This window comes from Aphelocoma coerulescens, chromosome 10 (genome assembly GCF_041296385.1).
Source record: "Aphelocoma coerulescens isolate FSJ_1873_10779 chromosome 10, UR_Acoe_1.0, whole genome shotgun sequence".
Lineage (NCBI taxonomy): Eukaryota > Metazoa > Chordata > Aves > Passeriformes > Corvidae > Aphelocoma > Aphelocoma coerulescens.
The window spans coordinates 9,088,076-9,160,164 of NC_091024.1; the positions used below are offsets into that span (position 1 = coordinate 9,088,076).

General features: G+C 44.6%; 1 protein-coding gene and 1 long non-coding RNA gene across 3 annotated transcripts; one reads left to right on the forward strand and one right to left on the reverse strand.

The window, feature by feature from the left end:
• Positions 1-6,011: 6,011 nt before the first annotated feature.
• LOC138116605 (uncharacterized) lies at positions 6,012-48,634 on the reverse strand. 2 transcript variants are annotated; one of them, XR_011154235.1, is made up of 4 exons: positions 47,490-48,634; positions 8,573-8,686; positions 7,938-8,002; positions 6,012-7,382 (listed from the first exon to the last, which is right to left on the reverse strand). It is a non-coding gene; the product is annotated as an uncharacterized lncRNA (long non-coding RNA). The 2 variants fall into 2 exon arrangements; XR_011154236.1 differs by lacking the exon at positions 7,938-8,002 and having other exon boundaries at positions 47,490-48,611.
• Positions 48,635-49,061: 427 nt separating this feature from the next.
• Positions 49,062-58,099, forward strand: ARRDC4 (arrestin domain containing 4). The gene is made up of 8 exons (XM_069025675.1): positions 49,062-49,451; positions 50,527-50,593; positions 50,867-51,014; positions 52,788-52,890; positions 53,580-53,836; positions 54,503-54,665; positions 55,141-55,295; positions 55,408-58,099. The coding sequence occupies exons 1-8, from the start codon at positions 49,112-49,114 to the stop codon at positions 55,462-55,464; spliced, it is 1,290 nt and encodes a 429-aa protein (XP_068881776.1). The 5' UTR covers positions 49,062-49,111; the 3' UTR covers positions 55,465-58,099.
• The last annotated feature ends 13,990 nt before the right edge of the window (positions 58,100-72,089 follow it).

Here is a 72,089-nt window from a genome sequence, read left to right on the forward strand (position 1 = left end):
AGAACCAACGGCTGACACAGGAGTGGAGGGAGAGGCTGAAACCTGATCTGCTTAGGGGTCTCTTAAAGATGATGGAAGACTAATAAAATCCAGTCTGCTTCCTACCTCCATTACAACTCCTACTCCCAGCCTGTCCTCACAAGCTCAAATGGAATAATGGCTCCTTCTAGAGCCAAGCCATCCATCCCCCAGTACAGCTGAATGGCCTCTAATGGTATTTGGCACCAGGGCCTGTTTTGGTACATTCCCTGATCTATGAAATTCTTTACTTTGATTCCATTGGGTGCTAGATGAAGCCTCTAAAATGTTTCTTATTTCTTCAGGAGTAGACTTCTTTGGTCATGTGTTTTGGGGTTTTTTTATAATTATTTTTCAGGTTAAAAAATGTTTCCACAGTACTTCACGAAAGCTCAGTGTTTGGTACATCTTCATCATGGGGATAACCAGAAGAACAGAAAACCATCAATTTTTTCATTGGCAGTGGATTAGAGAAACAGTCATAACTCTGCATTTAATAGGATTGCTCAACACCAGGAGGGTGACCATGAGATGCTGAGTGAAAAAAAAATATTATAATGATTAAGAAAAAAAATATAAAAACCACCAAACCTGAGGTCTTCAGGTTTTTCAAGAAGTAGGTAGGAAAGCAGCTAAACAAAACTGTAAGGGTAAGCAGGGCAAAATGTCAGAGTTGATTTAACTCATTACATGTAAGTGGAAAATAAGGGATGAAAGTTTAGTTTAAGAAAAATTAAGGAAATACCCAAGAATGAGTTTGCAAAGTGCAATATTTTCTCTCAGAGCCATAGGGTTAGCAGGTTGGTATCCAGCATCTGTGACTGATTAGGGGCATTTGAGATGGCAGGTGGCTTTTGGAAATGGAAACCTTACAGGGCTTTGCAAATACTTTCTGTAGTTAGGCAAAGTTATTTGATTTATTCTTGCTGGATCTCATTGAATAGCCTGGTTTAAAATCTATCAGCTTGTCTTAATCCATGTTAATATTTTCTTATAGACACAGTGTTGTGAAAATTCTCCAATCAGATTCTGTAGAGTTGCCCTGGAGAATAATAGAGTTACTCAGTTTACACCACCGAGGGCTGTGTTAAGGTGAAGAACATAAATCATGGCATTTAAAAATGCCAGCCAAATCTTTTAGACAGTAATGAGATCAAGAACCAGATCTGATCATATTTGCTCCTGACAATTTTAAAGAGGCCTATAATTCCACGTGCTTCCCTCTGTGTGGTCATGTTGAAATTGCCTGTCTATATCAAGAAGCCAAAGCCCCAAAAAACTCCTCAGCAGGGTGAAGGGTGGAGTGGGGTTGATCTGCTCATCAGTTCACACTGTTGGAAAAGGAGCAGGAAAAGGCAACCCTGCATCTCTTCTTTGCTCCAGTCCACAGGTCACGAGCTCCAGTGAGGCCATGCAAGAGGCAGAGCCACAGGAGAGCCTATGATTCTCCTCTTTGGGCTTGGATGGGAACCAAAACTCATCTCTGGGAAGAAATATTCGTAAGAGACACTGAGGACAAGAAAGTAAACCCCATGGCTGGAGCTACTCCAAAAGTCAAGCCAACATACAACAACTGGCTCCTTAAAAAAGGGTAACAATAGGTAAAACAGAATTTACAGCTGCAGGAAGTGCAGTCATAACGTGATTCAGGGCAAGTGGAGTTAAAACTCTCAATTAGCTTTCCCAAAGAGCATTCTTGAGGAATAACTCAAGGAGCAAATACTGCAGAAGCCCCAGAACAGGTTTGTTATTACTAGAGAAGAAAAATCCACATTTGGCCAAATCCTTCCATTATCTGATATTGGTAAACCAGTCCTGCACTGCTGTCTGGGATGTTCTAACCTCGGCACTGGTCCAGATCCATTTCCAGCTATGGATTGTGTGTCTGTCTCTGTTTGTGTGTTCTTCTGCAGATTTGTTTTAAACCACCCTTCTTGAAGCTTTCCAGCATCCTGATTTATAAGATTTTACTAAGCTTCACATAGCCTTTTCTTTTCTTTACTAAGTATGTTTTACTACTTTGTATTTTTTTCCCAAAAAAATGGATTTTATTGGACAAGGGTTCAAACGTAGCTGCATAATGTTTGTTTTACGGATTTTGTATTAAACCACTTTAACACATTTGTAGACCTGAGGAACTCGGCAAATACTGTGAAGGAAATGCCCTGAGCTTCATCTTGCTGCTTTGAACTGAGCACAGTGAACTTTGCCTGGTTACTGAGCTGACACGTGAACAACCCATTTGCAATTCAGAGAGAGAGAGCAAGAGAGAGAGCGAGAGAGCAGGGGGGTCTGATCCTGCTTTTACCAAAGCCAAAGGAAATCCTACTGCTGACTGCAGCAAAATCAGAAGCAAAATCATAATGACTATTTAAGATGATATTTCACAAGTACAGTAATGTGACAATCATGATAAAGTCGTGGTTTTTCCAGAGGCACCATATGAATTAACAGGGTCTTTCCAACTAGCTCTCCTTGAAATGGGTTGCAAGAGGTAAAATAAATTTTTAAAAAGTCTCTAGGATACTTTCCCGTTGTCAGGATTTTTATTCATTTAATAAATAGCTGCTCTATTTTGAAGGCCTTTTTTATTTTTTTTCATCATTGTCATCTTCTCTTTCTTTATTGTAGCATGAGTAATCTAATTTTTCTGCATAGCATGTTGCAGTTTGATAGACAGGTCTCTGAGGGAAGCCTTATGTGTCAGCATCAGTGAAAATGACTTCTGAGGTTGGCTCACACCCCCACGCAAGCGTGGAATCCAAATCACCCCAGAGTTACGCATCCGCCTGCCCCACGCCTCGCTGCTGGATAATGTATTCATTTGCCTCTGGCGAAAAAAAAGTGAGATCGTCCATTGCATACTGATGTCATGTGGAAGGAGCCATAATTGGGACTGGTCACATGTCGAAGGCACTGCGAGCTGCTGCTTTTTGCCGTCTGTGTCGCTAAAGTTCAGGTCTCTGGATCTGTACCTATAGACATCGTGTGCTCCGAGGACACGCAGGGCTTGGAGACCCAGCAATTCAGGCACGTCTTTCACCAAAAAAAAGCAAATGCAAATAGGCTGCAGGCACCCAGATCTGTCTTTTTTTCCAGAATCCCATCGTAGTGGCAGGAGATTTTTATTTGGCTCCATCACTACTTAGGTTTATCAGTAATAATTAATGACTTGTGCAATTGCATTTCCCACTTTAATCAAGGAGAGGTATTTCCAATTCAGAGTTGCAGCAAGAAAACACCCACAAATGGGCTGCCCTTTCTTCTTCCTTTTCACAGGCAAATGCAGACAGGGAGAAAAAAGACTTTTTGCTTAAGGTGTATATAAAGCTTTTACAGCTTCACTTCCAAAAGGACTCTCTTTAGGACTGAGCTTCCCAAGTTACCTGCCTGATTTCCTCCTCCCAGTAATGCAGCCTAAATAATTTGGGTCCCAACTATTAGAAATCATCATGTGAAGCCCACTGAATGGACAGGAAGATTTCCAGTGATTCATCTGTTTTCAATTATGCCTGTAAGAGCACTCCTGCCCTTACTTCCTGCTTGTAATAGCCTGAGAAGTTATTAGACGTGCTGGGGCTCTGGATGGTCTGCCACTGATTTCTGGGGACTTGGATCAATGCTCTTTGACTCAGTTTCCCTGTCTGTAAACAAGACCTTTAGTAAGGGCAAGGAGTCTCCAGGATATGGAAGAGAAGCTGAGCACCTGAGCTGAAAGCTGCTGCTACCTGGTAATCCCATAACTGCTGGCAGCGTCGGTAGAGGTGAACCTGCAGATATGAAATACAGCTGTCATTTCTGATTTCAGTGTCATCCCACCTCCAGGTAAGGAAATAGAGCTCGCTTTGGGACAAACCCACCAAATTCAGTCTTCTTAACCTTCAGTCTGGATAGCTGCAAAGATGAACAGAAGAATTTTATGCATAACATTTTAACTTGGCTTGATGTGCTTCCCAATAGCATGTAAATAAACTGCCTCATTCAGAGCACTCTGTTCCTGACATATAACCCATTGCTCATTTAGCAGATTTAATTTTGCAGGCTTTGTGCATTTTTTATGTGACAATGATGATGTGAGGAGGCATGTCATTATCACAGAAAGCCAACAGCACAGACTCTTTTTTACAGAAGTCCCTTCTTGCTGCTCCTTCAGAGCAGGAGCCCAAGATAATTCTAGCATGGGGTGAGCCATCTGTGACATGGGGCAGTTTTACTTGCAAACTTTATAACTCTTAATCGCTGCTGTATTTCCTGGCACTGTCAAGTAATAATGTCAGTGGATATCAAATTTTAAGTACATAGGACTCAATTATGATCTTGCAGAACACAGAGGCTGCTCAAATCCAGTCCAGACTGTGAACTCACAATCTGCTGTTTACTTAAAGTATATAGAAAGCACTTGACCTCTTCTCAGTGGCATCCATGTGGAAACACTCGACAATAGAGGCCTTCCTTGGTTTTCTTAGGAATCATGTTTCAACAGTTTTATCTTCTCTAATTAAGGTCAATGGTCATACACTCCCACTTCTCTCCTCACCCCACTCTTCCAAAATTGCAGGCACTTACCCAGATCCAGTTACCCTGGATGAAACAAACTGGGCCCAATTTGTGCATACACAATTCCGGGGGGAATGAAGAGAGTCACGGAGATTTGAGGCTTTGCTGAACCAAGTGCTGTGTCTGAGCTCTTGTGTTCACATGCTTGTTCACCACGATGAGAAGCAGAGTCTGATAGTCAGAAGCAAACAGTAGGCGGGGGGTAGGATTGCTGCAAATGTAATTTCACTACGAGAATATTTCCTAACCCACAGCACATGTTCCCACCCAGTGGGGAAGGTGTGAGCGAGTTCTGAAGGAGGACAGCGAGAGCGAATCTCATCTCCCTTTGCAACACTGTAAGTGCTAATTGCAGGCGGGGAGGAAGGGTGTAGCTGGTAGACGTCTCGGAGAAAGCCTGGGGAACACAGCACAAGGACTCGTGTTGTCGTTGTCAAAGAAACCCAGGAGTGCTTCACATCCCAGCATCCCTGGGAAGATTCACTTCGACACTGCTGTGCTTTGTCTCCAGCCCTGGCTGCCTCTTCTTGAAAACCCTCATCGTACTCAGCAGGGCACTTCCCAGGAATGCTAATGCTCCAGCCAAGGCCATTGTGTCAGGATGCAAAGGATACCTCCTAGCCCACTGTCAAGGCTGAAAGAGCACATCCCACTGAATCAGGGGCATGTGGGGACTGGATTTATCATTAGAAAACCCCAGTAGTTTTTCGGAGCAGTATACATTCTGCTTAGTAATTACCTTTTCTCTACTAAAAGGATTATTTCTTTTCATTATTATTGTTGAGTAGGTGGCAGCTATGAATGGTTAACAGTGCAAAGCAGAAGTTGGTGAAATAAAACTCTGTGCTTTTAGAAGTCATTTTACATATGTAAAAACAAAATTGGGCCAGGCAGCTGCAGACCTTGCTATTATTTAGGCTTGTGCTTGATGCATTGCATCCTTTAAAGGGAAGGATGCAATGCATCTTTTCCCTCATTTCTCACACAGAGCAGAATATCACTTCCAGAAAAGAGCTAATGCTGTCCTTTTCCTTTATATATATCTATAAAGAAAACCAGAACAAAACTAACAGAGTTGTGCCCTAAGTGAGATTGTCTTGACCCTTTGCAGAGGCAGGTCTGCAAGCCAGATCCTCAGAGCCTCTGTCAGCACACACTTCCAGCACAACTCCTTTGCTCATGCTGAGCTCAGCCATGGGTGCAGGATCAGGGCACCTGTTCCCTGTAGAGAATAACCACCAAAAAACATGACTTTTGTTTTAAGTAGCTGAAAAATGTGTTTGGTTCCAAGGGCAGAGCAGGGCAGGCTGTGGTGTTGAGCAGCACCATGGGTTCCTCACCCCAGTGGTGTGGGGATTACATCCATAATTTCCATGCACCAGGGAGGCATGTCAGAGCAATCTGACATCCCAGAGAGATGGATTTTTCATGTAAAAGTAGAAAGTTATTAGCTCCCAAAATGTTCTCTTGGCAGCAGCTGGATAGCAAGTACTGCCCTGGGGAAGGCAGGTGCTGGGCCAGCACGGCCCTGCAAAAGGTTTTGTGTCGTCACATATTGGAGAATAGTGTAATAAAAACCAAGGATTTTTATTCCTGAAAGAGCTCAGTCACTCATGCCACAAGGAAGATTATGTTTAATTAAATATTGAACCCCTTTATATATCTGTACTAGGCTCTGAATCACGCTCCCTTTCCTTACATCCAGAGGACATTCCCACATCTTCAAAGATTTTACAAATGAGGCTGGTTGAGAGTTTTGTTTCCCCTGGAACTGAAGGTGAGCTACTTTGGAGATGGAAACCAGCAACTCTTGAAAATCCCTCTTTCAGCAGAACAGGCCAGGAAAAGAAAAAAATATACAATATCCCAGAAGTGAGGATGACATTTTAATAGCAGAAACACTACATTATTATTTAGTACCTGTGCTTTGTTGCTATGCTGGAGGGCAGGTTACACCTCTTCCACTGAGTTCTGTAATGGGCCCTTGCACTTCAGTTACTCCTTGTTTGATTCCTGCGATATTTTCCTGACTCCTTTTTGGGGAAACTTTCATATTCCTGCTAAAATTTAGTCACTGGGGACTGCTTAGACATCCTCAGGCCCCCCCTTGGATTTAAACTCCATCTTTTTTGTGAGTGTGCTGTGAGTTTTCTTCATTGCTGGGATATGTGTTATCTCGCTCAACTGCATTTAATTTGGTCTCAATTTGCATACTCTCGTCCTGGGCTGAATCTGTCAAGATTTTCCCATGACACATTTTGCCTCTGCTGTTCCCATGACACATGTTCCTTCTGCTGCAGCAAGATCTACTCTGTGGATTCATCTTTTCTTTGGAGAAAAGTGAGGCTGTTTTTCCGAAGTTCAGGTTCTCGCCGATAGGATTTTCCATGCCTTCCCAGATCTGCAGTGATGTCAGTTCACACACAATCTTTCTCAGTTCAGCAGGGATGAAACTCAAAATCCTTTCTCACTTCAGTCTCTCACAGCTGGCTTGAGCAAAAGGTTGTGGTTTGTGCCGTGTCATCTGGTTTGCTGTTGGGTGTTCAGGGCTTGCTTGAAGCCATTTCTACAATAAAAAGACTAAATTCTAAATACCATCCAAAGACTGGGCACGTGTGTACAGAATTAGGACCCCTTTTCAAAGACCACCTTGGGGTGAGTCACTTGACCTGGCTGTACCTCAGTTCTCCATTTATAACAGAGGAAAATAATATTAATGCAAGTCTAACTTTCTTCAGATACTGTGAGGCTCAGTGCACAACCAGAGGTGATGTTCTCGGGTATTGCAGTAATAGGGGTCACAGGAGCTAGATGGAAAAGTAAAGCAGAAGCTAGTTAAGACTTTCTCAGCTGCAAAGGATTAGTGTTCATTTTAAAATCTCTGGCTCTTGGCAAATTGGGAGAGTTACTAACCTGTAGCTTAAAAAAAAAAAACCAAAGCAGCTGAAACAAGGGTGTTAGCAAGTCTGGCAGCACAGCAGCACGGTGCACCTTATCTCTATCCTGGTGGAAAATCAAAGGCACATTTCCAGCTGTGCCCGTGAGCACTGTTTGGTCACTGAACAAAGCAACTGGCACCTCGTATCCAACCTACAGAATGATCACAGCCTGCTTCAGGTGCACAAACAAGTGCAGAAATGAGCTCCATGCACAGAACTCATTGTTATTCAATCAAGCCTTTAATTGTAAATGTTTTAAGCAAGGAATTCTCTGTTTTATGAAAGTGTGCTCAGCATTACTCCACCACAGACATCTGTCATTCAGCAGGCACCACCCAATAAAAGTGCTTAAAATGTTCTGTTCCTCAATTAAAATATAAACCAGAGCTGTTTAAGGGCTTTTACGAGGTGATTTCTATTTACCTGACAGATTTCCACACTGGATAAGCACAAAGCAGGATTTCAGTTTCTGATCAGAAGTGATGGCTCTGCAAAATAGCAAAGCTTCAATTGTTTTAATTTATTTCTTTTTGGTTTGGTTTTTTATTTAATTCCAGGAATAGTAAAAATCCATGAAGAAGAAAGGAATTCCTATGCCAGATAAAACCTAGGAAGAACAAGGAAGAACATCACACATGCTGTGCTCCCCAAAAGGAGCCAGAGAGCTTTGGCCCTGGGCTTGTATACTGGAGGAACTGGGATCCAGGATGAACTCCTGGAGCCTGTGCCAGCACCTGCTAACCTTTTTTTCCAAATTTCATCTGATAAAAGCCAGGGAAAGTGCTCTGCTCTGGTCTGAAACAGGCTCTTATTAAGAGAAACAAGACTATGGCTAGACAAAATCTCTCATTCTCCCCAAAGAAACACTGCATGAACGCTCTCATGGTTGTTCCACTGCAGATGGATATTTCATCTCTCATCTGCTTTACTATGGCTCTCAACAAAGATCTTTCTTTTTATCCTCCCTTCTACTCAAGCAGGAGTGGACGTTACATGGAAAACAAGCATTTTCACAAGAAAACCCCTCTACTTCTTGTTCCAGATCCTCAGAAACTCACCTTCAGTGGCACGAGAGATGCAGGAAAGGCTTTGCTGTGTGTTATGCTTTGTACAATGTGCTGATGCGTGGTCTCCTGTGCTCCATCCTCTGGCAGGGAATCACTTCAGTGCACCTGGTCAGCATCAGGATAGAAGAGGATGGCAGTGTCAGGAGGAGAAGATTTAACTATTGCAAGACAAAGCTTTCAGCATCAAACCTTAAACTTCCTGGTTTTGCCAGATAACAATATTTTTTGGACCAGTTTGCCCTGTCCTGCATGGCCATTAAGCCATTGTGACACTTCATCACACCAGTCACAGCTGATTTCTGACAGCGTGAGCAAGCCAAGGATGGAGCCTGTGGCGAGGGAAGGTGGGTGGGTTTGCCCCATCTCCTCCATAGCTGGGTGCCACCCTGCTCCTCCCTGCAGCTGCTTTTTGGTGCCTGCAGCTCCACAGAGCCTCACAACAAGACGAACTGACATTCCACATCACAGCAGCCTAGCCCAGGAAACACAGGCTTCTCCCAGGAGTTTCAGGTATCCGGTGTTCATCCTGCCACACCGCACTGAAGGGACAAAGCTGCCTGTGCCAGAGGTAACAATAATTGCTGATGCTAAACCTCGAGTTGGTAAGTCTCTGCTGAGCTGCCTCATTAGATTCTTCTAGGGGAGATGTTAATTCCCTTTTAAAATTAAGGAGAGGCAAAGCAAACAGCAGCTAAACCCAACAACAGGTACACAAGAAGCTCCCGGATTTTGCACTGCAGGTATTCTTAGGAGGCTTTCTGCCTTGAACCACACTGCTTGGAAAGTGCTGGGAAATCTAATGTTAGTCCTTAACTCAGTCTGATGTGTGTGTTTTTTCCTTTCCAGCAGTAGCATGAGTTAAGGACAAGGCATTAGCCCTCACTGCGATCCCCCCACTGTCAGTTCAAGTCAGATTCTTCCCGTTATTTATATGTTCCCTTTTGTAAGTGTATCGATTATACAAGTGAGTTCTCAAGTGCTTGGGCACTCAATACAGCCACACAATGGAGGAAAGCGTCCAGGTTAGCACAGAATTGCACATGTGCTGAGCATGCCAGGGGACAGGAGTAAATAGTGACATGTACAGTTCAAAGCCACCTCTTCAGAGCTTTCTGTTTTGCTGTATGGCAATTAAAAATAAAACCTGCATTTCAAATTCCAAGGTGGAGCAACCAAAGTTTGTCAGAGTTATTCTTAGCCATGGCAGAATTGCCACCTTCAGGCCATTTCTGAACACACCAGATTATTCCATGATAATCCAAAATCCAGCACAAGCTCCTCCCTCCCCTCTGTTCATTTTACCCTCTGCATTATGAATGCTGTGGGTAAGGGCTGCCTGTTTCACAGGGGGCTTGGTATCACAGAAAGCTGGTTGTTGATCTCTGGATGCCTGCAGGCCAGCAATCTGTGCTACAAGTTACCCCTCTTAAAAAAAAAAAAAAAAAAAAAAAGAACCAAAAAAAAAGACAAGTGGATAAAACTGATACAAGCATCTGTAACAAGCTAATTGGACCCTTGTGGGCAACACAGCAGATACAAAATTAAAACAAACAAAACATCTCATTGTACAACTGTACTTCCAGGACCGTTATCACAAAGGGATCTGTCTGGATTCTTATTTTAGTTTTGTTTTGTTTAAAAGGACCTGATTATGGCCAGAGCTGGAGTATCACAAGTCTGTTTTCATCTATAAAGAAAGGATATTTTGCCTCTGAACCTGAGAAATTGTTAGAAGTTGGTAATTAGTATGACTTGTTAATAGAGTTTGGCTGTGATTAAGCTGTGATTGAGTGTGAGTTTGGTTCTTGTCAATGCGAATGCCTGTAAGGTTGAGAGATGTTTAATGAGACACCTGTTGTCAGCAGCACCCGGTGGGCTTTGTTGCGCCTGATTGGAATTTGTACCACAGAGCAGGAGCAGCAGCACCGAAACACAGCAGCAGCAACAGCAGCAGCAGCACCAAAACAGCAACAGCAGCAGCAGCAGCACCAAAACAGCAGCAGCAGCAGCACCAAAACAGCAGCAGCAGCACAACAGCAACAGCAGGCCCAGCCCCAGCTGGAGGATTGCTGGCAACAGCAAAGGATCCAAGAGAAACGGAGGGTCAGACCCACAAGGAACATCCATCCAGCTGCAAGGACTGCCTCATGCTGGGACCAGGTTTACATCCTTCAGCACAGCCAGAGACTGCACTGGAAAGCTCCAGGGATGCTCCATGTCCCACAGGTCATGGTGCTTGGGGTGATCCATCATCCAAGCCATGCAATTACAGCTGACTTGGGCAGTGCAACAGGCAAAAACATTGACATCTTTATCTAGTCATGAAGGGATGTTGGCTTGTGCTGCTGTGTGATGGTGTGTCTTTGGGAGATGGCAAGAGGGGGGAATGCAGCCAAGCAGGTTTAAGCCTCTCTACCCCCAAAATGTCCAGCCCTTGGGTAGCTGGCAATAGTGGGGCTCTTTAAAGTGTGACACTGATGGAAAAAGGGTCTGCCCAGCCCAGCCCTTGCTCATCCTTCCCCTCTGGCATTCTCCTCAAGGGAAAATGTCCCACTGAGTGACTCAAGTGACCCAAGTACCTCTTGGCCTTTGAACAGAAAAAGTTTCGTTCATAGATGACATTTTTGTCTCATCAGCATAATTTTCCACGTGACTCCATATACCACACCTCACACCAAAACCTGAGCCTGATGACAAATTTGTGTACTTGGGACTACACATGTAAAATATTATTTCCCCCTGTATGTCTATTAAACATTTTCAAGTGGCTGCTACTTAAAATATAGGTTTTACATTCAAAAAGCCAAAGAAGCTGGAAACAATCACGCTGGCCACTGTCGCAGGCTTTTAATGTGAAATGCCCGAGCTGGGAACAGGAGCAGAAACATTTCTGCTCATGGAATGTGCCTCGGGAAGGAGCCATCGGCTTTGTGATGGATCGGAGCAGCCACTGGATGGCATTGCTCTACACGAATGGACCTGCGAGCACAAGCACTCAACACGGGCTGCTGTGCCAAGGAGATTAATTCAGCCCCGAGAGGCTCACGCCACCGTGACCTTACCAATTCTTTAAATAACATTCAGAGTTCTCTTGGCTGCCTGGGTGAGAGCTCTGGGCACAGAGTTTGGTCAGAGTGAACAAAGCCGATATCCTGAAGCAAACCTATTTCTAGGCTGAGTGCATTTGTCTTTCACTTTACATGAGATCAAATATTCACCCAGTTTTTGATAGGTTTCCTTCTCATGAGATGGGAAAAAGAATCGTTTGTAATTTCTGGCCGTATCAAACCATCACAGGGCAGGCACAGCCAGCCAGGAAGCAATGGCTTGACTGAAGCCCCGACGCTGTGGACGTGCTGGCCAGCCAGCTCAGCTCCCCAGGGCTCACGGGGTGGCAGACAGCTAAGGCTGTTGAGCTGAGCAGGTTATTCGTGTGTAGTGAAAAGACAAACCAAAGGAAAATGGAAAATAACTGGGTGTCTGGCATGTTCTGCTTTGCTGTGTGCTCCAGAGCATCAAGCCCTGATTATTTCCCACGTGCAGTGCCGCTCCATGCAACAGTAGCCTCTCAGGATATGTTAATACAACTTTGCTTTCTGCTACATCACTTATTGATAAGGAATCAGCTGGTGGCCAAATAACCTGATGTTCATATTTTCCCTGGGGTTCTGCGTTTCTGTCATTACTGACACTCTGTGTTGGCCTCATTCTTTCAGCGACTACATGTGGCCAAGCCACAAGAGAATATCACTAGCCCAGTTCGTGCCCAAAAGAAATCTGCTGATGGCTTTGGAGGTGCAGCAGGATATTAGGAACTGTAGCCCCACAGAAGGTGTATCTGAAGGGGGATACACTGTTTGTGAGGGTCAGTTGACAGTCATAGCCAGCAGATGTACCTTCAGTTAGGACACATCATCAGGTGAGTGCTTGTACATGGGCTGGTACAGCTGTTCTGGGCACAGAGTTCCTATTAGTATTGCCCCGTTTTGACCAGTCTAATAAATTTAATGATCATAGTCAATTAGATAATGGCAGTTACACTGCGATTAAAGTTAGGTCATCTGTTCAAGTCCTCCAAAAGCTCCTTCACTCCCAGTTCTCAGTTCTTTACTCAAACTCCTGTGCCCAGCTGCCTTTTTAAGTACTGGAGAGGTAGGATGAAAAAATTGCTGAATAAAATAAATGCTACATTTGTTTTATGAGCCCATTTGTCCCCTTTTTCTGGATTTACCTCCCAATCCAAACAACAAGAGAACTGTATCCATCTTGATGTGCTCAGCAGTCCACTGATAAATGCCCTCTGCTGTCAGAAATGCTCAGGCATGGTGGGAAATTGAGGTTATATCAGCAGGGGGCCGCTCAGATCCTTCTTCTGATGGCCCCAGCTCTGCTACAGTGGCTGTTAGAGGAGACCAGAACAACTGGTGGTGATTGCCTGTTTCACGTCTCCTATTAGGAACCACTGCTTGAGGTCTCTTGTGCCACCCATGGGAAGATCTCTATGAGGTGACACCAGCGAGCTCAGTGGTTTTGATCTCTTTCTATTGACTTTAGAGGAAATGGCAATTTCTTCCCAACTTCAGCACCTCAGGGTTATGTTTGAACACAAGCAGGATAAATCTGATTATCTTCATTTATTTCATAGTCAGGAGCATAAAGACTAAAAGAAGGGTGTTTCCTATTGTTGGTACACTGCATGGCAGGCTGTGTTTGGAAAAGATCCCCTCGGACCCAGCATTCATGGGATGGCAGAAATCCCAACTAGGGTACTCACTGCTGTGCTGGCTCTTTTAATGCAATGACCTCAGCACACAAAGGTGACCCTGGAAAATGCAGGGCAGCCCAGAACACTGGCAGGCAAAGGGAATTCAGAAAAAATAAAATTCTAGACTAATTCCAACCCATTACAAAACTATCAGAAAAATTGAACTGTATCTGCTGAAGTGTCTGGTTCTGTCTGGTGGCACAATGTAACAGGGGATCTGTCACTGTCAGTGCTGCTCTTGTCTCGCTGAAAGCTGTGGTGCCTTTCACAACCACGAAATAAAAATTCAAGCCAGCTGTCCCACCTGCCAGAGCAGCTTCTATTCTGGGCTCCCATGTGCCATAGGTATCGTGCTTATTGATTAGCTGGGGCTTATTGCCCCTTGCCAATGTTAGGGAATATTCTCCTGGTTATAATCACCAGGACTAACACAGGCAGAACATTCCAAGCCAGGAGGGGCTGTGCCAGGGTGTGGCTATGTCTCCAGGTTAGACTGTGGTGGGATTGGTATGAAATGGAAAGAAGCTAAGAGAAAGATTGTTTTGAGAAGTCACCCAAGTCAGAAAAGACTGGGGGCCTCTGTGACTCTGGCTGTCAATAAGGTGTTAGGTAGGGGAAGATTAACACCCTTTAGCAATGACACAGCTGTTCCATTGAAGGTGATAACATGTAATCAGGGGAGGGAAGAGTCTAGCACGGAATAATGAACAGAGCAAGCAAAGATCAGCAAAAGGGAAGGTTTTAGCCCAAAAAGCTGAAAAAGCCTCTTAAAGCCGATTATTTTAGTGGGTACAAATAAGTATAAAAAGACCCACAGCCTCACTTTAGGTCTGCACAACAAGCTCAATTATTTACCCCTCTTTCTAAAGTCAGTCTGGCTCCTAGGAAGAAGAAAAATAGTGATAATGTAGAGAATAAAGTCTCTTATCTGCCTTGGCAGTGAGTGTGCAGATAAACACAAAAATCCTTACCCTAAAGACAGCATGTAGCACTGAATCTTTTCCTCTGAAAGCACAGCAAATTATGGTAAGAGTAGGGCTGGGAAGACAATAGATTTAATGGTGGAAAGAACCTAGTATTTTGTCCACTCTTGCCTTCCTTGGAAAGGAACAAGAACAAAGAATTTCTCCCTCAACTGCTAATGGCTAAAGGTTGAAATTGGTGTTTTGATACACCTTCAGCTTTGTTGCTGACCTGACTGAGCTTGTCCACTGCATCAGGAACCCCCAGGTCAGTAGATTTCCACAGGGGACTATAAAACATCAGGATGCTTAATGCAGAGTTAGTGGTGCAGTTCCAGCAGATGTGAGGCCACCATCATAACCTCTCTGCTCCCCCTGTGCAGGAACAGCCTTTCTTTACCCATGTGGCCTGTTCCACGATTAGATTTTGGCTTGAGGAAGGTGGGGGGGTCTAGCTGAGAGATGGAAAAGAAAAAGGGATCACCCCTTTAAAATACAGCAGGGGTTTAGGCTGATCATGAACCATACTGTGAAGAAAGCACAGCCTTCAGAGGCAGTGCTAGGGGGTCTCAGCGAACACCCATATGCAAAGAAAATCTAAATCCCATGGCTCTCACTGAGAGAGGGAACATTTTAGTTGATCTCTACCACATCCTTCAAAGCCCTGAATTCCTGCTGGGTAGGAAGTGAGAACTGCTTATCCATTCCCTACAGGAGCCAGGGACCCACTGGTCCTTTCCCACACCTCAGTGTCCCCTCCCCATCTTATCGACTGCACATAACCCACCTGAAAAGTGACTGCTCTCAGCCCCCCAGCCCCAAAGATGGAAGGTCCTGTTCCTCCCTGCTGGACACGGGCAAGTCACCAACCTTTGGTCAGATGTGCCCCGTGAGAAGCATCCATGTCCCTTTTCACTCCAAACTGCCCCACAGCCATCCCACACAAGCTATTTCAAGGAGTAAAGTGAGACAGGCCGTGCCACCGGCTCGCAGGGAGGTGACAAGAGCTACATCTGTTCGCTCTCCTCGGCGCTCAGGAGCTGTGACATTGCTGTCGGTACAGCCTGAAACAGAGCAGGCAGGAGCTCCAAGGAAGAGGAGAGGGTCTGGATGGAAACAATAACAACTGCAGGGACACCACCAGCACCAGTGGGAGCAGAAATGTTGCTTTCCCACTTGTGAGAGCAGCAGAGCATATGGCCAGTCTGGGACTGTTGTCAGCAGCCCAGAATGGGGCAGCTCTGTTCTGGCAAGCTCCATTTTTTGTCTTTATGACCAGAGAATAGTTGCATGTTGGAAGCTCTGTAGTTGCTAGGGGAAGAGCCATTAATATGCTGGTGACTGAGAAGTCAGCCAAAGCAAGTGCTGAGATAAAATTACTTTTTCCCACTTCTGTTTCACCCTGAGCATGTCATCCACTGTGTTTTCTCTGCTCAGGGTACCTCACGCACACTGTGCTGTGCTAACTTCTTTGTCCTTTCTGATTTTATTTTTCACCTTTCCTAACTGTGACTCCAAAGAATAATACTAATCTGACAGACTAGAAAGACTTCTTACATCATAAATCCCTACTTACTGGCGGAGTAAGACTGCAGACTGTGTCTCTCTCCTGTAAAAACACCTTTTCTCTAATAGCCTGAAAAGCAAGCATAGCAAATAAAATAATAGTGATGGTGAGCTAATGCTGCTAAATCAATGATGAGACTGGAAAAACATCCATAGGAGGGTGATTCTACAGAATAATGAATAATTTGGTGATGGGTGCTACCTGGTTCCCAGCACACAAGAAGTTAATGTGCTTCTCCCTGCCCAGCTTCTGTGCATAATCTTGTTCCAGAACAGTAATGGTTTTTTCCCCCTGTAGTTTTACTCTGCTGGGGCAAGCAGTGCCTTCCCAGGTAAGGCCCTCCCCTCCCACACTTGCAGCCTGTTTCTCCATACAGATCAGTGGAGCCCTCAAATCTTGTCTGCACAAGGTGACAAGTCCAATTCTGGAAAGGTTTACTCCAAATCAGAAAAAATTATTCTTATTCCAAAATAAATACATCTGTAAATCTCCTGATTTCAGAATATTGTTCACAAAGTGATGAAGAGAATACAAGGTGAGCACCCCCTGAGCAGCCTCCCTCCCTTCCAGCACAGTCCCCATCATAAATAACAATGGAACTGAACTATACACAGAAGACGACTTTTTTTTTTTTTTTCCAAAGCCCTCAGGTTTAAAGCAACTGTTCCCAACTCCCTCCATTAATCCCCCAGACACAGCCCCTTTCCACTGCTACACAGGAGTATGGCTCCAAACCATTCTTGAATGAAGTCAGCTCTGCTTTGCCTATGGTTTGCTCTAATCCACACCACTTATAGATATTTTCAAAACTGGGAAACAATGCAAAGCCGCACTTTGTGTGATCATGCAATACCCTGCAAACACAACTATTCATTAAAAAAATAGACTAGGCACTACGACTGCCAGCTCCTGATTCTGCTGTGACACAGACACATTATTTTTCCACTAGAGGAATTTTTTTGCCATGAGACACCGAACAAAAGTCATGAGCAGTTCGTCTGATCAAAGAAATCTCTGCAAGAGTCTGTGGCAGCTTCACCCACCCCTTCATGCCAGCCACTGCTCATTTCACTGAACACTCGCTCTGCTCTGCACTCAGCCCTTGAGAAATTCAGAGCAGATTCAGTACTGTATAGCAATACATTGAGAACAACTGTGTTGTTTCTATCAGTGGAAAAGGAATTTAACTATTCCTGGGCCACAGAAAGCTTGTATGCAATGCCAGGATCTGTTAATACTTTGCCTATACCATCAGTATGGATGTACCTGGCCTTGCTCCGGTGCTGAACAGTGGTATAAATAAAAACGTTATTAATTTATAAAATGCCTTGCCTTTATTTAACAGGTCAATTAAACTCTTAAAAAATTATAATAATTACAATAACCAGTATGCCATAAGCTGTTTGGAAACCTTCTCAATCTTAATTCATTTTCTCTACAGATCTTGTGACTGTTCATTTAATCACAGGGTCACGGTCAGATTTCAGATGCAGAGCTGGGTCCGCTCTATCTGCTCCCTGGCACTATCAGCACCTCCAAATACACCAAGTGACTTCAGTCTACTCCACATGCAGATACTGTGCAATAAATAATGAGCCATGTAATTATAGTTTGAATATTGAATCAGTCTCTGAAAGACAGAAGTGTAGTAGATGAGTTTTGTGAGGACAGGAACAGCATTTGCTGAACATACTTGGGATAATTTCAGTCAAACCATGAACAAGAGCACTTTGGGTTGAAAGATCTACAGAAAAACGCATCTCTGTTCTGCATAAGACTTGGCTGTTTTTTCCATTGGCTTCCACACTAATTTGGAGCAAAACCACAAACGCTGACCTTTTCCATTAAAAAAACAAAAGTACGTCTCCAAGGCAGTGGGAACCATGAAATCAGGAGCTGGAATACAACATTGTGGCCTCTTTTGAGAAAGCCAAAGAGCAGCTGCAAACCTCAAAGCCCCAGAAGAGCTATGAATTCTGGACCACCATCCTTAAAGCTTGCTGACATGGATGTGGAAGGAAAAAGCCCTGATGTGGCAATCCCTGATGAGTGTGCCCTATGTTGCAAGCCCCCAGCTGACCTGCACCAAAGCCATAAGTCTTGTAACACCAAATGTCCACTTCAGCCTTTCCTCTGCAGGAAATAAAGAGGCAGTTTGGGATCCAGTGCTCCCAGCTCCTGACTTCTTCCTGGCTTGGCAGATGAACAGCAAAGGAAGCAGGAGCCAAGGAGTCCAGCAGCTTCCAGAACCTCCCCAGGCAGCTGTAATAAAATCAGCTAATTGGTAGGGAAAAAGCAGATTCTCTTGTAACTTGGTCAGCATCTGATCCATCAGTTTTCTTTAACAGAAAACTGCTCCTTGAGGGAATTGCATTGCCTCCAGTCCCCAGTGTCATGAAAACCGCGGGGGTAACCATGAGCTTTATATCATCTTTGGGCAAATAGTCCATGGCTTTCACAAGAGAATAAATAAATCATTATTCAAATTTCACACGTGGTGAAACTGAGGCACCAGAAGGTGCACTTCCCTGAACAGTAGTTACAAATTCACTGCTCCAGCTGGGCCTGGTTGTCAACTCTGCTGACCTCTGCTCTTTTAGCACAGGCTTCCATGTCATCACTGCACACAGGCAGTCATGGTGGCAAAAGACCACGGATTCATCTTTCTCACCTCTTGAATTTGCAGTGTCACTGCTCCAATATGGCTTCATATTGAAATATTCTGAAGTTTTTATTGAAATGAAAGGGTGCTTTCAAGGTGAAGGAAGAGGGAGACTGATTCTTTGTCTGGAAAAGACTATAATTGTCTGAAGAAAATAGCCCTCATTGATTCAAATGGAATAATTGGGATGCCATTAATAGCTATTAGTTTGGTGATGAGAAGGACCTATTTAGTGAGGCTAAAGGATTAAAGAGGAAACAATCTGAATTCTGTCTCTCACAGCACACCCCCTCCAAAACCTCCTCCGCAACTCGACCGCTGCCCGGCTGACGTTAAACTGCCAACGCTGACAAAAAGGGGATGTTGCATCTTTTATAAACAGCCTTTTGTTTGCTGCTCTGACACCTGCGAAAAGCAAAATTGTTATTTTCTTGCTGCTTGTTGCTAGTTTGATGCCCGCTCTGGGGCTCTACATCAGAGACACTGTTCAGAACAGGTTGCAGGGGTCCGTTTCCGTGCTGTCTGCCGATGGTGCTGCCTGAAGGAAAACCATGGAAACGGAGTTTGACAGGCTCACAGGGACCCACGGCTGCCAGAGCCGCTGTCTTTGAGCGCCTGATGAAGACATCACAGAGCAAACACAACATTAAAACACTGCCGGCTGCTTTGCATCACTTAGAATGCAAATCTCTTTGTTCTGCTCGGCCTTTGCATTTGGTAGCCAAGGAATCTGTGCCATCACCGAACACAGATTTGACGACCTTTTTTCCTTCCCTGCACACCACCCCAAAAAATAATAAATCATTTGTTGCGGTAGGGAGGCTTGTGTGGGAATGTACATGTGAAACAGCCCTGGCTTTCTGCAGTTTCTAGGATTTCTACGCATAAACTAAATGCCCACATTGCAGAAAAGAGTGGGTTGGGCTGCTTTGTGGCTCCCTGTGCATTATTTGATTTGGATTCATTTACATGGCAACTCACAGGGGTAAATTCTATGTCATCTTTATGTCATGGATTAAAAGGCAAAAGTGATCCTTTATTTGAGCAGCATGTCCCTTCCAACCCTTCAAGCCACATGAAAGCCACATGATGAAAACAGAGAAGGAAAACCCCAAACCCTCCCACCTCCAGAATTCCAGTTTTATAACTTTTTATGCTAAATTTGAGGAGCTGTGTGGTTATTAATTCCCCCTTCTCTTTGCAAGCAGCCTCTATTTTAGCTGCAATTTCTGACTGCCTTGGTCAAGGTCAAAATTTCTACACGATCTTTGCCTTGGTGCTTGGATGTGCCATTTCAGCAACTCCTGACAAGCTGTGCTGAACATGGGGCAGCCAGGAAGCTTTTCGTGCTGATTGGAGAAACCCTGGTGACTGTCTGAAGAAGGACAGAGCTGGTGGGGGCCAGCAAACAAACTGATCATCCTCTCAGAAGCAGTAATTTCTCATTGTGTTCTCCCTGCGCTGCCCAACTCCCCCATTACGCTGAGAGGGGCTGATCCTTGCTCAACTGGCAGCAATACCCAACTGGAGGCTACAGCTCATGAATGGGAAATTATTTAAGCACAATATATAGATCCACCTCAACCACGATCCAGTAAGACTGAAATGGGTATTTAGGTTAAGATCATTCTCAAAGGCTTTCATGAAAATACAGCTGGAGGCCTTATCTGCGTAGCTTCTCAGTAAGTTTTGGGAAGCTGCTGCTCAAGGGCCCCAGAAAGGAGCTCATGACCGGCAGGAGGACTTGACATCTTCATGGCCATACCTTGGGGTTACTCCAAAATGAAGCTACTGCTTCCTGCCCAGACCTCTTCCTAATAAAGCTGGTAGCCAGTGGGAATAATCCATAGAAATGCCACAGTTTTGGCACCCTCATTTTTAGTGGGAGCAGTTCTACAACTGGGAACAGAGGATGGACACAAGGATAAAGACACTTCCAAGTCATTGCAAAGTCCTTTTCCTTTCCTTGCCACTGCCCCAGTGGATGTTGGTCTATGTCATCTGTTGGCCCATCAAAGTTAGGCATCTTCATACAAAGCTGGAGAAGAACAATCTGCCTAGACAAGGTTTTCCTGCTTCCAGTACTGGTCCCAAGATGCTTTGGCTTTCTTTTCCAGCTACAGCCTGGGAAGGACCCACTTTACAGCATGGGTTAGCTGTGTCTGCAGAAACTATTAAGTGTGGGTGAAATTAGTGTACAGTTATTGGAAAAATACGGCTTTAAATCACCATAAGAGTATGGAGGAGATGTCACACTGTATTTTGGCAGTCACCAAGGAGATCCAGGTGCTCTCATTTCTCTCTGCTTCATATACACCTTTGGGTTATGCAAAGTCTTTCTCCTTTTACACTCTTTTCCACCCTTCTTGTTTCTTTTCAGGCTGACTCCTTGAAAGACCTTTCATTTTCTTGTGGACTCATTGACTGAGCTTTCCTGACTCAAATCCCTCTGTAGGACCTTGCAGAAATGACATCAAAATATCACCATTTTGAAGCCACATGCTTTTCCTGCCCACTGATGTCCTTTGAGTTTGAATTGCAGTGCTCAGTTTTGACTGTGGGGCAAAATGGGTGGTTTCCTGACTAACCCAATGTCAGGTCAGAAAAGAAGAATGAAAACCAGAAAGGCACCCCAGAATTTCTGAGCAGAAGACAATCAGATTTCTGTGTCAAAAAAATAGCAAAACTAAGGATGAGGGACTTGCATGAAAAATCTTGTAGGCAGTTTTTTTTTTCCTCTTCATTTCCTTTCTCTCACAGTGGGACAAATTCCATTACTATTTCAGTTCATCTGTAAAACATGAGGAACCAGCTGGGCATAGCGTTGGTTCAGAATGAGGGCAGCTGACAAGGGGAAGGTAAAAGGAACTTGTAATTGCTGCAGTTCTCTCCAAGAAATTATTGCAACATGAAAAAGAACCCCTCAAACTAACTTCCAAAAGATAAAGGAAGGCATTAGGACACCATCTAACACTCCCTGACATGGAAGACTCCAAGGTATAATTATTAATGCATTAGTTGTTTAAATATAGGCCATCATCTCCTGTTGTCTCAGGTTTTCTAGAGCTCATTGTCCTCTGGTGCTTGCTTAGGATGGGCTGCAAACAGGGAGGAGGCAGCTCTAAGAGTATGGGAGCTGAGTTAATGGCCAGAACTTGCCTAAGGGTGGAAAACAGGACGTGAAAGGCCAGAAAAAGGTTGAGACCAGCTGCTTTAGCACACACATTAGATGTCTGGGGTATTTTGGGGTGGATTTTAGGTTCCATACCTCTTTATACATGTTAGTGACCACTGTGTGTTACTTCAATTCAGGGACCATGATACCCAAAGAATAAATGCTGCATTTTACATCTAAATGCTCCTTCATCCTCAGAGACTTTGGAAATTAATCACCAATGCAAGTTGTAAAAACCTAGTTCATCAACAGCATGTGTCATTTCCCAAGGAACACAGAGAGGTGTGATGGCACAAGGCCTTTCCCAGGGAACTGTCCCCCCTAATAGTGACACTGCTCAAGTGAAGCCTGAGTCCCATCAGTGGGAAAGACCCCTCCCCTTCAGACAGCAGCACTGATCAGAGAGTTTGGGACTCCCAGTATGTTACAATTTGCAAGTCCACAGCCATTAGACAGAGAGGGAGATTCAGAAACAGCCTAATTAGTTGCATTTTCTTTTCTAACCCCAGTCAAAAACCAGTCAGACTGTGCTTTAGTTTGACATCCTATTAAATGCAGAACACAGGCCAATAGCTTTCATTTTCCCTTGTGATGCCACAGACTGTTGTTTTTATAGTTTGACAGAGAGACATAATTAGGCCTCAAAAAGGACAAGTCTAGACTATTAGTTCCCCACAGAGGTTCCCTGGAAAATCAGAACCCACAATTGTTCTCCGCTTTCCCACTGAGCCAAATTTGCGGATATCTGCTCTCCTGCCTCAGATTTTCTGTGCACAACCATTAAGCCTGGAACTTCACTGTCCTTTCACTTGAAGGGCACAAGGGAAGAGAAAGGAAAGGATGGTGCTGTGCTGGATTTTCCAAAGGGAGAAAACATGTTAAGGATAATACATGGCACTGCTAATGCTGTAGGTGTAGGTGCTTCTCAGTGCTGCAGCCAGAGTAGCAGAGAAATTTATTGCCGTATTGCTGAACTTTCCTTGCTGTCCAACAGAATCTGACTTCAAAAAAATAAAAGTTATAACTTTTTATCTCAATTACATATAAGATGAACCAGACACAAAGCAGCAGCCTGGCTGTGATTCCTCTCCTGGTGTCACAGCAGCTGTCATCAAAGCAAGGCTTTTAGTGACGCTTCTCACTGAGACCCTTGCTCATTTTCCTCTCTGCGTCTGAGTTACCTGCAGCTTCACTTTTTGTTTCTCAACCACCAGGAAGCAGATTCAGTCTTTGTGTACCACAGTCTCTTCCTCACAAGCAATTCCTTAGTCCTTCTTTGCCAAGTGCTACACACCAGCTCCCCCTTGCTTAGTTTCCAAGGGCTTGGATGGTCCTGTCGAGCTGCAACCTTGCAGACACCTGATTCAAAGAAGCTCTCAGCCTCAATGTGAGCATGGAACACTGGTCCTTTGTTTTTGCAACAGCATCATATTTCAGATACATCTTCAGTATATAATCCCCAGTAATCCTCAATTCCTGGTGTGCCTAGCCAGCAGTCCCTAATTCTGTGTAAACCATCCTACAGCTGTCTTTATTATATCACATGCTACTGTTTTCAAGTCGTTTCCCCAATCTATCAGCATTGCACTGAGTTCTATCTTCTAAAGTGTTACCCAACACATTTCCTGGGAATCTGACTCACAAGAAGGATCACAACCTGTTGCCTCTTGCCACCTGCTTCCCATTGCAAACTTTAGTGCACAAACTGTTCCTGTCCCAGGGAGGTGCAGTGCAGAATATGCTGAAGGTGCCTTTTTGCTGTGTGTTGCAGCATTTTCCTTTCCTGTGTGAGCTGTCAAACCTGCTCAAGACTGTTTTGCTCCATGGATTCATGGAATCATAGGATCACAGAATGGTTTGAGTTGGAAGGGACCTTAAGGACGATCTTGTTCTAAGCCCCCTGCCATGGGCAGGGACACCTTCCACTAGACCAGGTTGCTCCAAGCCCCATCCAACCTGGCCTCCAACAGTTCCAGGAATGGGGCAGCCACAGCTTCTCTGGGCAAACCCTGGACATTTGATACCACAGAAGTGAGCAGAAATTCTGGGCAAAGCTTATTTGCCTCTCAACAAGTGCAGGAAAATATTTTCCATTTCTAATAGCCCAGGTTTATTTCTATTTTGGCCATGGGTTATCACATCCCTACTAGGCAGCAACAGAAACCTCAGCACTCCAGGGGTGTATAGTTGCTAAATGTCCCTATTGGTGACACTGGCACCTTTCCTGGGCTGAAGGGGTCACAGAGAGCTGTGTAGATGCCAACTGTAGACCAGTGCCCTGTAAGCACTCAATTAGCCTGGCCATGGCTGCTCAGCCTCTCAAGCACTCCCTGGAAGTAAAACGCTTACACGATCCCTCTGTCTACAAGGCCTTGAAATCTTTAGGGGGCCTGGCTTTGCTGCCTGGTTTTCCATTGACAGGTTGATAGAGACATCACAAATCTCTCCAAAGGCCAGTCACTAGGCTTCTTTCAACATCAAAGGGTGTCAATGTTCACTCTGCCTCAGAGCCTGAGGCAATATAAATCACACATGGGTATGTGAACTGAGCGTTTGAGGTTAAATTCTCTCTGTATACACAAAAATTTCACCTTGGGTAACTGATGCTCTGGTGTTGTCTCCCCATCAACATCAAATATTTTCTGTCAATCATAATATCCCAATGGAAAACAAAGTTTTATAGGTGAAAACCCAAAAAAAAAAAAAAAAAAAAGGAAGGATTAACTAGGGTGTTCTGGGAAGAGATTATTAACTCATTTAAAATATACATTGTAATTATCTTGGAAGAAAAGTCAGTTAACTGATGTGTTTTTGTTGGGCTCTTTCAATGCTCATAGTTAAACCCATGTTCCCTTGAACTGAACTGAGCCTCCAGTCACAGGGATGTGAACCACCTTCCCTACACCATTTCTGGTTTGTTTCTTCCTAAAAGCACTTGACCAGCTCAGGACTTCCAGTGGAGAACCTGCTCCCCACACCACTCCTCCGTCTCTGTTCCAGTCATCCACAGCACAAACTGGGTTGCCCAGATGCCACCTCCTGTCTCCGGCCATCAGCTGGAAAAGGCGGAACGCCCGGGTGGTGGCTGTTGGGAGAGTCTGATTCCCCCTGACTGGCACAGTTGTGGCACCTCTGCGGGGAGTCTTTGCCACTTGCAAACAGGAGACAGGACAGCTGGGGCTGTCAGTAAATTACACTGCACAAAGATAGCTCCGGTGCCTGCCTGGCCTTCCGCAGACAGGGCCCTGGCAGGAGCTCGGTGGCACTGCTGCATCAGCATATTTGCACCACGCTGCACCGCTGCCAACTGGCCCTGCCTGCTCCCGGCAGCAGCCGCAAGCACCTGATGCTGCTGCCCAGAGGACTCGGGCCAGCATCTTGCAGGGTGTTCAACAGATCCTCCTGCCGGGAGAGAGTGCCAAGTCCCCGGGGCTTTTGCTGTTCCCGGAAAAGAAATGGCTATTAAATTCAGGCAGTTGGCTACTCGATGGCCTTGCTCAGCTCCCTGCATCTCGTCTGCACTCTCAGCAGCCGGTTACATCCCCAGTTCGGCAGGGCAAGAGCGAAGCAGATGGAACTCGGCAGCCTCTGCCTCCTCCTGCAGAGCGCACAGCTCGCCCTCCCCGCCGCCACTGCTGCTCCTCACACCGGAGAGGGATTTTTCCCTTGGGCAGCCACCCAGACAGCCTCCAAGGCTTTGCACTAAGCAGAAACAGGAGCTGGGAAACTACCTGCCTTAAACGGTGTGGGTTTAATGAGATTTTTTTATGACCTCTGCAGTAAATTGCCTGTGCTCGGTATTGTGTTGGAGTAAGTAACACCCGGCAGAAATCGTAGCGAGGCAGTAATTGCGGAGTAGCTGTCTCAGATCTCCGTGCCATCAGGCAGAGATTTTCATTTCATACATTAGTCACAATTTGCATATAATCATAGTCACAGTTGCATATAATCAGTACATCCCTTTGAATGTGAAGGAAAAAGGGGTGAAAGCTGCCCAGCACTGAAGAAATGCATGGAGTCGCAGTGGGTTTTATGGATCTCCTTGTCACTCCCAGCCTGCCGGGGGCTGCATTGCTACTCAAGTCACACACCCCTTAAACACAACCTCTGGATTAAGGCAGGGAAAATGTGTTTGCTTGTCCATTTCTGCAAGGTTTTAGTGAGCATCGGGTGCATTATATATCAGATTTTCCATTATTGCCATTGCCCAAGCTGCAACAACAGCAGATTCCCAACCATTCTAAAACACATCCTGAAATATTTTTTTCTGGAAAGATGTTTCAAAGAAATAATGACTCCTCAAAGGGATGGGGGGGAGCATCTCCCTGCTTTGTTCAGCAAAGCCTAAGCACATGCACCTCAGCATCACAGGTACCTCAGGAACAGTCATTTTTGTTCCTGGCTCCCTTCCTTCTCCTGCCAAAACATCCTCCTGCTACTCAGGATCATGTTTGCATTCTGAGCGATGCCAAATGCACCCAGCAGTTTCCCTGTCCTCAGACCTCTGAGCTTTTGGGTGTCGTATCCTGAGCTGGTTTTGGTTCCTGATCTCTCCCGTTGCTCCTCACCATCGCAGTCACAGCAGGAGTGAGGATGTGAGCCCGGGCTGTGGGATCTCCTTGGGAGCTTATCAGGACACCCTGGCAGGAGAGAGCCACAGCAGGGGCAGGCACCAACCCAAAAGGGAATCGCTTTTCTTGTGTGTCACAAAAACAGCCCGTGTTTTACCAGGAGGGCACAGGCTGGTAGCACTATACAGAAAGCAGCTTGAAAAGTCAGAGTTGATGGTCAGAAAAATTTCCCCATCACTTTATTTGAGGAGATACTCATCAGCTCAACCCTCCAAAGCCAGCAACCACAGCTAGGGAAGAACTACATTCTGGCACACAGAATCCTTTTTTTGGCACAACACTGTTAGAGGCAACATTTCAGGCTGTAACTTGGGGAATTGTGGTTCACCAGCAGCCTGAGTTTTTACACCTCTTGTGGTCTGTGCTCTTGGATGTTCACTCTGAGCCATCACTCAGGCACCTCCACACCTCAGTCCTGCCTCCAGCTTCTAACTCAGCAAAAGAGCAAGGCTCTTCCTGGGATTTTAAACAGCCTTAGAAGACCATCATGGAATTTTTCACTAATTTCTGACCACTATTGTAAAATAATGATGTGAAAATCTTTATGTTTCAAATAGCATTTGTCTCTTTCTGGTTCTTTTTAAAGCTGCAGTCTGCTCAGCTGCAGGCAGGGAATGATTATCTTGCAGAAGTTGTACCTTGCCCACTGACTCGCTGGGCCCATCTCATGTCTAGCTTAAAATCTGCATAATGAGAAGAAAGCCATTTGCCTTGCAATCCATTCTCCTTTTCAAAGCTCCTCACGTGCCAGGTTGTTGTTTTTTAATCACACAAAATGGTATATATTAATGAGCTCTGAAGTTATATAAAGATAGATCTAAAGCATAAAAACACTAATATGCCCTGTAGCATTCAGTGCTTTGAACATGGAATGGCATCTGTGTGAGAGTGTGATTGCAGGCAGCTATGGAAACCAGTGCCAAAAAATGAGGAAATGCTGAGCAAGATGTGCAAGATTGGAAAAAAACTGGGAATGAAGATATTCAATTTGCATTAAAAGGCCTAGCTTGCTAGCAGCCCAAATTGTGCAACTTTCTGCCTTTAAACGATTATTTTCTGGCATTCTGCTGGCAATGTGGAGATTGTCTTCTCCCTGGAAGAAAATTTCCTTCCCCCTCCAGCCCCCAACAGAAATAAAGGGCGAGCCAGTTCCCAGGTCATTTGTGGCTATTCCAAATAGGACAAGTTTCACAACTGTGGAAAAGTGCAAGGTCTTCCCCCATCTTTGCATTAATCCTGAGAAATTTCCTCCTCACTTCCAGATGGTGCCAATTAAGAGTAAGAACCCCTGCCCTAACGGTTGTTAACAAAACAAGCACAATCTGAAACTTTAATGAGTAAAACTAGAGCCACATAATATGCCCAAGAGAAGCCAAAATGAAAAGAACGACCACAGTTGGCAAACACTTGGGTGGCTGCATCTAAAATCTAAAATGCTGGAGGTTTTCTTACCACATTTTAAAATTATAAAATGCTAGATTTTATTTTTTTATACTCAGGACTGCCTTCTACTGCTCAGTTTAGTGGGATTATTTTGAGTCTTAAAGGTAATCATTTGGATAAACTGTTCTAATCAGTGACTGAGGCAGGAACACTGGGCCATGAGTAATTCGTATTAGAAGGTATTTCTCTAATATATTATTGAGTTAATGTTATTAATCAGTAGTTGGTAATTAGGATAGCATTCATGCTTTCCAAAAAAATATCAGATAGTCCTGGTTAGAAGAGATCACCATTGAGACGTGGCTAAAACAACCAGCTAGAAATGGAAGCTACATGAACCCTGACTGCAAACCAGATTCACAGAGTTTATGTCATGGGGAGGAAATTAACAATTTTCACAGATTACCTGGGGATGTAATGGATGATCTGTCACTTGAAAACCTCACCTCGAGGGTGAGCATCTACCAAAGAACATTCTCTACCACAGCTGTGTGCAACTTTTCTCAATTCACAGGTTTCTCAAAAAAAAAGTACCCTATGGATGTTTCAGCTCTTGGGTACCAAAACTTAAACTTGCCCTGTGTATTATGTTTGTTACCTTTTTCTGACTCTGCATAAATAAATCTTGAACTCTGGGATTTGTGGACCATGGTCTAAAGAGCCATCCTTTTGCTTAACCCGAAGTTAAAACTTCAAGGAAGAGTGTCTGACATAATATCCATGTCAAGAAAACATCCTTCTGACCGTAGTCTGTGAGTCCAAAAAGACCTGTTGGAAGCGCAGTTGAGAGGAGTTAAACTGAGTATTGGATAATGCACAGCTTCAACTTCAGGGAAGGGACAGAGAGGTGGGGTTGCCCTCCGTGGTTCCTGCCCTGTTACAGCAATGGAAACAATGCAGTGGATCAGAAGAGGTGGAAATTAATGAAGGACACAGGAGATAAGAGAAGTGATGTAGAGCAGGCCAAAGGTCCATCTATCCCAGTGATTTCAGATGTCTGACAGCAAGTATAGGAAGCAGCAGGTATCATAGGACAGTATTTCTTGGCACACTCTCCCAGAGGCTTCCAGAACAGGGATGCAAGGAGATCATCAAGTGCAACACCTACCAATTTCCAGCTCAAATCTCCTCCTTAAGCCTCCTCTTCTCCCCACCCCGAAACCACCAAGCTTATAATATGGCTTGGGAAGCAAAGCAGGCATGTTCCCAGACGGTCCTTCAGAGAAGAACATCTGTCTGCTGTGGCACCAGAAGATCCAGGGCAAAACCTTCAACTCACAACTCCCTCTGAGGGATGTATAACTCCTCAGAAAATCCTCATCGCCAAGGAGTCTTCTGAGAAATTCATAAGGGTCATGTCAGTTCTGACAGTGAGGTGACTCCCTCAAGCTCAGACTCAAATTCTGCACCAGTGTAAAGGCACCTGCTGTGGGTGGCTAAACACAGGGATGGGGGTTCCTACAGCAAATCTAGGAAGGTAGATGGGAAAGATCCTTTGGCTTAGGAGAAAACCTTGGGGTTTTGTCCACACACAAGGAGTCAGTTTAGAAAGCAGATTAATACCATACACAGGGATTTCTGAGCCAGCAAGCTGAGCTGTGCTTCATACTGCAATCAAAAAAATTAGAGGCAGCAAAAGGTTACATCATCCAGGTCTTAATCCAGAGATACACGAACTAAAACTGTGGCACATGGTTAAATGCTTTGCTAGGTCAGAGACCTAATTTGCTCCCTGTCAGTAGAGCTGTTCTCTATCAGTGAGCTCTATGGATGGCGTTTGGGCTAATTACACTCTGCTCCTGGCCACTGCAAGAGCAAAACCTGAGGCATGAATCCTCTGGCACTTCAAACTGCTGTCAGCACTTTACAGATAACAACAAATGATAATAACCACCTTTGTGTTTGAGGTCTGTGCTCGGAGTGGTTTCAGAGGTGATCAGATGTGGCAGAGAGATTTCCATGCCAGTCAGGACAGAAAGATGCCCCAGATACAAATCTGGACTCAGAGTTATTTTTGTGCACTTTCTTACCTCGCCTACCCTTTCAAATTCTAAACATTCCTGAGGACCACCCCTCCCAAACCTTGCATTTTTAGATGCTAAACTGTGCCATTACTGGGTCTGACTTTAGGCTTGCAAAGTACATTTGCTCTTGCATGACTAATTTGCGTAAACAATTAGCTCATTTGCATGCACCTACACAGTGCATGATGGTCATTCAGGTGCTCTCCCGCCCCTGGATTCACCCTTTTCTTTCAGGTGACTTGCAAACTGGTGGGGATGGGATTGGCTTGCCCCACTGTGGGCAGCGCCCAATTCCACTCCCCTCAAAAACAACATGAATAAAGCCACGATGCTCCTTGCACCTGCAAACCTGGCACATCACTGGGCATATATTTTGGACATGAAATTCCACAATCGCTTTCCCAACAGTACCTCCCTCACTTTGTTTTCTGAGATTCAGATTCATTTTTAAACCCAGTGAAACATCTATTCTACCTCGCAATAAAGAAACTTCACTACCTAAGTTATTATAATAATACCGTAAAGACCAGTAGCATCTGGTTAGGAACAATTACAGTTTGCTGGCCTGTCTGCCTTCCCTTTAGTCTCTCTAAGCTGTTCACTGCCTGACACGGCGCTGCCTCGCTGGGCGAGGGCCGCCAGCCAGGGCTGCAAACACTAGATGGCACTTTGCAGCAAGGAAGGTTAAAAGTTTATGCAAGTAAATGCAGACCTCATTTACTGCCCTCATTCACAGGGCAAGATATTTTGCTCACTGTGTCCTCACCACCTCCTTGGTTCTAATTCAGTGTTTAGTCCACTGAGAAAAATCTGATCAGTTCCCAGAGAAATTCTCGCCTTCATCAAAGGATAACTCCTTTCTGGTGATGTGATTATTTCATTATGAGCTCTAGCTTGTATTAAGCCAAACTTTGTATTTTGTTTCAAGTTGGAGCATATGCAAGGAGCATCTGTATGATAATGGCCTGGCCAGATACTCCAAAAGTTCCAAATCTTCCTCCTGATTAAAAGACAAAACCAGACCCAGCAACGACCTTGTTGCTGTTTACCAAATGCAGCACTAGGAAATGAAGGTGCTGCTTCAGGTTTAGGGATGCCTCCTGCCTCTCACACCAGGCTGTGTCTGGCCCTTCTTGGATCATTTCAAAGGGCCAGATGTTGCCCTTGGATTGTGCCTGGAATTTGCTGGCCCAAGGGGAGCTGAGCAATGCTGTGTTACAGCCACGCTGCAATAAAGCAGAGAGAAAATGGTCCAGCCTGACAGAATGGGGTCCTCCTTGGAAGAATGACAGGGAGACATGCAGGTACCTCAGCCTCTCCTCTGGGCTGACTGAGGACAAGGAGCTGCCCTTTCCCTGCTGACACCTGGGCCAGCATTCATGTGAACGTGGCTCCTTTTATTTATCCCTGTGGCAACACTGGAATAGTAACCCACAACCAGCCTCAGCCTGCCTTGCAGAGCAGGTACGTGAACATGGTCTGGGGCATCCTCCTCCTCTTCTGGAAGCTGAGGTTCCACCCCACCCTCTCCCAATCTTAGCCTCCAGGCAGCACCCAGCCCCGGCCATGCTAGGCCAGCAGGGCAGGAAAGTGGCCATGGTAAACAACTTGCTGCTCTATTTAGGTGCAAGGGTAAACAGGCACCCATTACGTGGCAAACATGATGTGTAGAAGGCTTAAGGCTGCCCTCAAGACACATGAGGAGCTGTAAGTGCCCCCTCTCCCAGCACTGGGTCCCTCTGCAGAGAGCTCAGTCCCCACAGCATCTTTGCAGGGACACCTGTGCAGGCTGCAGTGTCATAGTGGTGGCAGGACAGAAAAGGCAGAGGTGGCAGTGCTGGCCCTACACCCAGAGGGCAGAAAGGCTCTCTGTGTCCTCAGTGCAGGGTACAAACATTGCACCATGGGCTGGAGCCAGTGCCCTTCTTCACCTCCTCCAGACATCTCCTGGATAACATCCAGGGTAAATCTCCCACTAGTGCTACTTCACCTGTTCTTGAAATCTTTTTCATTCCTTTTATAGCTATTATTCCTTCATCCTTTTGACTGTCAACTGTTGCTACTCCCTTAGAGCAGCAGTGCTCCTGCCCAGCCTGATCTTTCCCAAGGTCTTTTTTAGCTACTTTCAAAACAGACAATGCACTTCCCACCTTTTGTAGCTTTATCCCTCTCTTTTAAATAAAAGATTTCTACACTTTTGAAGTCATCACCTGGATTATTTCTTTTTGTCCTCTCATCCTTTACTATCTCCTCACCAAGGGCAATGTTTCATTGCTTGGAAGTATTTCTTCCTTCTTCAGGTCACTCTACCACTCTCCTCTTTTTTTCCCAGCAACAAGTCAGAAAAGCAGCTTGCTTTTACTTTTACCCAAAGTCTCAGCTATGTGGTTCCTGAATTAACCAGGCTGCTGGAAGAGTTGATGACACATCTGCATAGTTTCCCTTATTTCAGAAAGAACTGGATCATTCTCAAAACCAGTTCCAATTTCCCATGCTACCACAAATGTTGTCCTTCTCTAACTCAGTTGAATTTACATTATTCTCTCTCTCACTTTGGCCCGCTTTGACATAATTTCGCATCTCCTCAGTCAAATTCCAGGCACATTCCATAGGATTTCTGTCTAAGGACTGAACAGACATCTTGAAGTTGTATCTCAGCTCCACAGCCATGGTTAAACAGCACCAGTAACTACAAGCACAGTGCTGCTGGCCTCCACCATTGGCACTGGCTTCACCAGCAATGGCAGAGCCAATGAAACAGAGAAGAGGACAACAGAAGGGTGCTGGCCTGGAGTCTGATGGGGCCACGGGTCAGCAGCACCAGTCCAGCACAGAACCAGCCTGGATAATCTGCTGGGACAGGGAAAATTCCCACTCTTGGTTCCCCCTTGGGAGCATGACACAGGAGCTGGAGGCTGGCTGGTTCAGGGCCTCCTTGCTCTGGCTGACACCTAATGCTCAGCACCTCCCATCCAACACCCACACAGGGCCTCATCCTGCACAGCCTCTGCTTAAAAAACCCTCCAAGCCAACCAATCAACCAGCCAACCAACAACAGATCGTAGCATTTTTCTCCACTCTTTCTCATCAGACTATGAACCCTATTAACCTAATAAAGACGCTTCAACCTCCTTTCAGTTCAGGAGAATTCCCCCCATTGTTCCCACAGAAATCTCTTGGGATGTACTGCCAAGAGTGTGAGTTTGCTGTCGCGTTCCAAGTTGCTTGAAATAACAAAGAATTATCCTTACAATTAAGATCAGGCTGTACAATTTAGATACATGCCTTAAAAGAGTTATTATTCTCTGGCAGAGATGTATTGTTCTTCCCCATTTAATTTTATTTACTTTTTTAGTGGATGCAACAGTTATGCTGTCATTTATCAGAGAAGGAAGCAGCAGCTGCAGAGCTGTGTATGTAAAATAAACACAATGTGTATGAAACTATCAGAAGCTCAGACTTCAAGGAGGAGAGGGGGAGGATTGCTTTTAATAAGATCTCATGTCACTAAAGTTGTGAGATGGAACGGCAGGGTCATACCCTATTAAAAATAAGAGTGGGAACAAATTCTCTTATTTAATGGAACAGCAGTGCGAGCTGCGTGCGTACAGACAGAGGCCTTAATTTAAAAAGTAAAAAGCAATTTGGTCATTCATGTTCAGACTTCGGGCACTCCGCAGAGCATGCCAAAAGCACTCATATCTTTTTAACCCTTTGGCTGCAAGACCTGTACAGCATGGGGGAGGCAAAGCCAGGGTGTATTTATCCTTTGAACAGGACTTTTTTTCTCCCGATGGTGCTGTGCAGGCAGCTGGCTGATCCTGGGAAAGGCAGGCAGGAGGCAGGCATCCTGCTCCCAGCTCTGATGCTGCTGCTTGTGTTAGCCTGGGTGAATTGTTTCACCTGCCATCAGTACAAACACAGATGCTGGTGCTATCAAAGGCTGCCACTTGTTTGTTTATTTGTCTGTATTAAGCCAGTGACTGGGAACCCCCAAGCATGAGAACACCCAGAGCAGAGAGCTGCACCAGGGCCAACTGCAGTTGTATTTACGATACAGCATCACATGTTGCCACTCAAATCTGCCCCATCCCTCACACATAAGATGCCTGAAGTGCTCCAAGGAAATATGGGCACAGTGAAAGGTCTGTTCTAAACCTAGCAGGGGCAAGCATAGACTGCGGTTGGGGTCCAACCCCCACAGAGAAAGGGGGCAGTGGCTCTGGGGTGCTGCACCCCCAGCCCGTGTGCACCCCCCACCGTGTGTCAGAACCATGGGGCACCGGGACCACAAAATCAGGTTGGATGAGCATCCTTAACACAGGTGTTTTATAATAAAGCTGCAAATATTTTTTTAATAGAGCTAGATTCACCCAGAGGTGATAACAGTAATCCCACATGCACTCCTGCAGTGTGTCAGTGTCTGCTCCAGCAGCACATGGAGCTGCACGAGCTCTGGATGACTCCGAAACAACCAGCCTCAGTGGTATTTTCCCAAACGTGCTTACACACACACAGAGCTCTATTGGAGGCATTATTTCAGCAATAGCATAATTGTGCAAAACATGTAAGCATTTTCTGTAATTGTATAATCAGCATGTAATTACATAGAGGAGAAAATATAAACATTTATTAAACAGGTGAATGCATTTATTATTCAAATATAAATTTCAGTGGTAACTGAAACTGAGCCAGCCTGTACCTGTGTGTGTAATTAATAGAGGATTGGAATTATATATGTTGTGTTTGTATAAATACCTGATACACCTGAGGCCACCTTTGGACTAAGAGATCAGTGACAACACATGGAAAGGCATCAGAAGACAGCAGAGGTGCAGCTGCATGAGAAGCCTGTCCCAGTTTGAGGGATCTCTCTTTCTCTTTCTTCTGCTGAGAAATGAATAGCAGTAATAGAAAATAGCTGGAGCTTCTGGGGTGCAGCTGCAGGGTGAGCCTTCCTGGTGCAAGGAGACCACAATGTTTGACTCTAGAGATTATGAAATCTCAGTCTGGACCTCTTAGACCCAACAACCTGACCTGATAAAAAGTAGTACAGAAATTCTGAAGGAAAAGCTGTTAGATCTTTGACCTCCTTTCACTCCTGCTTCTCCTGACATCAGCTGTAGTCAGCCACTGGAGGCAAAATTAGGCCTCTAGGGTTTTATGTCTCATCTAGAAGAGCCATATTCCAGAAAAACAAACCCATTAGCCCAAGAACCTTCTAAAAGAAATATTTTATCATACAGAACGGCTCAGGGATTCAGCCTTCACCGAGGACTGTGCTTCGATCACAGATGGGATCTTGGGAACTGCACTAAATCACAGATGGTATATTTCTTCCTATAATTCACAAAATGGGCTATTTCCACTGCTTGCTGGGGTTTTTTTCCCTTCTCTGATTTTTATATTTTGCACATGGCAATTGCAAACATAGATACAATTTTTCAAAAGGGCCCTTGAAAACATTTTATTTTAATGATGCCTGTAATCTTTTCCTGTTCAGTAAATCTAACACCAAAATATCAATCTTTTCAGAAATTAAAACATACTTAATTTTAATAGGATTGCGTTTATGTTTTATATGCCTTCCTTATTTATCTTCTGTGTCATTTCTGTTTTCTTGGATAAGCTCAACATTCCCTTGTTATCTCTTGAAATACTGCATCAGCCATGAGCTACTGCCTAGACTGAGACAGAGCAGCTCCTGCTGTTGCCCACTCACGGGCCACAGACAACCACATTCCTACTCCTTACAGCCTGTGATATCTTAATCCTGATCCAGGGTCAGCTGAAGACAGCAGCATAGCCCAAATTCACCCCATTCCTTTCTTGTGCATGGCTGGGGTGATGTATTCGAGCACTCTCTAAAATCCCTGTGCAGTCAGGAAAAGGATGGAAGAAGGGAAGGGGGAGAAGGAGAAAAAGGAGCATCCCCTTGGCACATCACATTCCTTGGAGAAGCCTCCCTCTCTCTCTGTTATCTATGTAGGGAGCCTAAGGCAGGCAGGTACTTCACCAAAGTTGGAAAATGGAAAAGAATTTGGACATCCTCCAAACAACTTAGTCTTGAAACAACAGATGGAAACAGAGAGATATGGGAGTCCATGAGCAGTCAATGGCATTGTGATAGGAGTTTGCATAATACATGCCCAGCTCTGCACATCAGTGCATCTCCTCCTTCTAGCAGCTAAGTGACAGCAAAAAAAAAAAAAAGCCAACATTACATCTAATACTTTCCTGAAATTGCTTCATTGCTTTTCCATGTAAACTGCCGCTATAGCTGGCACAGATTTTATTTGTTTGCTGGTAGGAGAGAAGCCTATACAATCTGAGCAAGAGAAAAGGCAGCTATGAGTAAATCTTTCTGTTCAGCCACGATCCAAAAAGATTTAGAGCTCCACATGTTGATATCAGCACAGTAACAACTGGGCTCCTACCAGCATCACACTGAGATCCAATCTCTGAGGATCCTCTTCTATATCCATTTAACTTCTCTACCTCATTTGCTATCACAAGATGCTTGAATGTTGTTGTCATTTTGTTCTGTTTTGTATTTACTGATATTATCAAATATTACACTTCACTGGAGGGTAATCTAGAGAATATTGAATGCCCTCTTCAATACTGAGCTGCTGAAACACTCATGTGCCAGCCATGAAGCCGAACAGCAAATCAAACCAAGATTCCATGCAAGGCAAGGGTAATCCTCCTGAAGCCTTTTCAAGAGTATTTCTAGTTCACACTAAATCATAGTTCACACTAATAATCCTTCAGCACTGGTAAAAGATTGGGATTGCAATGACACCTAATCACACTCTGGCTGAGTAGGTGTTTGTGACCTCCAGACTTTCAGTGTCTTGTGCCATCTTCCTGACCCTCAGGAAATGCCCCAGTGATCCCCCGGGGTCACAGATCATGATTTTGACCCACATGAGAGAAGCTCCAAATCCCACCATGAACACTTGCACCTCAGATGTGGTCACACTTATTAGTATGATTTAATTGTGCAAAATTCACAGCCTCACTTTAAATCCTTGCCAACGCTCTCAGGGTGCCTCGGTGGGTCTCTCCCACTGCCTTTTTTAGAGGAAAATTAATGTCCAACACAAGGTCTCAGAGGGGCGAGGCCACCTCAGATCATGCAGCACTCACCCACACAAACTCACAGCACAACAAAAAACCAACATGGTCCCCCCATACAGGTTGGAGCAAACACCCCGTGACCCGTCTTTGATGGCTCCAGTGCCACTGACAGGTAAATCAAAAGCCAGCTCATGAGATGGTCTGCTGCTTTCTGTCAATCAAAAATCACAGACTTCTTGGACTAGGAGCTGCTTCTGGACAACGACGTTTCATGGTCAGGAGATCATCTTCCCTCCCCTCCCTCTGCTCCTCATTTAACATGTTTCTTTTGTTTGCCTCAGTTTTTCCACATGACTTGCTCCACTGTTTAAACACACATGGTATGAAATAACATCTATTTGTAAGAGGGTTTTTTGGACTCCTCTGTATCCTGCTAACGTGTCCCTTTCCCAAGTCTCCCTCAGGCAGAAGTGGTGTTGGACTATCAATCTGGTCACCTTTTGGCTAACAAGGTGAGAAAAGACAGGAAAGAGGCCAGACATCTCTATTTTCCACAGATCCAAGAGGATGAGTTGCCAGTGAAAAGCAGTGTGTGAAGGGTATTCTTGTGCCTGCCTCTGAAATCTCCCCATAAGGGAGCTCCACAGCTGGAGTGGCTACTGCTCTCAGAATTTAATGCCCAAACCCTCTCCCATTCAGCCTTTACGAGGGTGAAGTGGTTATGAGCCTAAACGTTTTAGATGCAGTGAGTTTGTAGTCATGCCACACATGATTTAGTGAATAACTGATGCAAGGCAAAAAGATGGCAGAGCTCTGGGATCTAACAGCTGTGCAAACAGGCTAGAGAATTTAAAATTCAGGAAGCTGTATCTCCAGGAAAGCATTTAAAGGGAAAAAAAATCCCTAGTGCCACATCTGGTGGCATCAAATTGTCATTATGACATGGTATTTAAGATGATTTAATGGGTTTATTGCTGAGTAAGAACCTTGGAGTTTGCTTAAACTACTGTGCATTAAAAGGATGTAACTCTTTAAATGATATTCTGACAAAGTACTGCCTAAAGAGTTCATTATGTTTCAGGAACTCACACATATGTACATCAGTGTGTGTGTATGGAAAAAAAAGAGATCAATAGACAGAAATTTGATCAAGAGCTGCACATCACACACGTGTATTTCATGATACTCTACACAGATTCACGTGTTGTCAGAGATACCTTGAAAAATTCATTCACCCCCTCTCTGTCTCTATCTCCTATACATCATACATCCATACAGCAGGCAAGATTTCTGTCCACCTTAATTACTTCTCACTTAGGGCACTGAATCAATGGGTGGTTTTGAAACAAAGGATTCAGCTACTAAAAACAGCCTGGGAAAATGCCCGGGAAAGGTTACTGATTATAGACAGCTTCTAAGAAGAGGTGTCCAGAAAAAGAAAAGGTGTGCCTGTTCTTGCTGAATAATTTTTATGTGACTTAGTGTTTCTCTCACCTTTAGTTCCCAGAACAGTTCTCATTTCCTCTGAATGTTCTGACTTCTTATCTCAAACCCTTTCAACTTGTTGATTTTAAATTCAATCTGGTTAATTCAAATTCAGGGCACGTTGCTCCTGAAGTCTTTCACCGTTTCTGATTGCACAGAACGGCACTGTTAATGCTACAGGGTTTTGTCAGCCAGGAATGGTGCAAACTTCCTTTTACACTTCTTCCTTTCATATTAGATAGACACGACACATCATGAGCCAGCCAGACAATCTTGTGTTGGGTATCTCTGTCAGGGGGTTCTCTCTCCACTGACTGCCCATAGAATCATAGAACCATAGAATGGTTTGGGCTCCAGGGACCTTAGAGAGCATCTTGCTCCAACCTCCCTGACAGGGGCAGGGACTCCTTGCACTAGACCAGGTTGCTCCAAGCCCCATCCATGCCTGGCCTTGGACACTTCCAGGGATGAGGCAGCCACAGATTCTCTGTGCAACCTGTTCAGATGCCTTAAGTGAACAATGAGGATCACCACCTGTGAAACTGTAAGATGGAGCAGATTTGTCCACCTGGACAAATTCCTGAACAATTCCATCAAGTCACCATGAGCTTTTCCATCATCTGTAGCAGTTTTCCACCACCCATGCATTTGCCTTTTTACATGTGGGTAAACTGTCAAAGCACAGTGTGCCTCTGGTAGTCAATGCCATGTGCACAAACAGGGAAATAAAAAGGGCAGTTTTGCTCTGTTCCAGGCTGAATTTGCTCTTTAGAGAGCAGAAGGGGCCCAGACAGGATGACATCAGACTTCTGCAGTGACCTGCCTATGCTGCTGAGGAAGAGATGTGTCTGCTTCAAGGGGGGGGCTCCTGCTGCTGACCCCCTGCCTGTGATTCCCCCGACAGGTCAGGGCTCACTCTTGCCAACAATCTGCCCTGTAACACTTGGCTACCTGTTCACAACTCTGGCTATAATTTCTACATATCTATAACAACTTATATTTCTTTTTCTTTTTTTTTTTTTTTTTCCCGGCAAAATCCATCTCTTACAAAGCAGGAGGGTAGCTGAAGTTTGTTCCTCCTGAAAGCAAGTCAGCTTCAACTCAAAATCAGAAGGGGTCTTCAACGGCCAAAGGGTTCTTTTTCTCTCCTTTTTTTTCAGGAAGGGTTTGATAGTGAATAATTGGGAGAGGGAAAAAAATCACCTCAGGTTGTATATTGCCACTTCCTCTTGCATCGTGGTTAATGCAAACCTTTGATTAGCCTGCTGAAGAGACCACACATTCAATAATTTGAAGCAAAAGGTTAATGGTGTTATTACAACTATTATCCCTTTTAAAATCATTATCCTCTTGTTTTTTATGTCTATATTACCTTCACCTTTCCATGAACCCACTTTACCAGCTGTTTCCTTCCGTCATAAAGTTTGCTGAACATCATCCTAGGAATAGGATAAATGCCATGTTTTATCAATCAAGCCTAAGGGAATTCTCAGCTTCTCATAACCCAAACTGTAAAGGGAGATTATTACAAATTTTCTATTTTGATTTTTAAATTGGCCATGAGTGAAATACATGCTTAATGTCAAGGTGCACAGTGTTGCCATTATGACACCATTTTTCTTGGGAAGTTTTACAGATCAGCAAAGTATGACAACTGAAGGCTTAGAAGCAACTAATCAATTATCATTAATTTTAAATAGGTTCTCCATTTGAAGGACAAATAGCATCTAGCAAAATATACAGAATGACTAAAACAAAGAATGAAAACGTGATGGAGGTGATAACCAGCCCCATTTCTAAAGCATCTTAGCAACTCAGCACCAAAGTCCTACTGACTTTCAGGCAGACATTTATCCCTCAAAGTCAAAAAATGTGAATTAACTTCCTAAAAATTTTAGGGCAAGATTGATTTCTAAATCCATGGCAGTGTCTCAAAGGTATCTAAAAATGCTCCTTTTTTTTCCAGAGACACTAAGAGGATCCAGATTGCCTAACTTCAGTCTCTTCAAGTCAGTTTCTCCCTCAGCATTTGAACGAAATCTTTGCTCTTTGCAATTAACTTCCTGGTGCAATTGTTTTACAGTTGGCATCTCCTGTCATCCATTTTTCAGATCCTGTGGACACCAACAGTCCATGTTGGTGTCCCCATGAATTACACATCTAGCCCAAGTTCCACTGGGCCTGAAAGAACTTGTATAAACAGAAGAAATTTCCAGTGAACCTATTTAAGTTAAAAAAAAAAATGAAGTGTGGAGGGAAATTAAAGGCCTTAAAACAATCAAATTTTATAAGTGCCCAGACTTCATTATGCCAAATAAAACGATCACACTCTTTCTGGAATTTGAAAGGAATCTGTTAATGCCTCTACATAAAAATACATTCTTTACAGAATGGCAACAGTGCAGCATTTACTGAGCTCTTAGTAAAATAAATGAAGTGCTCTGTGATTGCATCCTTTGAACACGGAAAAATACAGGTAACGCATACTAATGTTTTCCAACAATAGTGTCTATCAGAGAAAAGCTGTGATCTCTGCAGATACTTAAGCAGAACAAAATGTAGGCTCTGCCTATGCCATTTTTATAATCATGGATGCACAGCAGAAGTTAATGCCTGTATAACTTAGAGCACTGGTAGCAGCCCAAGTTAGACATTTTCTTTTTTTTTTTTAATTTGGAACATTTTTGCTACCAACTTCTGAGTAGTAATTCATGATGAAGAAAGGGGAAAATCTGCCACATGAAAGATGTAATAAGAAGTAAATTCCTACTACAAAAGTCCTGTGATTGACATGATCTTGTCATTATCATTGAAAATAATCTTCTGGTGTGCTATAATGACAAGAGGATGTGTAATGTTATTCTGATACAAGAAAAGCCTGTGTACATTCATTGATCCAAAGAATTCTAATTCACCCTGCGGAGGAAGATAAGAATCACAACAGCAGGCAGTTAAAAGTCCATCTAGCCCTGTATCCTGGCTCTGACAATGCCCAATATTTCATATTTCAGAAGAAACTGTAAAAATAGCTTCTTCATTGTGTGCACGTCTAAAATGAACAGTATTAATGGTGTCTTCTTATCTCTCAGGCTTTTCACAGCCAGCTGACCATTGGTGGCTTCCACAACAACAGTTACCATGGCAAGTGAGTTTGATGTGTTCTCTTTTTCTTTTATATTTATATATAGGCATAGCTGCATGGCTGTAACACACAGATGCATGGCTGTAACTGAAATTATTAAGTCCTAACCTTTTCTTACATCAAAGGATACGTTATGTACTTTACTTAAAAAGGAAATACTCGCCTAATGAGCCATGACAAGTTCAGCTTTTTCATGTCTGTTTTAATCACAGCTTGAACTGGTTACTGACAAACTTCTCCAAGAAATGTTGAAATATTTTAAATGTGGTTAAACCACTAGCTGTTTTAAAAAGCCACCAGTTTAAGCACAGACTCCTGGGTTTTGGGAAATGGGCCTCATGATATAAGGCATAAAAGATTCCAGTTCTTCAGCTGGAATTCAAGGAAAGGTTGAGAGAGTGATAACTCTTGACAAGCATCTAGAAAAATTCTGTAATGGGAATGATTCAACCTCATGCAAAGTAGAAAAAAAAATAAGAATTTACTATTTAGAAAACAGTAATTTCTACCTTGAATTAAGAATTGCCTTGAAGTAAGATGAAAAACAACAGTAGGGACTAGAGAGAACCTGTTGCCATGTCTTGGCCCCTTTATGGCAAGATGCCACATCTTTCTAGAATGCTCTACTCCAGTGTTTGTGAGAGTCTTTGCTTGTAAGCACATGAAGAGGGAGCAAGATGTGACTGAAAACGTCCTGGTCTCCACAGAGCCAATGAAACGATTTGAGAGATTCAGTTTCACTTCCATCGCGGGACACGCTCATGGAAGGAACAGCTCCACCCTACGACAATCCTTCTAATCAGATTTCATGCCTTGGCCATAACTGTAAGAGGACTTTTCCCCCACCAATATGTCAGTCAGCTTCCATCACTGAGGGTGTTCTACCTCCCTCCAAAGCACTGGAGCCAGGAGCTCCATGTCCTCTCTTGGACACTGAGAATATCCTTGGTTCATCCAATGACATGCCTTGCTTATGGGTCCAAGGTTATTCTGGTCACCAAATTTTAGGAAAAGGCTGCTAAAAAGTTGGATTGTTTTGGGGTAGCCACTCTTTTCTGCCTTCTTCTGCCATCCAGGCTTAATTTCCCTCTCCACACCCCTCATCAGTGACAGTGCCCTGCTTTCACTTGTTCCTCTCCTGTGCTAAGCACTGCTTATAATGGCTAAAATACTGTCTTGGGCTTTAAGCTTGAGAAAAAGCATGCAAGGAAATCTTGTAGTAGCTGTAGCAGCTTGTTATCCCGGGTTATCTTGACTAGATGGACTTAACTCTGAGCAGTTACTATGAAACTCCAAACCCTCCGACAGTCTTATGAGGAAAAAGGTTCCACATCCTGGAGCAACCTTGGCTACTCCAGGCATAGGAGGTCCAGCATCTGAATGCATTTGTACAACTTTCCTAACATCACCCTTTCTCTCTTAATATCCCACAATCTGACATCAGGCAGAAGCATCTGACAACACACACACCTTAAGGACAGAATCACACTGTGTGTACACCTCAAACCATGCTGAAATAGCAGCAAAGGCCAAATAACCCTGTTCCAAGTAAAAGCACACATTCCCATTAGCAAAGCTCCACTGTGATCCCAGGCCCTGTCCTGCCCATCACTCGTGTTACCTCAGGCTGCTGACTCCACTTTCCATCCATTGTAGCTCTTACTCTACATTCCCTTTTGACATAAAGCATTCCATTATCTCCATTTCCTGCTGAGGTAATACCTTTCCTAATCCTGGGCAACAACAACAGCCCAGGTTGTGAAAAAAAGGCTTCACATGGAGCACCTCTGCATCTGCAATTACTGTGTTGCTAAACCATATCACAAAGCTGATGGCTTCACCCAGATGCTTCCAGTAAATCTCTGACTTGGAACAGTCTTTACAAAGATTCTGGATATGCCACCTGTGTCTTCTCAGAGTTATGATCCATGTCATTGCTTGGTGTGAACTCGCAAGGCTGAAGTGGCACCACAAGGCTCACATTCCTGTTTACAGGAATGCTCTGCCAAAAGGTGAGTTCAGATCCAGGCATGCATTTCCCTTCAGTGTGAGGTTTTCCGGTATGAGATTCAGGTTCATCCTGGGTTCAAATTTTTCAGTTTAAATTTTTTCAAAAAAGCACTTCACAAAGACCTCAAACCCTCAAATTACAGCCCATAGTAGGAACCAGCTAAAGCAGCATATAACTAAGAACCCAAACGAGTCTGTTAATTCCCCTTTCCTTTTCTGGCTTCATTCCCTTGAGCTAGAACACCAAGCCACGATCCACACATGAATAATGCAGCTGCTGTTTAAGAGTTGATTCAACAACAGATATTTGTAACCTCTCTCCGTGTCAGATATTTATAGGAATGCTCCTGACCACCTTGCTTTGATGTCACTGAAATGCAGAGGGGTACATGATACAATTGTAGGAAGCTCTTCCTCCAGAGGAGCACTTCCAGAAGGCCACTCTAATTGTGCAGGAGCCACAACCCCAATAAATCTTTCTGTCCTCAGGGGACAGCAGGATGAAGAGAAATTCTAACCACATCCATTATTCTTCTCTATTCACACTCCTTGCAAAGCCTGCAGTATCTGTAAACATCCAAAACCACCCTGGAGCAGTCCTCTGCTGCCCAGCTGAGTGCTGGATTTAGATCACTTTTATGTGCAGGAACGAGCTGTAACAGATCCTGCACTCTGAATCACTATATAAATATTTAAGTAAACAACAAGTCACTCAAGTGTTTTCTTTACCAGTGCATGAAGCAACACGATGGTCCATCACGTGCTGGGATGCAATCCTAGTGCACGGAACTGGTGCACTGGGGACCTCTATCCTGTGGGCCTGCTTGGTGCTGCCACCTCATGAGGGGACAGAGAAGGTCCCGGCTCTGCGCTGCCACTGAAGTAGAAAGGATCCCCTGCAGTTTGCACCACCACCCTTCCCTCGGCACCAGCCTCTGGAGGCAGGGATGAGACATACCTCTCCCAGCCCTCGGAAGGTAAGGATGGGATATGTGGCGCTTGTGTGAGCCAGTGACTCAGGGCATGAGTCCTGATGGGTTGGTTCTCTGTCAGCAACCCCATGCAACCTACTCTGTCCTTTCTCTGCCTCAGACTTCTACATGGGCTGCCCTATTCTCATTTGAGATTTTCCATTTTCCAGACATAACCTTGAATGCAGATTGGTCTTTTGGCCTTCAAGGCAATTGTGCTTTGTCAGACTGGGCTGTGTGAACTAACACCTGCCCAGATTAAGCTCTCAGGTTCCTGGGTCAGTATCTCAGTATTTGCTTTTCTCAATGTACCACATACAGCACAATCCTTAAAAACATCCTTCCTGGTGTTTTACACACTGGCTGTAGTGACATATCAGACTAGCTGGGCAGCAGCACTTGGAAAAGCATCTCTGGCTGCTCTCAATCTCCTCTCTGTAAATGTCACTCAATTGTCTAAGAAAAATTTGGCTGACCTTTCAATTACTGGTAATAGAATAAAAGCAATAAAATACTCTCCACGACAGCAAGTGTCACCAGCACCCATTCGTCGCCTTCTTGTGCTGATTGGGAGGCCAGGGAGAATTCACGCTCCACTCAGGGCTGCATTTCTGGCACAGTGCTGATAAAGGAACTTGCTGGTAAAAGTCCAGGTGCTAGGGAAATAAAGGAATTGTCTCTCATCCCTCCCTGTCCTGACTCCATAAACAACTCCAGAAAGGATTTCTGGGTATCTGGGGCAAAAAGGCCTTATAATCTGAGGGGTTTTGTGGAACTCCAGAGCCTGTAATATCTGCTTTCAGGGGTAAACATTGCTCTCAGCCAACTGCTTCCTAACATCTGTCAAAGCCACTGAGATAGTTGAAATGCTTTGCAGATAAAGGATGAGGTAAATGGACAAATCCCCCCTTCGATGCAGAAAAGTCAGGATGGGGTTTGCACACTGTTCACTCACACACATCCTGTCTCATGGCTCTTCCACTGAACTCAGCTGCAGCTCAGACACTGGGTTTTTGCCTGTTGTGTTTGGTACTGGCGAAGAAAGACGCTTGGATGGGTGTTACAGCACAACAATCTCAAATAAGAACTCCAATTTGTAAATTAGCTGTTAGCAGCTCTCATAAACACTTCCCCAAGTCCTCCTCCAGTAGCAGAAATAGCTCTTCACTCTCTAAACTGCCAGGCTATTGATTAAGAACAGAAAGGCTTAGTTGGCAAACTCCTGGTGCCTGACTCATGATGAAGAGCTGTGTCTCAGCTCCCTTCGAGCAGGAAGAGCACAGCAAATACTCATCAAGTTTCTCACTTCCTTCCCAATTACAGCTTGGATTCTTGAAAAACAGAAACCTTCTTGGAAGAAGAAGCTGTTACTGAGACCATTTCTTATCTTATATCTTCCACCTAAAAAAAGAGTTTATTTACATATCACATGTCCTTCCCGTTGTGGAAAGTTGGAATCGATTCCGTACTTTCCAAAACTCTTCTGGCAGGTTCAAGCCCTCATAGCCCTATTTTCAAGATGTGCACTGAAATGAGTTAAAATATAATTACTGCATGTAGAAACTATCCATCTAAATTCAGTGACCTGACCACAGCAGTCATTTCTAAATTAACCAGCAGAGCCAGGATATTACCAGCTACTGTAAGAAGATGTTCTCCTAGTTCCTTTCCTTTCATGATGAGCCTGTGATTATTGCTAGAGCTGTTCACAGCTTTGTGGATACTCTCCAATAAGACCTTTCTTTGTGTATTCTTTACTCTTTCAGGCTAATCTTTGCATTATTTTAACTTGTTCAGGCAGCTCTTTCTTACAGAATCCGGAATAAAGTGGCAAAATAAGTGGAATGAAAGTATAATCAAGCATGTTAATGTATCTCTTGCTCTTCCACAGCAACTCCCACACTCAGATAACCAGTCACACATAAACACCCACACTATGAGTGTTCATCTCCTCTTCCTTCCTTCTGGCTTGTCAGAGACTAAAATAGTCATGTGGTGGTTTCCACCATTCATGCTAGAACGTCATTGTGTGGGTCAGTTAAAATGCCTCAAACACCAAAAAGATGGGTAGATGAGAAAACTAATTGCTCCGTAATAATTACAACAAGTTCTGGCTTTTGAATCTTGCTTGAAAAAAAAGATATATTAAATGGCAAACAAACATCTGGAACAAGTGTCACCTGACTGTGACAGAATGTGCCTATTAACTGTGTCCTCTACAGGCTAATTGCTCGAGTTACTGAAGCCTCCCAGCTCTCTCTAATTCTGGGTAATGTTTTGTTTCATAAGCAATTTGCCATGTTTATTCATTTCCCTATCTCACTCATTTCCACTTGCAAAGAATAAAAGGGAGGCAACATTTGAATGGTCTCATAAACCCATAAGAGAATTAATTACTTTTATACTGGATCTAATTCATGTATGAAAAAAGGGAGTTGTGGGATTTGAATTTTTTTTCCCTTTGCATCATACTCTCAAAATCAGTCTGCACACACACACATTGTACCTAATGAAATTCATCAAAGAAGCAAATATTCAGGCTGCACATCCAAGCATGGTCTCTTGGCTGACTACAAAACTAGCCTGATACTTGTCAGTATGAAAAACTTCATATAAGGAAAAGATTTATGCAAAATTAGTCAAGTCTGAGTTTAATTGAACTAAAAAAAGTACCAAAATAGCACAATTTATACACCACAATTCCCAGCTACAATGCAACATTTGCAGTTTCTACAAAGAATTATTTCAAAAGCACAAAAGGGTGTGAATAGCCAACGATTCTTTAAATATTCAATCAGCCATCATCAAAACACAGTTATTTTCTGTACATAATTTTCATCACGAGTTGGGGAACGCATGGCCAAAGGTTGAAATAAAACCCATGAATTCACCCCATCTGTAACCACATTCCTTTTCCCCGGGTCACTATTGATTAACACGGGTGTGTGTGTGAACCTGGAGCCAACAAAAGGTGTCCCAAAGGCCTACCTGGCTCTTGGCAAGGACTTCCTCACAGAAGGAACTCTAAATACGAGGCTACATTTCACGGGACACACGGGTTCTGAGAAAGCCTGCAGTTATCTCATCGGTTATTTAAAAGCCAAGGCTCTGAGTGTGGAAGACAAGTTTTGCTAATTTCAGTAATTAACTGAGTCAGCTGGGAAGCACCAGGCCGGTGTTTTGCAGCGCCCCAGAGGGATGGGGGAATGCAGGAAGATGCAGCTGTCGGAAGCTTCAAGCAGGCAGGTGACTCAGACTGGGAAATGACTCCTTCGTCACCCGTGGAACTGCCGGCACATCATCCACCGCACACACCTCCAGGAAGATGCACTGCTGCCAGCTCGGGCCATCATACAACACAACAAGGCCAAGAGCAGCATTAATTGCGGTGTGTATGTAGTAGAATCAAAGCGTTTCGGTTCGCAGCATGGCTTGGGCTGGCTGGAGGTGGGCGCGGAGCTGTCGCAGCCTCACCACTATCGGAATGATGATTCTGGCCGCGCCCACCCATTCAACTCAGATATATTCAGCACTCTTCCACTGTTTGCTGGGGTTTTCTAAGCTTCTATTTCTAAACATAACAGCAAAACTTAGCATTTATTCTTGTGGATCAATCTTCGAAGTGTTACCTATGGATGATGTGCTTAGGTGTGACAACATGCAGCGGGGTGCACCCACTTCCCTGCCCAGGGACAAGCAGGGTTTTGGGAGCAAGTTCTTGAACGAGGCCGTTTCGTGCTTTACACGGTGCAGAAACGCACAGTATTTGTGTGGACACGAGGTTTCCACGCTGTCCAGGATTGCTCATTTACAGCTGAACCCCTTCACCTCCTGCTCCTCAGTGGGGCGAGAAAGGGCTTCACATAGGCAGGTAACCCGAGGTAACCTCCAGGCAAAGCATGGGGGGAACAGCAGTACCACGTCGTTTTTCCGTATTTAAAAGCCCCAGCCAGCCCAGCTGTCAGCGGGAGAGGCTGAGACCGACCCAGCACAGCACTGCCTCTCCCTCCCATGACAGCACCCGAGGGACATCGAGAGACAAGGTTTCCCCTCAGCGCGGGGTCACCAAGGGCACGTGGCTTGCCCACAGCGCTGGCGGGCAGTGACCAGAGGAAGTGGCACAGCGAGGGACATGACCCCCCAGCCGCCTCCCCTAGACACCTCACCGAGGGCCGGGGCTGAGGGGCGTGCTGGCGGTGAGGGGTGACGGCCCCGGCCCCGCCCCTCGGCTCTGGCCCCGCCCCTGGCCCCGCCCCGCCCCTGTTTACCCACCGGCTGTGCACGTGGTGGCCGCGCCGCACCATTGGCCCGCGCACCGGGGCCCTGCCGCCGCCCCGCCAATCGGCGCGCTGTCCACGCGCGCTTGCCCGCGCGCGATTGGCTGCGCCGCGGCGATCACGCAGCGTGACGCACTCAGGGAGTGCGCCCGCCGGACGACCAATGAGGCGGGGGCGCAGGGGCAGCCCGCGGCGAATGGCGGCGCGCGGGGCTGCGGGGCGGCCAATGAGCAGCGCGCGGGGGCGGGACGCGGCGCCGCGGGCGCTGGCGAAGACGGGCGGGTTTAAAGCGCTCGGCGAGGGCGGGCGCGGTTCCCCCGCGGCCGGGGAGCGATGGCGGCGGCCGGGCCGGGCCCGGGGGCCGGCGGCGCGGTGAAGACGCTGGCCCTGGTGCTGGAGGACGAGGCCCGGCGCGGCGGAGGCGGCGGCTACTGCAGCGGGGACACGGTGTCGGGGCAGGTGCTGCTGGAGCTGGCGGGGCCGCTGCCGCTCCGCGGGCTACGCCTGGAGGCCGCGGGACGGGCGCGCGTCGCTTGGAGCGAGAGCCCCGGCGCGGTGTCCGGAGCGGGCACCTGGGGGGTGGCGGTGCGGGCGCCGGGGCCGGGGCCGCGGCGGGAGGCGGAGGTGCGGTACCTGGACATCCGGCAGAGCCTCCTGCGAGACCCGCCCGAAGGTGAGGAGGGACGGGGGGCGGGCGCGGGCCCGGTCGCTCCCGCAGCCGCGGCGGAGGTGGGGCCGGAGGAGCGGCGCTGCGGGAGCGGGGAAGGGTGGCGGGGCTGCGGAAAGGCGCCCACGGTCGGCAGCGAGGGGGAGGCGGAGTGGGAACGCTCCGGGTGGAAATGGGTATCGGGGCCCAAAAAAATGCGCAGCAACCGCGGGTGCCGGGGCACCGCCAGGACAGCGCTGCCACAGCGTTCAGCCGTGTGCCCGGGGAAGCCGCCACTGCCTCATCAGTGGCCGCGCGAGTCCTTGTACGGTGGCTGAAAAACGCGGAACGGAGCCGGAATAAAATCCGCAGCACGATTCCCTACGTTGTCTGGGTTTACTGCAGAGGTTCGGCCCTTCTGTGGGTTCCGTGGGTCCCTTCCGCGCTGGTTGTGCTGTACAAGCAGCTGCTGGGAAGCTGCCGTGGAAGACCCTGGAAGCAGTCAGGCTCATCCGATGGATTAAGGAAGCAGAGGAAGCTCGCTGTTGCAGAGCTTTGTCACCCAGACACTGCAGCACTATGGCAGCGTTGAAAAATTAAAGACAGAACAGCGACATTTTGTTCTGTAAGGGTGACATGCAGCTCAGCCTGATCTGTAGGGAAAGTAGATTTAGGCCTTGAGAATTGTGTAACAGTAGGCCCTATATGAATAAATGGGGAGCTCGTATATTTATAGTATTTCTTCATACTGACCTTAAGTTGCAGTTTTTTCAGCACAGAAGTTAGGTTAATTGTTAATTGGAAAAGTAGATTAATTGCTGTCCTGCTGAAAAGAAACTCAATTTATGCTCTGGAGAAGCCATTTTGGATTAGAAATTGGCCTGAGTCCTGAACTGAATCTCAAGGTCTCCCATGTTTCCTTGATTCTTGTTTTTCATTGAAATCACAGCATAAATAAAGCACGGGCTGCAGTCCAGAACCCACTGGGATCAATAAAAACTTTGTGCATCTGGGTGTTTTAATACATAAATAACTTGTAAAAGTGTCTCCTTTGTTCTATTTCTGGAATAACTAAAACATACTATTCATTCTTATTCTACAGGTGAGGAAAACTTAGTTCTTCTGGATGGAAGACATGAATTTCCATTCAGCTTTCAGCTCCCTCAAGAGTAAGTTAAATAATCCAAACTGAAGGGATTGTGCTGGATGCTGCTTGTAGTGGAACATTACCTTAATGTAATTTGACTTGTGGTTTTTTTAGTATCAGCTTTATATACTTGTCTTAATCAAGCGCTGCACAGAGAGGCCTTGTTTCCTTTAACTTCCCCAAGGCCCTAAAAGTACAAACTGTAAATTGGGAAATGTTTATGTATGCAGGAAGTGTTAATGTTTGGAGCTGAATTATTAATTGAGGGTAATGATTTTATGACTGCTTGTTTCAGACCTCTGGTGACCTCTTTTACTGGGAAGTATGGCAGCATTCAGTACTTTGTGAAAGCAGTTCTGGAGAGGCCTGCAGTACCTGACCAGAGTGTGCAGACAGAGCTCCAGGTCATCAGCCATATCGATGTCAGCTCACCAGCTCTCTTGGTAAGAGGGTCCCCCACTCCTCCTCTCCCCTGTAAAACCAGCTGCAAATAAACCATTTCCAAGCAGCCATAACCCTTCCCATGTCATTCCAGAGTGTCATTTTCTGACTTCTGGAAGCATATAAGCTCCCTAAGCCTTTCTCTATAAATAGATGATCTTAGGTTGTGTGAATAGCAAGCAGAGTGGTTTTCTTAATACCATTGATTACATCCCTACTGGCAGAGATGCTCCTGCCAAAAAGTTAGGCAGGCTTCATAATAAGGCTTAATAATAGTAATGCATGAGCGCAGAGTAGTTACTCTTACCAGAGCAACTACATTCACAGGGCTGCAGTGTCCTAAACTCTACAATAATAGTAGGTTGAGGAACAGTAATTAGAGAAGAGTATTAATCATGCTCAGCCTGTCATTTAGGCTCTGGCCATTATGTTACGTATCCCTGCATTTTGCATGTCGTTTTCTAACATGAAGTGTGTGCACGCAGCTGCTCCAGAGATCCTTTCAGTTATTTCCCTATGACAGATTTGGCCACATTAAAGCATTGAGTTTTTAATAGTCACTGGAAATATTGTAGAGTAATAAGAAAGATCAGGCATTAAGTAATGAGAAAATAGGCAAGATGGAAGTTAATGAGCTGGATTCTTTTATCTCAACCCATATTATGAAAATAATATAAAATTATACCTTGCACTTTCATGATAGCAACTGGATCTAAATGGTTATTCATTTAAATATGAATGAGCAATTTCTATTTTATTTAAAATGGTGGGATAATTTTAACATCATGACGTGAACGTAACTAAGAGATGTTTTGAGCAGGCTTTTTTTTCTCCTTCATTACATGCTTACATTTTAATCCATTCTAGAGAGAACTGAGGGTATTTTGGCAGTGACATCTGTAAGCAGAATAGCCTTTATATTCAGTAGTTAGGAGTCTGAAGGCATCATACCCACATTGTGTAAGGACAGAGCAGACCATAGGGTACTGCACAGGAGAGGCCTGTGGGGCACATGGGGAAGGCAATGCCAGTCCTAATTGATTCCAGGGCTACCACCAAAAGTGCAAAACAACAAAGTTTTTTCATTATAATAAAATACAAAATCAGTTTTCATTAGGGTATTGACTGGGTGCTACTGCCCAGTAAATCATTTTGAGTAACTTTGATCCTGGGCTTGGACCCTTGATGTGTGCTTGTGAGTTTATTCTAATGAAAATGTTCAGGCAGTGTAAATGTCATCTAATGTGACAGTCCTTGAATAAATAAGATGGTTTTTATCTTGCCCCTAAATTTCTGGGGGGTTGTGTGGCTTGTAAATAATGAAGGTGCATCCCCTTAGCCCAGTGTATACATACATTTATCCTTTCTTAAGGATACAAAGATAAAAACAATTTACCTACTTAACTGTGAGTTGTTTGCAGATGAAATAATTCTGCATTCTTCTGCACTGAGGAACATGGGGATAAACACCACAGTACTCCATGAGATCTTTAAAAAGCTAACGTTGAAGACAAAGCACATGCAAGGGGACACTGGTCTGTGTTACTTAGTCAGTACAGTCTAAATGCAGACTGGGATTTCAAAGCAGAAATGTTAGGATTGCCAAACCTTGGTTCCATTTCACATGGTGGCAAAACTACAGTTGGCACTGAGCAGTTCAGGGATTCAGATGAAGTGGGTTTTAGAGCTGGATTGCAATGACTGATACACATAACACTAAACTGCAAGTGATTGAGAACTTCATCCCATAAAATGAAAAATACTCTGTTTTATAGACACCTGTTCTAAGAAGTCAGGAGAAGATGGTTGGCTGTTGGTTTTTCACCTCTGGGCCAGTGTCTCTCAGTGCCAAAATTGAGAGGAAGGGATACTGTAATGGTAAGAGTAGTTACCTTAAAAATGTATATATTAAGCATCTAATAGGTTTGTTTTTTCTTTTAATCTCAGCAAAGCCAACACTTTGCAGTTCAAAGAATAGTTCTGTTTAATGGAATTAAATGAAAATCTATATGAATTTTTAAAAAATCATCATGTGTTTCCTCTTGGGAATATAAATTGAAAGGAAGTCCTGTTAATAATCTTAGGGAAAATCCATGTACATGTGAGTGTAAAGAAAAACAAAATGTTTTTATTTGGGATAAAATACGTAATTGGGGATGTAATTAGGTTTTTATGTCATACTTGTGTAGGTTTACACTTTAGTAAGCTTTAGCAGCATCTCTTTCATCTTGATAACATTAGATACATTGAAGAAATAAAACATCTTAAAATTAATTTAGTAATATATAAAAGAAAGATTGGGACATAATTTGCAAATAAAGCTTTTATAGCTTGTTCATACTATTCTTAATGTTTCAAAATGAATCATTGTTTATGTGTAAAACATAGTAGGTGGCTATAATTCTGCCTGGATACCACTCTGAAAAAAATAAACTGGCTTGAGGAAACTTACCAAGTATTGTTCTCATAACACTGCAGATGATGTACGTGCTGTGTAACATGCTTTGATACTCCCAGAGGAAAGTTGGTAAATACAAATTATTCATTGGACTTTTTCTGTCTCTAAGGGGAAGCCATCCCAATCTATGCAGAAATCGAGAACTGCTCTTCTCGTTTGATTGTTCCAAAAGCTGCCATTTTCCAAACACAAACGTACCTGGCCAGTGGGAAGACAAAAACCTTCCGTCAGATGGTTGCCAATGTCCGAGGAAACCACATTGCCTCTGGGAGTACAGATACCTGGAATGGGAAAACTCTGAAAATCCCACCTGTATCCCCATCTATACTTGACTGCTGCATTATTAGAGTAGAATATTCATTAGCTGTAAGTATTGGGTTTTCAAAATATGCAAGCTTTGGATACTGCATTCAGTTGGGAACAGAAGAATTTACTGAGTAGCTTTGAGGTTTTTAACTTGGGAGCGACAATAAATACAAATCTAGGGACAGGTGTCGCAGCCATTGGCAAGGGGATTGGAACTAGATGATCTTTAGGGTCCCTTCTAACCCAAACCCATTCTGTGACTGTATGGAAAATAAATATCATAAACCATATACATAAGAGAATGAAGGTCACAAAGAGATTCTGAGATGGAAAGACAGGAGTAATGTGGAAAAGGGAAAAATGGTACTGAGGAAGATGCAGCTTAGTTTCAGACATGCAGAGATTATTTTGGGAAAGCATTTCAAGCTGAATGGGTTCCTCAAGTGATTCTTTCCAGAAATGGGAAGATAAGGCTGAAAGTCAAGTGCATAATTAGTTTGTCAAGATGGCTTTATTGTATAATGTCACCTAGAGACAAGTTACAGCCAGAAGGAAGCTGCTGAAAATTAAGGAAAGCTGCCACGGTATTAGCTAAGCGTATCTGGGATGACAAGGCTCTTAATTTCTAAATAATTTGCAGTGTAGGGAGTAGGGCAGCTTTTAAGAGCAGCATTCAATGGGGTCTCATGATGTTTTTTTTTCTTTTGTTTGGGGGTTGTCACATAGGTGTATATCCATATTCCTGGTGCTAAGAAATTGATGATTGAAATGCCTCTGGTGATTGGCACTATTCCATGTATTGGATTTTCAAGCAGAAACTCCAGCATTACCAGCCAGTTTAGTATGGATATGAGTTGGCTGGCATTGACCATGCCTGAACACCCTGAAGGTAATAAATACATACTGAACTCTCTCTAATCCAGCACAGCACTGTCTGCAGCAGATGGGTGCAGTGCCAGTTTAAGGGCACTGCCAGGGATGTAGGCCATGGAAGTATGACTCGTGAGAAGTCTTAAATCGAGATCCAAAAGGATTGGTGAGGTTACCCTAACTCCAGCCTTCCTGAAGTCTCTCTTTACCCCACCTGAGTGAAATAGCTAACTTCTGATAGTGGGAATATTCTACTCATTACTGAATATATCTTGATACAACACTGGTTTGCTGCTGGGGTTGTCCTAAAAGCACAGCACTCTCTGTATTCCTGCCAAATCACCTAAGCTTACTGAAAACATAATTTCAGTTACAATATTTATGACTACAGTGCACTTCCAATACAGTTTTCATGGTCCTGGATATACTGTAATACAGCTATTGTCTTGCTGTGAATAGTTTGAAATTTGACAGTACCATCTCTTGTGTTTCAGCACCACCAAATTATGCTGATGTAGTGTCTGAGGAAGAGTTTTCCAGACATGTTCCTGCTTATCCACCACCCATTGATTGTGAGGAACAGTTGTGTTGTCCTGTCTTTGCTTACATACAAGAGTTCCGGTTTCAGCCTCCACCTCTTTATTCAGAGGTAAGAAAACAAATAGCAGGTGGTGTTTTTATTGTCAGATGGCAAAAAAAAACCCCAAACACAAACCTAAATGCAGGAATTGCAGGCAGTAATTGTTGTGTTCTCTCCTTAGATCGATCCACATCCAACTGATGTAGAAGAAATGCAGCCTGTTTCATTCATGCTGTGAAGAGGATTTGTAACAAGAGCATCATTGTGATGAATGTCTTAATCTTTCTGCTGCTTAAGCTGGTAGTGCAGCTAAAAAGGAAAGAGTTTTCTTTATCAAAACCTCATTCTGTGTACAAGAAAGGCAAAGGAAAATGGAGAAGGAGGTATGAGCACGTTTGGTGATAAAAGAGAACCTGCTGGATTAGTCTGCACAGAGGATAACAGGGGAGCAGCCAAGCTTGGGATACTTGAGAAGTACCTGAATATACTGAAATGAAAATGAATCAGTGAAATACTGAATGTTTTCCAAAAAGTGGATACACTACACGAAGTACGAGAAGATGTGTGGGTCTTCTGAAGAGAAAAGAATTTATATTTTGTTTGCAACACTCTGGAAGAATGTACATAGTGTTGTTCAGAACTTCTGTAGTAGAACTTGCGTAGTAGAACAGAATGTGGGGTAAGAAAACATTTCCAAAAGATTCCAGTGTTCAAGGGGCTTCAGCTTTGCACTGTCTGCATCCAAAAAAGGAACACTACTGAAACATGGAGTGAAGTCTTAACTTCATATTTGATGGGAACCTGCCCTTCTCACGACTGCCAAGTGGTACTATTTCCTCATTCATCATGATCCTGAAGACACCCTGGATGACAGAATGGCCATTACACAATATTATGAAGGCAACCATTTCATGAATGCAAGACACAAGTATGAAACAGAACAGTGAACTTTGAGACAAGCTTATGCACTATGCTTTCTTTCAAGGGATTTCTTAAGGGAATTATTCTAACCTCTTCTACTGTGAGTTCTTCTTCTGCATCTTAAAGCCTATGGATAGCATGATAAGGGGAAGCATGGCAAGGGAGAAACCTTTTGCCAGCAGCAGGTATACTTAGCAAAATGGACAATATTTATTTATTCAAAAGCCTTTATAAGCCTACCTCTGTTTTGGATATTTACTTAAGGTCAGATTTGAGACCAAAAAAAGTCTTGTTAAAGCTCCAGTATACTTCAAGGTTCTAAAGGGACCCTAAATGGTTTCTGTGGTTAGTGAATGAGATAAGAGGTGTAGGGAGAGGTGTATATATACCCAGAATAGACATAGCTTATAACTGAAGTGAAAGCAGATACCTGGGGAACAAAGTCCTCTGGTAATGGCACAAAGCTTTTCATTACTCCTGCATTTTTGTCTAAAGATCTATTGTCAGGGGCTGCACTGGTCATTTGCTATCCATACTGTTACTTGTTGGTGTGTTTCCTTGTTTGTTTTTGCTGTTTAATTTTGTTTTGGTGCAATATTTTAATGTTTTCTTCCTCAGGTCATTTAGAATAGTGAGAGTTCGTTGCTGCTAAGACTGAAGGCACAGCATTTACTTGCCCTTCTGCTGCCTTCATTTAAAGTAGAATGTTTGCTTCCTGCCAACCATCAATGGGATAAGTAAACAATCACCAACAGATCACTTACAGGAGCAGAAAACAGCATTTCAACATGCACGTTTACAGTCCTGTCTTTGAACTACAGGGGATTTTGGACTACTAGAAATACTCCCTATGTCTTACAGAAGGGTTTGGGGTTAAAACCCGGTGCTTTGTGTGGTAAAACAATGTATTTTCTGATACCTACAAAAATAGTGATTTGAGTTTCCTTCATTTCATCAATAACTGCAGTTTAAAGAAACTCTAAATGGTTTTTTACCAAATCTGTCTTCACTTAAGAAGCAGGGATTTTTCTACAGGCATACACAGATACATATTTTTAGTCTTCTTTTAGTATGACTCCCTTACATTGTCTAATTTCTAGCACTTCACCTCAAATCACTTTGGCATCAGTGTGAAAGACAGACTAGTGGAGATTCGCGTTTCCAAACTGCAGTTACTCCTTTCATTTGCAACATTTTGTATTTAGTCTTCTATAGCAAATGCAGCTTTAACCAAAATTTGAGTGCATGACTTAGGACATTCTAAAAATGAGTATTTAAGTCTCAAGATGTAGCTCTCATGCCTTTTTATTTGAGTGAGGGCCTGCCCATACAATCGATGCAGGATTTTCATTCACATCATCTGGAAAGGGAACAAGCATCTTTTCCTTAAACAGATACCATTATAGTTACTTGAAAAGTACTGTGGTTGTGTATTAACTTGCATGTTAATAATTTAAAATCTTAGCTTAAAGAATGTTAGGTGCTTTTTTGGACTGTAATACCTGATAGGTGATGTGTGCTACCTGGTGTAATCATGGTCAAGCAAACAACAGTATGAAGGGTAAAGATGTGCTTCCCCCCCCCCCCCCCCCCAAATCTTTCAGTTGTTTTTTATTCTTTGCAGATAAACTGTGGCCTTAGATTGTTTGCTGCAAAAAAAAGTCAACTATTATGTGTTTCTTAGGAAGCACACATGGCCCTTCAAAGGAGGGGTGAAAACAAGATTAAGTTCTGCTCTTTGGCACTTGGCTTAGTGCAGAAATTGATCCTTAAAAATAATTACTGTTTGCACAATAATAAGTTCAATATGCAGGGGCTTTGTTTTGATAACTGTGAAACAGTTTAAAAGAGACAAAATAAAAAAAGCTGTTTAACATACAGGAACATGATTGTATTTTGTACTAATGAATGAGCCCCATGGGTTCTTTGTTAATAAAAACGTCAAATCTACAGTGTGCTGTTCATCTCTGGTTTGGTGCTATGTCAAGAAATACCTGTATTCTACCCTACAGATCTCTAATTCCTCTCTGATCTGGGAATTAGGCCTTCATCTGTCACTGTTTTAGTTCCCTGAACTGTTCATAACCAAGAGCTGGAACAAATTGCTCAAAAAGGGCCTTACTCCCACCTGTAGTTATGTAATAGGGGCTCTTACCCACAACGATGGAAGGATGTGAGTTCTAATTGGATTTCTCATCTCATACATTAATCTTAGAGGATATTTCATTGTTTCCTTTAGACAAGATCAGAGCAACAAACTAAAGATAAATAACATCAGAACAACCTTACAACCACAGTGCAGAGTGACTTAAGCAGAGAACCTGCTAGTGTGGGGAAAGAGGTGACAAACTGTACCGACCCTGCTCACCTGTGCCAGGAGTGAGATGACAAATCTCCATCAGGGTCCTGCCTCCCAAGGATTTGAGGAAAAACAAATGGTTGATTTCTTCTTCCTGTTTCCACTTTTGAGGGAAGATGGCAAATTTCTCCTTGGAAAGTCGAGGTGAAGATGCTGTTCAGGATCGTGGAATCACAGAGTGGTTTGGGTGGGGAGGGACCTTAAAGCTCAGCTCATTCCACCCCCTGCCATGGGCAGGGACACCTTTCACTATTCCAGGTTGCTCCAAGCCCTGTCCAACCTGGCCTTGGACACTTCCAAGGATGAGGCAGCCGCAGCTTCTCTGGGCAACCTGTGCCAGGGAGGAATTTCTTGTACCTTGATAGCCTATTCAAGCACCAGAACATGCAGAGTGGTCATGATTGATTCAAAGGAAAATGTAAAACCTCAAATACTGGTCTTAAATTTTTTAAAAACACTCTCACTAAATGATACTTAAATATCTTGCCACAAAGTTCACAGTAGCAATTCTGCTTCATCCACTGTTTGGTTTTATAGGGGAGTATTTCTGTGGACAAGCTGTAATTGTCTATTAAAATATGTTTAGTGTTTAAACAGGTAGTAAAAAGCCAGGCAGAGATAGAGCAGATCCTGCAGGCTTGTGTTTGCAGCTCTGACCCTTCTGATGTTTGCATGGAAACGCACAGTTTATGTGCAGAGCAAGAGAGATCATTTAATCAACTCCTGGGGCATGTTCCAAATTATCAAAATAGCATGTTCCATGACTTCACCACCCAGTTTGGACAGCGAAAGGGAACATCTTAACTCATTTTGTAAAATCTCTGCTATATATATAGCAATAAAAACATGTTTGGAGAGCACAGTTTGCAAACAATGGTGATTTCTGAAGAGAATCAGTTGTTCTACAACCCCTTACAAAACCCAGCCATTTGTGCTTCATTTTCTAGTTAAATTCTGCTGATTTTCAGTGCTCTCCTCAGGGTAGTGACTTAGCAGAGGGACACAGAACCCCGCCTTCAGACTGCTGCCTTTTCTAAAGCTGATTACATAATACGTTAACATCAATATGGACAGTACAGGCTGCTGCACAAAGTAAATTCTCCAAAGAACTAATTAGGTCTAGGATGAACCCAGTCCACTTTTAGTATTAAAATTTTATGTATGGCATAGACAAGGTGACAGTCTTGTTCCAAATTACATTGTCATTATTTCTAAGCAATTAATAGGAAATGACAGTACAGAAAAGCTCTGCTAGAATATCACTGCATTATTGACATTTTAGGACAAGTGACTAATAACAATTTAAGTCAAAAAACTCTGAAAGAGTTGCTTTATGTGGAATGGAAAATGGCAACTCAAATGGGACTTCACTGGAGTAGCTGCTCATGCCAGCAATGTGCTGTGGGCCTTCTTAGTTACACAGAGGAGATTCAGCTGTACTACTGATTAATCTCCAAACACCCATCCCTTCAAAAGAAAAGAGGAAATCCTTAGTCTGGCTTACATTCAGCCACCCAGCTGCCCATAGGGTGAGGAGAAAATGAAAGACAAGGTGAAAGTTGGAACAAGTAGGCTAAACCCAGCCAATTTTTGGCAATGAAAAACTCTCATTGTTTCACAGCACCTTGGAACAGCATCAGCCTCGCCATAAATGAGGCACTGATAGAGGTGAGAACAGAAGCATGGGCAAAAGGGAAGGATTTTGACTGCAAGGTCTTAAACAGGATTGTTGCACACTCAGATTCCAGGTCTCTGCATAGGCCAGTCCTATTTGATGTCATGTATAATCAGGTTGTGTTGGTCACAACATAGACCCCAGCCTGAGGAGAAAGTGATTCTTATTGCTGAACTAATTAGACTAATCAATGCACAAAAGAGAGCACAAGTGGCAAAAGTTACAATTTCATTTAAATAATTTAAGGCCTGAAGTGCTTTTCTCCTATGTTTTGATGTGATGTGACCAATGCATTAGCCTTAATAAATTAGAAAGATACTAAGAAAAAATATTCCTCTATCCTTAGTGTAAAATGAGAGTAGAAAGGGAAAAGCATTAACTGACGTGACAGATTCTCTGACTATAGTGTCCTGGAGGAGGAAGGAAGTGTCTGAGAGAATTTAGTGTCCACACAGACCAATCAAGTTTTGTATGGTGTGCCCCAAAAGTGGCATTTCGGTGTGAGCACATCTCTCCCTCACTCAGAGCAGGTTGGCCTCACCCAGTACCTGCCATGCAACAGTCAGACCTGCTTTGCACAAGGGAGCAAGATCAGAAAGGCTGGAATTCAAAGGGACCCTCCCAAGCTGCAGCCAGACCTTCTCCCATGTCACAGCCTGGAGCAGCTGTGCTGTCACCTGCAAGGACATGAGTGACACAACCAGCTCCTCCGACCCCACCCGGGAGTCTCACACTTCAGGGCAAAGAACTGGAGATGTCTGTTTGCAGAGGTGTTAAATAGAAAGGTCCCCAGGAAGGGCAGCTTCACAGGCTTTCCCTCATGTGATCCCACCTGCCATCGCTGCGAGAGGACTTTACACTCATCCAAACAAATTAACAATTCATTTCCAACCCTGACATGAAGATTAACCCTGCCAATTAATTCCTTAATCTCTTGCTGCTGACAAGGCTCACAGCTGCCATGTGGATGCTTGTCCACTGGGGCCTGGAGCAGGGCCATTCTGTTTAATTAATGCTGCATCCAGGAGACGGTGGAGCTGATGCTCAAACATATTCCAGCAATACAAACCAGAGCTGCACCTCACACGCCATCCAGACAGCCTGTGATAGGGACCTCCACAGGGGCAGAGACCATCTCAGTGCCTGTGGCAGCTTTTGCTGCATAAAGGAGATACTTAAACCAATATAGATGCATTCAACCATCATTTACTTGTAGAAAAATGCTTCTTGGTCATTTCCACAATAGATGTGATCAGCATTTTGCACATTCCCAGTAGCAACAGGAAAAAAACAACCCACAGGACTATGTCAGTCTCCTTCCTCCTGCCTCAAACAGCTGACAAGATGCTGGGTTTGGGCTCAGGGCTGCAAGGAGAAGGGGCAGCCACACTGAGGCTGCTTCAGAGGGAGAGGTTAGATGAGAACTGAACTGACACGAATTGGGAAATGTGTGAAGTACAGTAAAAAGGAAAAGTGATGCTCAGTCACCTCAGGGAATCTTTGTAAACCAGCTGTAACAAATTGTGTCAATTTTCCTTTGTTCCTGTAGGCTTTGCCATATATAATTAAACAGACACTGCCCATTAAGGTGCTTTACAAAGTGAACTAACACTCAATAAAATCTATGAATAATATTAAATTAAAGACTGAAATCTCTGGACATATAAACCAGGAAATTGCAGGTGTATAAACTAAGCAAGCAACAAAACCCCCATAATTTAGTGCCTGTTACAACTAGTCCAGTGGGTGGAACAAGTGAAGGGATCCCAGAACTGCAGGGAACATATGGATTGTATAAACACACACGTAAATGGTGTTTACAGAGAAGTACAAGGAAAGAGGCAGGATGACACATTGGACAGGACACTGCTCCACACTGAAGTTAGGTAATGTCTGCCTTGGGGTTTTGTTGTTATTGTTGTTGTTTTCCATGGATTTGTGTTCAGTGCTCAATTATACACTGAACTCCCGTCACCCAGAAAGGGTCAAGGTCACCCTGTTGCAATGGCCAACCAGGCAGAGGCAGGAAAAGCCTGGGTTTTCCTGCAGACCTCTGCCCACCTGCGCCTGACAGGGGAGAAACATCTGCTGTCAGGAAGTTACGAAAGGGGAAACAACATTTGATGCAAAATTGCATCTACCTGATTGGAACAAGCTGTGAAGGTATCTGTCACTGCTCACACTAGAGAGATGTTGCTTTCTTCAGTACATCTTTTTTTTGAGGTGTGCAGCAAAGCCAAGAGCAGTTTGAGGACTAGCAGGGAACAGTATTTCTGTAGTGGAGGCATCTTCCCAGACACCGTGTCTGCCATGGCACTGGAGAACCAACTCATCATGTCCTCAGGGTTTGTTTCCATGGGACTTGACAGAAGGGCAAAAAGCTCATGGGCTCTTGCCCATACAGCATTTTGTGCAGGAATCTTAAGCTGTCTTTGTTGATTCTTAGCAGCATTTCCTTCATGAAGTCACTTCGTACCAATTCTCACCATGATTTGGGGCTCTGGGCATGCATGGCTCCCATGGGTGTGTGTGTGGCGAGGGGTTAATTTGCTGCTCTCTGCAGGGTGATTTGGCAATTCCTTGTTTCCTGAAGTTGTCACACTGTCTTCTAAGAACTCCTGCTATAAATAGCTCTTAGGTGCCACGGATATATTTTTTCCAGGCAGAAGCTCAAACCAAGCAGTGAAACACTTGACTATCAAACATGGCACACTGGGATGGGGACACGGGCAGAGGGAGGGGATCTGCTGGCTGTACATCTTGTGGTTGGAAAGCCCCAGCAGTGCTAAGAGCACCATCCTTCCCTCTAGCACTCAATTTATGTTTAAAGTCATTTATCAAATGCAGCTTTCTGCAATCCACACCAAGCACTGGCAGAGCTCAGTCCTGCTCAAGCCATGCCCAGATATTTTGCCCCCATGCTCAGCTGAGCTGTTCTGTCACCCCGATACATTTGGTACATCACAGGCTGAATCCTCCTTCAGCCCCACTCCAACCCCCACCTCATACCTGTCCAAAGCAGAGAATCTCCATGAGAATCCAGCCTCCCACTTCTGCTCAGATAGGCTTCACCCGGAAATCATGGCAATCACTTGCATCTCCTGTCTTTAAGCCTCCTGTTTGACCCCAGCCAGACTGCTGTTACGGAGATCTGGCACACACTTGGGATGCAGGTACGTTGGGAAAATGACTTCAAGGCTGTTGAGAGAGGATTCCCGTGCCTACAACACTGCACAATTCAAGGGGATCCCCATCTCTGCCTGCAACACTAACTGTTAAACACATGCTGCTGGGAAATTTTCCTTTGGGAAGGGAAAACCAGAAGAGAGAACAGCCTGACATGAAGTTCAACAACATCAGCCTTGGCATGTTTTAATTTAATGCAAGATGGAAATCCAGGATGGACCAGGCTTGGTTGTTTACCATCCCCTCTTTCTCCCTCCCACCCATGCTCTCCATCCATTTACAGTGGTGCCACTTTTCCCAGGCATAAGCCATCACCCACAGGCCTAAGCAGGTAGCGATTCCTCCCACTCCTTCAACTGCACCCCAACTACTCCCTTCTTCCCAGACAAGGGCATGCCAATCACTGTTATCTTGGCTGCATCACAACTCCAATCCCTGAGCAAAGACAGGCTATTCTACTGCCAGACCTCAACTGTTCAACCCTTCCCTTCCCCCTCAAACCTAAACCACATGGACCTTAAAATCCCTGCACAGGGTAGGGGGTGGCAGAAGAAGGCAGGGAACAGGGCTTGCTGTGCTCTTGCTGTCACAGCTCTCCTTGCCAGCTCGGTTCCTGTGAGCCAACAGAATGAAACCATCAAGGCTGTGCCCCAGCCTCTGCTGTGCTGAGTGGGAAGAAATCCTGGCATGGCTGGCACCTGTTCCTGACTCTCTGGCAGGGCTGTGGGAGGCATTGTGGGATGCCAGGAGGCTCCCCTTCTTGGGCAGCCCACCATTGCATGGGCAGCAGGGCAGCCCTCCTGCCCAGTGTCTGGCACCAGGACATGGCTTGCATGCTAGAGGACTGCTCCAGTGCCAGTGCTTGTTTGAATAATGATATTTTCAGGCTGGCACCTGCAGAGATGTTTGCATTTTGCTCTCTTGCACCTCAGCAGTGTTTTCTTTTAATTGATCTCACAGCCTGAGATTTTCCTAAAATACTTAATGGTTTCATGGCCTTGCTTCCAGGAGTGTTTTTGTTCCCTTTCAACAGACTGCAGTGCACAGTAATGTGTCACTTGTTTTTTTTATGATCTCGGGCTTTCCAGGCTCTGGAAATCCAGATGCTGGCTTTCCTGCCCTCATCCCTTGCCTTCTTTTCCTGCTCTCATCTCTTGGCAATGAAATGAAACCAATTTGCAAGAAAATCTACTGCAGACATTGTTGTCTTCAGCTGAGTGGAAACTCCCAGATGCTTTTAGTGTTGCTGGCTTAGGAACATTTGTGGTTTCTGGCATGTCCTTGACAGGTACGAAACTTGTACAACTGCTGAGTCATGAGCTGTGCAGGGAGTGACACAACACACCCCACAGTCAACTTCCAGAGTTGGCCTTTGGCTGAAAATTCCCTGGAAGAAGTGGGAGGTGAGCACCAAAAACATCTGTGGCGATGGTGTGGGCCCTGGGCCAGCGGCAGCCGGGAAGAGGTAGCCCTAACCAGAAAGGGGTGTGTGGCTTGCACAGCCCTGTGGAATATTGGGCAGAGCTCCTGGGAAGGACAGCTCACTTGGAATGCTGCTCCTTCCCCAAGTGATCGCTGTGAAGGGGGTAAATGGTGTCACACCTGCCCAAGAGCCAACAGCAGAGACAACTCCCACTCCTACCAACCCAAATACACACATGTGGCATCCCATTCTATCACCCCACACAGCCCAGGTCACTTCTGGCAGATTATTAAGGAATGTAATTAGAAACATTATGAAGAAAAAAGGATGAAAAACATTTAGTCTCAATCAAGGACACACTTGGAAGGAATTTACTTTTCCGCATCTATTCTCAGATAGCCAAAGGACTCGCTCTATGGAAAGCATCCAAAATCCACAGCTGGAAGTCTGAGCTGCTTTTCTCTGCCTTTTAAAGCAGAAGGGAAGGAATGGCGCTGGAAAGACCCTGCCACCACTGAGCAGCAAGGAAACACCCTGGGCAGCTCCTGTTTGAAGAGGCATATCTGAGATACTGTACTGATTGAGCCAGGCTGCTGCCTTTGGAAAGGATGGAGGTGCAGCACAAAACCATCAGCACCATAAGGACCTTGTGGCCATGGTGACCTGTTGGTGAGGGACCACAAGTACGTGGTGCAGTTTGCTTTAGGATAAACAGGCAGCCCAGTAAATTTATCCCAGGTTAGTCATGCCAATATCAGCCACGGCCTATTGTAGCATTACGAGAATTCATTAGGTGCTTCCCTGCCATCCATGTGAGTAATAACAATAACAGCGATTAATACTTCAGACATAAACAAGTTAATCCTGCTCTTTTAAAAGCAAAAATATTGCTGCCCTTATTTTAAGGGTGGGAACCTGAGATAAGCAAGGAGGGTGACCTAATCATTGTTATCCATTGGAGTACATGATCACTTAGGGTGTTTTGGTGCCTGGTTCATTTAGGTAATTATTTTTGTGCTCCACCCATAAGTAGAACAACAGAGGCAAAGGTTTGGAAATGGAGAACAGATGTAAGACCATGCTGCTTTGTAGGATACTGGATACTCTTCTTATTACCTCTGACTGGAGGCAACAGATACAGGAGTTTTGGGGAAGAAAAGCAGGATAGGATGGGGAAATGCCTCCTGCTTAGACCTTGGCTCTAGACCTAGTGAGCACCACAAGATTCATGCAAATTTTCACTCTACCCCAAAACTTTTGGTGTCAGGGACAGGCACAAAAAGGGGACAAAGATGTTAACATCTGTCTGGAATTCAGCCTCTTGGGTCCTGAACCAGGCCTGGTGTCACTGGATTCAATGTGATCTGGAAAGAACAGAGGGTCATCCACCTCTGTTTCCTCAATCAGCATGTGAAAACATTCCCCACCAGGCAGAGTCAAAGCTGTAGTTACCAATCACTCTGTACTTCTAATAAGCCTGTCCTGGAAAACTCTCCAAACACTACTGACCAATCAGTCTTTGCTACATCCTGCTTTTTGTGCTGAATTCACTGAGCACACAAACCTGCTACCACTTTTACCGACCTCACAGTTGTTTATTTCAGATAGCAGATACTTCCGCTTTTAGCTTCAAACACTCAATCCCTTTATAAGAATAAAAATATAAGCCTTTATACCAAAATCTCCAAACACTCGATAAGCACCTCAGTAATCCCCATAATACATATCCATCAGTCCTACAGTCAGCCTACAATCTGTACATATCAGAGCAGTTTTCCCGGGGCATTCAGGAGTCAGTGGACTCCTAAATCCCTGCCTTGCTCTCTAGCACCAGAGGTGACAGGGGACAGACCAGGAGCTGCAATAGTTTCTGTGTAGTCAAGGAACCATTTCACCCTGTGCCCACATCAGGCACATTTCAGGAACACTGGAAGCTGCCAAGCTGGAGAAAACCTCAGTGAAGGAGGTACTCAGAAAGCTTGTGACTTAAACCAACTTAGTCCTGACTCTACTGGAAAGACCCCTCAGCACAATCAGACCTAAGTCAGGCTACCACCAGAGCAACAGGATGCAGTTCATAGGAATATTTTTCACATTGGTAGTTTTAGCCCCATGCTAAGCTCAGTCAACCTCAAAGGTATCCTAGTTTCAGCTGGGATAGAGTTATTTTCCTATTATTAGCTGGTACAGTGCTGTGTTTTGGATTTAGCATGAGAATAATGTTTTTAACACCCTGATGTTTGAGTTGTTACTTACACATTCTTACTCCAAATCAAGGACATTCCGTTTCCCACGCTCTGCCAGCAAGCAGGTACACAAAAACCAGGGGGGAAGCACGGCAAGGAGAACTGACCTGAACTGGCCAAAGGGATACTCCCTACCAGAGAATGTCATGTTCACCATATAAACTGGGGGGAGTGGGCTGGGGGTTACTTGAGGGCAGGCTGGGCATCGCTCAGCACATAGTGATCACTTGAATTGGGCATCACTTGTTTCTCTTGGGTTTTACTCCTCTCTCTCTCCCCTTTTTCTTACTATTATTCTAATTAGTATTAATATATATTACATTTTATTTCAATTAATAAACAGTTCTTATCTCAACCCACAAGTTTCACTTTTCTTTCTGATGCTCCTCCCCACAGGGAAGAGCATGAGCAAGCAGCTGCATTGTCAACTGGGGCTAAACCTTGACAAAAGGTGACACTGAAGAGACAGCAGAGATGGTGGTGCATGACAGAGAGAGACAGTCAACAGTTCATGGGAAAATCCACCCTGTCCCAGTGTGCACCTTTTCCCACTGACACCTCTGCCTGGGGGCAGGCACAGTTGCTGCTCAGTTTATCTAAACAGGCAACAGAATGACTGACTTTGGCACATGCTGCTCCAAGATTTGTGCAATCATATCCAGCAGTTTCCAAAGCTTTGGGATTTTGCAAAAGAGTTTGCAAAGCAGCAAGAGGCCTTTGAGAATTGCAGCCCTTGAAAAATCAGCTCAACCATGTCCCTGTTACTTGCTGGCAAAAAACCAAAACATCACCTTGGACACATGCTGACCTGTGGGAAAAATCAGGCTGTTTTCTTCATCTTCCTGCCCTGCTAACCACAGTCTGAGAGGTGGGAGGAGGATCCTGTGCTCTCCTGCAGGTTGGGGCTGGTGGACAGAGCGAGGGAGGATGGTGGAATTTCAGATTGGGTTTGGACATGCAGCCTCGCAATGCCAAGTAAAGAAATCTCATTGGGTTTGAGCTATGAACATGTCTGACAGGGTGCCGTGAGAAAGGGAAACCCCAAAATAGTCAGGAACACATTCAAACTCCATAAGACTTACGCAGTCCTTTTCCAGAATTCAGCAATCACTGGTCCCGAAGCTCTTCCCAGCCTGACCCTCTCCTCATTATCCTGTCAGTGATTTTCCCTGTTGTGCTTTTCCTGAGCCAGGTGCTCTGGAGCAAAGGTGGGTGGGTGGTCATGACTATGTCTGACTGCATCTTTTCAGGGAGCCCACAAGTCTGGCATATCCCCAAGGCATTACCAACCTCCCCCAATTCCCAGAAAGGATTTTCCAGTGGAATGGCAGATGCAGCTTCTTTCCACCATACTCAGGTCCCTTAATTCAGGAAAAGGCCACTGTACCTCCCTCCTTTCTGCTTTTTCTCTTTGCAGTCTAGAATCCATCAGTAAGGGTTTGGGCAGCAAGGAGTAGTCTGGCACTTCATAAAGGAGTGTGGAATGACCTTCCATCCCAAAGCCCATGCCAATCCCCACCTTGACACTGATCACCTTGTTCAGCTATGATTGGTGACTGACTGAACTGCAGCTTCCATCAGACACATTAAACCAATAATTTCAGGGGGATTTCTATTTCCAGTTACACTCCAAAACAATCCATTATTTGCAGAACTAGGGTGACGAAGGGGTCAAATGAACCTCTCCAGCATCCCGAAAACAAGTATTAATGTGATATATAAAGTTACCATTGCATTGCATCACACACCCTCTTCTCAGCCTACAGAGGCCCCTTCTCTCCCCAGCAGCTCTGGCCAACACCAGACCTCTGTGCTCAGCCCCTGCTCTGGGTTTGGCACAGCAGGAGGCTGATAATCCTCTCTGCTCCTCACACACATGACCTGCTTGGCTCTGCGTTGGAGACCAGCTGCATCAAACTGTGGTTTTGCCACCTACGTGATACAGAAGAGCAACCCTGTACAGCAAAGGACTCTGATGGATCAGATTGAAATAGCAAACTAATGCTGGTCTATCCAGGCCACTAAGAATCAGAAATCAGATTAGGGAGAAGTCACTTACTGTACTGTCCTCCAAACAGGAATTATTATGGGGATATAATGGAAGTGGAAAGACTATTAGAAATGAAATGAACTGACCAAACAATGCTCAAACACAGGGTGAAGTCTCCATCCACTGAGGCAGATGGAGCAAAGGGTACATTGCTGAACGAGGATTGAGAGCAGCAGCCTTTAATTACCCCCAGACATGACACTCCATTGCTCTCTTCAGCTTCTGGAGCTGGACACTGTGCTGCATAAGGGTTCAGAAAATACTAATTTTAAATATCTAAAACATAATAGTAAGGACCTTGCAATTCTGCATGTCAAGATCACATTCCCACATGTTCAACCCACGGCTAACATGATTCTGCTCCCAATCCTGCTGGCCAAGAGACTCCTCTCCCCATCCCAGAGGGGTGATGATCCCCCATAGCTCTCTGTTGGAACAGACACTGCCTCCCTGCAGAAGGGCTTTGCTGGGCCCTTGTATCAAATGATCAGAGAACCCAGATGTTCACTGGCTGTGTGTTGTTCTGCCCCAGCTGCCAGCACTGGGACACCCAGGGAGCTGGGGTGTCACTGGGGCGGCACAGCAACCAGCCAGCCTGGGGGCAGCAGCCTCAGGTTGGAAAGCATCAGAAAAAAACAGACCAAGTCCCAAAGACAGCAGTGCTCACTGTATATACACAGCTGAACTCCAAAATAATCCAAAAAACGAATGGACCATCAAAGCTCTCCTCCCTGTACCATCAGTTACGCTTCGTCTTAGTGCCTGGGACACCACGAAGCTGATGACTGGAGGGAATAAAACGGAGCTCCTGATCAAAATTCAGTCCTATTATTTTCCAGCCTGTGGAACAGAGACAAAACAACATTTAAGTGTCTGTCATTTACCAGTGACCTTTGAGCAGAAATATCCTGACAGCCCTTGTTTGCATTTCCATCATGATGGGTTGTGTGCTGCCAGCGTGGGGGAGCACAGGGAGGGGTGACCCACAGGGGTTTCACTTCTGCAGCCACCTGAACCCTCAGGTAGTTTAAATATCCTTTAACTGCCGTGTTAATGCTTTCAGAGTCACACAGGCCAGCTGAAAAGACACGAATATTTCACAGGCTGAAATTTCACAGCTCTGCGCAAAGCAAAGAGGTCCAGGAGTCTGTTTTGGTCTCACAGAGTTTAGAGAGTGATCCCGGCAAGATTAATCCCCCCAAGTGCCAAACACACCTTTGGAAAACAAGAAACACTTCCCAAGTCATTAACACTGAATACTATCATTATTAAATGCAGTCAGCTGAAATCATAAGGACCTGACAGAGCAGCGTAAGGAACTGCAAGACTCCCAGATTTGACAGGGTTCAGTGCGGAGCCTTTTCCAACTGGCTGAAAACACTGAGATGATATTTTTTAAAAATATGTGAAATGTTGAAATAATACTGCTTAGTGCAAAAGTTGTTAGGAATTTAGATATAATTTAACAGTATAATCTTTTGTAGAATATTTCTGAATAGTATAAATTTATCAAATATAACCCTAAAGAAATCCTTAATTATGTCTTCAATTCTCCTTAGCAGTTTTAATTATTCTGTATATCTGTTAAAAGAGAGAAAACATAACAACTTCTCTGTTAAATAAAGTGTTAAATTAAAAATGAGCCTTTGACTTTGAGCAATTTTATGACATTCTCCTGGAAGAAGAATTTGAAGCCCCAGTCCTAATGCCACTTGGTAGTGGTCTCAAATAGTTCTCCTTAATGATCTCATTTGTGAGGCTGCAGCAACTCAAGACTTTGTGAAAAAAAAAATTTAAAAAATAAGAACATTAAAAAATGGAAGAAGAATTGCACCAAACCCCACAGTGAGACTCAGAGATGTAGAAAGCCACAAGTGCTTACATCAACCTCACATGTTGAGGATGCCCATTCATTCACAGTGCCTGTGTGTGGCTGGTCCCGGCCGTGCTCTGGGACACGTGGCCGGTAGCTCTGGTGGCCACCAGCCCTCGTGGTTCCTGCAAGCCCGGGGACTTCAGGGATTTCACACAAGCTCATACAGTGCCCACAGCAGTGACAAAGCAAAACAGGAACCAGAGATGGTTCTTGGAAAAAAGGCATTTCCTTCTCACAAGGCCCATCTATGATGTCACTGCCCAGAAATTATTTTCTGGGTGGTATCTCGGCCAGCCCCAGCAAGACAAATATCTCAGTCAGTGCAAGTAAAAGCCTGACTTCTGGGAAATCCAAAGTTTTCACTCCTGGAAAGAGCTAGGACATGTAAGACATCCACAGCAGCACAGTGTGAATCCCCTCCTTTCCAAGCCCACCAAGACACAGCCACCTGAGCTCAGACAGCATCCCAGAAACACCAACACTGGCTCTTTCTCTTCTCAAATAAAGCAGATCAAAGACACAGGAGGGACTGTCCCTGGGAAACCTGCAGGTCCAATCTCACCAGCTGCCCCAGGGACACTCAGCTCTTTCTGGAGCTCCTGCTTCCAGCAGGAATGGCAATGGCAACACTCCTCCACAGACTGCACATCATCCTCCTGATACAGTCTGTGAAGCCACATCCCTTGTCCCTTCTCTTCACCCCATCTGTGTAACACACTCACAGAGCTGTCAGGCTTCCCTGGGCAGCACAGAGGAAATGAGGTTTCTGCTTCTAATGCAGAGTTTTCTGCTGTGCCGAGGTTTATATCAGGGTTATTGCAACTCTAAGGTCACCAAAGAGCAGCTGTGAAAACTGTCCCTGGACTACTTTTTCCAAGATGGAAGCCTGTCACCAGTCCTGCAACTGATAAACAGGGTATTTTCTACTTTTATTTATCTTCCTCCCCTCTCCCCCATCTCTAAAGTATTTTCCTGAAAATCCCAAGACACTTTCCCAGTGCGTCACAGAATGAATTGTGTTCTGGTGGATGATGGGTCATTTTTCATCATATCCAGTGTGGCAACGCAGGGCAGATGCCCAGAGCTCTGAATTACAGTTCAGACACATTAATCAGTAGGATCTGTGA

Coding starts and splice junctions, on each gene's coding strand:
- ARRDC4 (XM_069025675.1), top strand. CDS start 49,112: ATGGCGGCGGCCGGGCCGGGCCCGGGGGCCGGCGGCGCGGTGAAGACG. Junction 50,594..50,866: donor AGCTTTCAGCTCCCTCAAGA/GTAAGTTAAATA, acceptor TGCTTGTTTCAG/ACCTCTGGTGACCTCTTTTA. Junction 54,666..55,140: donor CATGCCTGAACACCCTGAAG/GTAATAAATACA, acceptor CTTGTGTTTCAG/CACCACCAAATTATGCTGAT.